Raw genomic sequence first — 66,068 nt, forward strand, 5'->3', positions numbered from 1 at the left:
CATCACATGCCTTCTGTTTCATTACTCACCATGGCATTTAAAAGAGTGGACCTACTACAAATAACTTTAAAAGCTGATTAACTTTCGGAAAGAAACACCCCTCAAAAAATAGACACCAGTTGTCATCATCTGTTTCTCAGACCAAAGGACTCTCTAAACAGCATCAATTCAGGTCCCAGCTATGTCATACAAGACTCTTCATCACCCCTGTATTGCAAGTTACAATGAGGCTTGATTGTTCAGTATTTCCGTTTACTTCCTGCACTGACTTCTTCTACAGGAATCTACCACGAAACAGTCACTAAAATAGTCCAAAAATTTAACCAAAGTCCGCTATTAAATAAAAAGCTAGTTCAGAACATTTTCAGTGATAAAAGCTTCAAAATCAGTGTGGTGTTCTGTAACACCTGAACTTCCATGCATTACAGAGGGGAAAAATGGACTCATGGCAGTGCGTTAAGAAACGGCTACGCATAATTTTATACTGGTTAATTCACTTTGACTAGCAAACATTTTGTGTATCTTTAGGCTTCAAACACACCTTCAGGACTGCATCATCTATGGGGTCAGAGGTTTATTATAATAGGTAATAGAGTAGGTATTATTTTCAGCTAGCAAATTAAAATTTGCTGTCATTTACAGTATCTAGAAGGCAGCTCTTCAGAGGTTCCCAAGAAAGCTGTCAATTTCAATTTTGTTTTCATTGAACATGCACAGATCTCAGAATTGTCATCAGCTTTAAGAGTATGCTTGACATTTTCAGAAGGGAATGAACAAACATAGGAGACAAAGCAGCAACCTCTCACACAAATCCCGTTTGATCATGCCAGAATGCGATGATAGTTCGACAATGCTGGACAAGCTTGTGCATACATATAACCTAATGGCAGGAATGCTGCAAAATCTGATGACAATTCTAAGGTGCGTTCCTTAGAAACTGCAAACTGTGCTATTAGAAGCAACTTACAACCCACGGCAGCTATCCAGCTGCAGCCTTGTTATCTACTTGGCCCACTTCAGAGCCTTCAAAAGCCGTGCAAGTCCCTGCCTTAGTGATAAGGGCACTAGAATGCCAAGAAGCTGCTTGGGAAGAATGGCCTCTTCCGAGACTGCAAGGCTGGTGTTGCCAGGATGCTTCCACAGTAGCATAACTCATCAACACTTCCCTCATCACATGACAGAAGTAACCTCCATCTCTCACTTTCAGTTCTGCTGCTTCTGTTTTCTAAAAGCAGAGTAGGAGCTTGGGGCATTTATAATCATATAAATATGCTTTGCTGCATGCTGTCAGCTCTCATTCTGGTGCACTTAATATAGCTTATATTTAAAATTCAGTCTCCATAAGGGTGCCAAATTTTACCTAAGATACCCAGTTTATCCTTTAAATGACAAGATGGTTAACAGGTGAAACTAAACCTAGGTATTACCTTGGCTCTTTTTTTTTTTTAAACTTGCAGTATGAATGTGTATCTTAGCAATTTTTTTTTTTCTTTTGATCTTTAGCTGTCATTTCCAAAAAGTAAAGCAGGAGTTGCCCCCAAAATCTTTTTCTAAATTGTTACAGTGTGTTTTTTCAGCTATGACAGCTATATGAACTGTCATACTGAGTGAAGATAAGGCCATAATCCTGGTGAAATTTAATGAAAAAATACTTCTGCAATTAACTATTTACTATAATTTAAAAAGTGCAACTATATTATGCCAAAACTACTACTTCAGGGAGTGCAAAGTTAGAAGGAAGACAAGGACTAAACTGTATGAAAACAGCACATGTTTTGGGGCTTTCTTAAATGACTTTCTTTATAGCATGAGAACAGTATTTGTTTAACTTAAGTATGAAAGATACTATCATAGGCAAGTAAAAGTTATGGTGTTCATCTTCTGACCACTCTTCTGATGCATTCTCTCATGACTAAGGGAAAAACAAAAGTCAAGGGGAAAAAAAAAAAGTACTCTAACACAGGAGTCTTCAGAAAACCACAGTAGTTCTTCTGAAGCAGGCTGGTATTTTTGTGAACTTCAAAGAACTAAATTTTCCACTGCAGTCAGGGAAGGAAGAATGGAAGATAGTTTCAAAATATTTTTAAAGAATGTTCCGGATGGTAGCAGAAGAACAATATAATTGCAATTAGCTTTTGAACTTAGAACATATTAAATGCACCTAGAAATTTCAAAAGCATTTTATAAGTATTCTAATACAGGTGATAAAAGGAGCCACAGAAGAGTCAGGATTTTATCCTAAATGTCAGGATATTATCCTAAATCACATGCATTTTTGGTAAGGTTAATGTCTAATGTACTGTAATTTTCTCAGGCACATTACATTAGTGGCATACTAAATACTGTAATAGATTATATAACCTGTATTTGGAAACATACTACAATATAATCAATTACAGCTTTTTAACAGTCAACTAGCCTAACTGTCTGTAAAGTTTGTGAAGCTTCCTATGTAACTAACCCTTTCATTGCAGCAGCCACACAACAGCAATACAAGGGCTGAATTATTTCAACTGCTAGCGGCAGTATCTTGGCATTAAAAAAACCAGCAAAATAGACATATGACCATCTGACCTAATCAGAGGTGCCTCAGGATAATTTTGCTGTTGAAACACTACTGGTAACAAACAACACTGGCATTCAAAGCTTTTGAGGTCAGGATGCATTTAATTTCTTTGTTTATATGTCAAGAACACATCTGCATTGACTGAAGCGGAAAAAAGAGCAGTATTAGAAAATAACTCCTGAAACCATTATAACTTCCTGAATATTCAGGCAATGGTTTATAAATTTACGCTTCAATTAACATTGCTGAAAACCAATATAATGCTGCATTTATTTCTATCTTCTGCTTCCTTCGCCCTTCCTATAGCAGTTTTTGGTTTTCATTTTTTTCAGCAGAGGACGTGAAAACTTCATCATTGCAGTCTAATATTGATAAGAAGTGAGTTTTATTTTGCCAGCTTATTAAGGAAGAAACAAGAGACATAGATACATCACAAGTAGTTAATTAAGGAATAACCTTTCCTGAAATCATCTCCTGTCAAGAATTACTGCACTTAATCTGCTATGAGCTGGGTTACTAAAATTGCTTTTAAAGTTTGCTTGGCATATACAAAAGAAAAAACTTTTAAAATGTGTTCAAAGTTGTTACACACCTCTCAGGCAAATAACCTTCTCCCCCACTCCTTTCTCGAGAAAAATATCTGACTCCTGATGCGAAGGCTTTATTCATACCTAATAAGTGGGCCCTATTTACTGTCCTTAAATTATATGTTGTAATGAGGTGTGAACACATGGGCTAACAGCGTTTTTAATAGAAGTCACAATGATTTAACCTACTCTCTGATCCAATTATTCTTTTGGTTATACAACCCCAGGCAAGAGTTATTCATACTTTCCACTGCCTGCAACAGCAGCTGTTTCACTATCACCCTGGAGCCTCAGGAAAATTCAAGCCCTTAATCACTATTTCCATTAGCCAACTGATCTTTGCTATCAGCTTGATGTGATATGGCCAAAGTGCCAAGTAGTCCAACTACAGGAAATTGTTAAGAAAAAAATCCATCCTGCAAAGCATCCACATACCTCAGAAGCTGGACAAATACCACTCATGAGTTCCCATCGATTCCCTCTTGCTTACACAAGACAAATGCACGTAAGCTTTCTCCACAATACTTCACGAATATGTACGTTCTGCTTGACACAAGAAAATACCTCTTATTTAGTATCATAACCTGCAAGAAATATACATTGTAGTTCCTATCTCATCTTTTCTTCTGCCTATATTTAATTTCACCCTCCTCCCCGAACTGGGCAAACCAGTCTGCAACATACACATCCCCACTTTTAGACAAAAAGCAGAACTAAAAGTAGCCTTAGCTTTCAACAGTAATGGACGTATTAGTACTGCAGCTTCCTAGCAAAGCCACCAGCCCTGAATAATTATCAAAATTCTCTAAAGAAATATTAGAGCTGGGAGCTGTTCTTAACACATTTCATAACATATTTTCTATAGTTGTTGATTTACACCCTTCCTTTCTCATATTTTCACTAGAAGCCCACAGAGGTGTTTTATTTAACTACATGGATTATGAATGGCTTCTTCACCTACAAAAAATGGAAGGAAGAAAAAAAAACAATTTATTACAACAATACAGTTTGCGTCTTCTGGCAGTTCACCGGCTCAGTCACCCTGGCTTCCTATCTCTACAGAGAAAGGAAACAGTACCTCTAGGAAAAAGAGAAACAATTCTCCATGCCTTTCAGCCAGTTTTTATTTGGAAAGCATCCTGATTTTTAAGAGGCCTTTTCATCCAGATAGTCCCTTGTTTTGAAAGCAGTCCCAAACCTTCACAGAAGCTTCCAGAATGGTATTCCGTCAATAAAAAAAAAAAAGTGATTTTGTTTTCCTTGCCTATACAGCATCTAAAAGTCAAAGTCTGACTTTTTTTTAAGGACACCGAGATTTTTTTTTTTTAAAAGAGTGTGATACAGACACACATATATATCAACCCATTTATCAAACAATCCTCATCTCACCATAATCTCCACTCGAAGCCAACATGCAATCTAGCATATTTACAGCTAAAAGACTGGACATACACCTATTACAGCATCAAGCTTTTACGGCAATTGCTATGTATGCCTCAAGGAAGCTCTCTGCAGTTTCTCAATAGGGCAACTACAACGCAGCTTCCAGGAGAGAAGTGCCAAAAGCACCTTATCCTTCTCCTTGCCAATTGCCTGCCAAATGACTCAAGTTTATCCCATCAGAAACATCCCTCAGCCAGGTTGAATATAGGCAGGAAAAACTAATCGCAATACTTTCAACTCACTCCTACTTCACTCTCGTAATAAGGCAGTTTGGTCACATTTACCACTCCTAAAACCACTGCTGCATCAAAGAGATAGACTGTCTCACAGTTTACGGTGTTCGCGGTGTGTCTGTGTTGCATTTTCATAATACCTTTTGTACTTCAGGAGCAACAAGTAACTAAAATCCAACTCATTAGGCTTGCAATGTACTCTCAGCTTAATAGCTAAGAGTGCACTTTCCTTCCAGGAAGCCAGCCAACATCAAATAACTCCAAAAAAGAAAACCTCAAAAAGGAAAAACAATTCAAATCCAACTATTAACTTCTGAACTATCTGAAAATCTGCAAAGTGAAGAGGAAAGTTTATCTTGGACTATGAGGTTACATATTAATAAATGAAATCCACTGCACACACTATGAGTATTGATAGCTCTGCTTTTATGAGTAGGACCAGTAATAAATAATGACTCACACAGTTAATGAAAAGAAGAAAGCCATTCTAGTTCTCGTGCAGTAACAATGCTTGGAGGAAGAGACAAAAGGTATAAACCCAGGTACGCACAGACTACTCTTCTCCCACCTAATCCTGGCAATAGCACTTCACGAACTCTGAGGATTAAGTTATACCCTAATCGCTGTGCTTGACAGATATTACGTATGAATCAGTCCCATCCCTTTTTTAATATTGGGCTCCTGGACTCCCAAACATTCTACGACAATGACTTCCACAGTTCATTGAAGACAGCAAATATTTCAGCTTCATTAATGCATTTCCAGCATATTCTATGAGAAAAATAGAAGTACAAACATTCCACACAGTGGCTCACTCCCGCACCTCCCCTCTTTCATGGAAATGACAATCCTTTACACTTCAAACTTTTTTGGTAGAATTTGATGTAGCCTGAGGTGGGGTGTGTGTGTGTGCGCGCGTTTGTGTTTTTGGGGTTTTTTGTTCGTTTGTTTTTCAATTCAAACAACCCAAGCCTGAAAATCCTTCATAAGTGCCAGGTTACAATAATTCATACTACAAGAATGATCTCTTCAGACTTAAAAAAATACAGTTTCCCTTGGGGGGTAAGGGCATGTTCTGGTTATCTGAATGGAAAAAACTGTAACTAATTACAGAGCCATTCCTAGTTGCTTTAGGCCAGAGATGTCTAGAAACCTCTCATGACAAAGTGAAGCCCTTATGCTACTTACAAGAGTATCAGTTGCATCTATCCATCAGATACTTCTATGATCAGCTGTATCAAGTCTTGAGGGGGGAAAAAATCCCACCTCAAAAAACCACCCACAGTTGTGGGTGTGGGACAGATTGTGGGACTTTTGTTTCACCAACTTGAAGTCTCGGTGAAAAGCAGAGCTTCTGATTTCATCTTACATTTCATATAAATTAGTACATAGAAAACATTAACTAGTTTCACCAACTCTTCTTTTGCACTCAGTTTTACCTGACACACGGGTGTCAAAACTGCTCTTGACTTATGTACCAGAAGATACAGCAACAGTAACAACAAAAACTTAGTTTTTCCTCACTTGAGAAACATCTCCATGAAAAGTTTGAAGTCCATAACCATGCTTTGGACCTGGTCCAAAGCAAGAGGAAAAAAAAAAACCCAAACCAACTCGAATTTAAACTACCTAACATATCAGTTGAGGAAAGTGGCACATTTTTGTTAGAATACCATTAAAAAAAAAGGGACAAAAACAAAATCATGTATCCAGATCTCCAGTATGCTTTCATACATAAGAACAAAACCCAAACTACAATGTAATTTCTATTTAATGTACCATATATGAGCTTTGTGTAAGCATTTTTAAATTATTTTCTTCCTTTTCCATTTTCAGTTCTTCTGACATTCAGTTATGACACTAAAAAGCATATTCTTCATTAATGAACAATATTACCTATAAGTTTATAAACATTGCTTATTAAAACTTGCCCAACTGAATATGCAATTTCTGTAAAAAACTGCTGTAGAATTAAGCTTTCTGTATGATTGCTGCCAAAAAGACTGTCTTTTTATCATTTTAAAACTATTCTGCATAGGACCGTTCAGTCATTGCTGATCTTAATCATTTTATTAACGCTTATGTCATTGAGAGGTGTTTGGGACAAGTTTCAAGTTAGTACCACATCTAACATTCTGTAGTTATTTTCATATTTTTCTTTTACACAGGTATGCATGTACCAGTATTCCTGGAGAACAAAGCCAAATTTGTTCCTAAAAAAAGAGAGATAGCAAAGAATATAAGGAAATGCACTCCATAGCATTCTAATGTATACTAGATTTGTTGGTGTGACCAGAGTACAGTGATTTAAAACAGACAAAGTTCTTCCAAGTTTCCATTTGATTATCCAGGAAGATTAAAGCTCTTAATCTTGTTGTAGCACAGAACTTGCCTATGATCTTTTTTCATGACTTTGAGCTAATGAATAGAGCATTGGATCATATGGAAATATTTTTTGTTAGTATTTCCAACATCTATGCTATTAATGACAATTTGACAACATTTGTTTTTATTTTTAGGTATATTTAAGCCACTCAACAACCATACTGAGCAGCATTACTAAAATTGTTTCTAAACAATGATAAATTTGACTGTTGCTTACTCCTATTTTTACCCCATATATATGGCTTATCTTAGCATATTACATAAATACTATATACTTCCATTTTATTTCTATTTATAAAGGTATTCGCATTGTTTGCTCAAAGAATGGAATGATCAGCACACTTTAAGGACTTAACTAGTAATGGACTTTTGACATAGAAGTAAGTATTTTGCTACTTTCAGCCGACCTAGGAGACCTACAGAGGGTCCAAGTGTGATATAAACCTGAACCTGCTCTCAAATAACTCCCCTTAACAAGGCCAATGTACTCAAAGCTGCTGCATGAGGGTTTCTGTTAGCACCTTACTTTGTCAAGGCTTCAACTGGTTATGATGCACTCTGAAATGCCTTGAGCTCAAAGAGCTGCAGAAATGAAAATAGTTCTCCCCTCCTTGTGAAATCAGCCTTTCTACTACAGTTTCATGGTATTATCTGTACTTTCACAAGAATTATAACTAACATGTGGACAACAGTTAAAGGAAGCCACCTAAATCACTATTCAATGCCTCAAAGTCCAAGCACATGAAAAAAACCAGTCAAACACTGCTTGACCAAAAGATTTTATACTCTACAGTCTCTTCAAATCCTTCTACTCCAGCTGAAAATAGTGTATTTAGCTCAAAATGTATTCAAATCACCTTTGTGATTTGAATTTTATTGAATTACTTATTTGAAATTTATTCAAATCAACTTTCAGCATCCCACATGAGAACTGGGAAGGAGCAACTAGGAAACCTACTCTGGGCTCACAGGCCAAAAAAAGCTACTCAAGTGAGAAGACTGAAGACACCATCCTCCAACTAAACACACTAAGATTGAATAAAATTTTAATACTTGATAATATGTAGAACAGTATTCATATTTTAATTCGATTTTCTTATTAAGGCATAGGATAGAAAGAATAGAAAAAAAAAAAAAAAAAAACAGGACAGCATCACCACCAAGCAAACTATGAGCATTAAAATCTCTACTTACTTTGAGTCTATAATGGGTATAGCTTTTGTCTTCAAAGTGAGGACTATTCTAACATCCCTCTCTCTGGATATTTTACCTCTTCATGACTATAGCTAAGGTTTCCATACAGAAAGTACATACAGTGTAAAGTGTTAGAACTCTTCATATTATTTATAAAGTATGCCATCTTTTCAGACAACACAGATTTTTTCCAAAGACCATCAGAAGCTGAGGAGGTTAGGCATCCCAACAACTTTCAGGAGTTCATGTTTCAGATGCAGAGATACGAACAAGTTCTGCTTGTGCACTTGGCAGGCTGGATGCATCCCAGTAGCCATAAAACTGCTTTTGCTTGCTATTATGCTCTACTGTAATGTCAAAGATTATTACGTCAGCCATATCATTATATTTATATGACTTCCAGACTTCAAGTCACTCAAAAACCTGCCTTAACCTGTTAATAGCTGCAGAGTAAATCTGCATCATCTGAAAGTACAGGAGCTAAATACTTGCAGAAGTTTTATTGCAAAATTGTTCATATTGGAAGATTTTTAATTTTTTTTTTTAGTTATCCTTAATTGTTTTACTGTTCAGTGTAAAAACAGGTTATTAGGATATGACTTTGAACAACAATCTTAACCCTGGGCTTTTTTGAAAGCAATAGCATGGGAAGAACTACAAACATTGTCACAAAAAAAAAAAAATTATTTGAGAAGAACACTGGCAGAGAAACAATTTTTTGAATATATTTTGAAAACCTTCAATATAAGCAGAAAAGTACAGAAGCCATTAAGTAATATTTACATTCCCATTAGGGAACATTTTGCCAAAAACAGAGCTGTGGTCACCAAAATAGAAACATGTAAAAACACTCATCTTTTCAAAATTTACTTTTAAAATATTTTTTTACATGTGATCTAAGAGGATTAACAAACTTTAAGTAGAAGGATTAGTGAGGCATGTGACTGAGACAGGAAGAGATTACCAGAAAACCCAAGTACTATTTTGTAAAGAAAGTTTTGTAAATACTCCTGAGAAATTTAACAAACTTCCTGTGAAGTAGAAGTAATTCTCTAAGTATTTAAAAACCACAAAATATATTCAACATCTCATGACTATTCCAGCAGGCTGTAAGTCAATTGAAAATTTCTAAAAGCATGGCTCATTTAACAATGGCTTTATTTTCAGATCAGTTCACAAACAAGTTTTTCCATACTGAAACTATATAAAGCTAAAAGCAGAGCAGAATTTTAAAGCTATGATAATCATTAACAACATTCAATATACCTGCCATTACTGCTTTTTTCTTGGTTATACTACTGCAGAGATTTCTGACCTTATTTAGGCCTTATCTTCAAACAGATTTTTTTTTTTTTTTTAAATAATCACAGACACTGTTTCACAGCCAGTTCTGCTTGCCGCTGGAGGTTATGCAAGGACACAGACTACTGTAGGAGACTGGCTCACTCCTACTTTTAGTGCACTTAAGAACAGTCAAGCTAATTTTCTTTAAAAATCCAGCTTTCAGTGAAGTTTTCCCTAGCAAGCTACAGAGAAAAACTACTATTGTGATACAACAGCCTGTTTTCAAGAGTTATCTATGAAAGCAAGTTTTTGTTAATTATGGGAAACCTTCTGTTACATTTATTAGTTTGCAGTAACTTGCAAGATTTAGCAGATTAAGGCAATTATAGATATTTCAAAGTAATTTAAGAAACTCAACCCATTCTAAGGAAAATTAGCTGCATGAAAAAATCTTTCATCTCTTAGCCCTAAACCCCAGTTCTTTTCTCAGTAGCCCAAAGTTGAATTCTTTCTAGATACTCTTTATGTTCTTCTTTTACTCTTCAGAAGGTAAATGAGCAATACTTGTCTACAGTTAAGCTGAAATGGAAACCTGACAGTTAGAATAGACCTAGGTAACCTACTTTATCGAGAGACTACCAGGGCATAAATGAAGTTATTTAGCCCCCCTGTGGCTGTACTCAGAACTTTAAAGCCATCAGTGAAGTATGCCACATCCCTTCAGGATTACAAGATACAAGCAAGCGTATTACCTACTGGACTTGCCATTTGCCAGTACAAGTTCTATAAAAAAACCTGAGTGTCCTCTACTGACATAAAAAGGCTCTTAAAAACTGAATACTAGTTGAGGAGGATGGAAATATGCAAAAGCAGAATTGCTGGTTCTGGTAATTTGCTACTGACACTTTTTTCTTTTTTAAATGCATACTCAGGAATACAGTTACAATAGACCAAACTCATCTACAAACTCATCTTTGTATGAAGAAATACTGCTTTTCTCCAAGAAAGAATTACAATTCCTCAAGCACAGAGTCAACATTAAAACTACCAAAAAGCCGCGGGTTAGACGTAGAAGACATTTCAGGAAATCGGAACAGCATTTTTCCAAGGTAATTAGCCAACTTGAAGATCAGATAAAGAGCTTTTATGTAAGATAATTTCTTGTACTTCAGTGAAAACAAAAGAGGATGCAGAATCTACAGGTATTCCTCCAACTGTACTTTAGAAAAACTTGAAAGTATTTAAGCATTTTCTGGAAAATTTTGGAACCACCATTGCTTAAATACCTCATGGCTAGTTTTTCAAGTCAGATTCTTTCTCACGAGAGAGAACCAACTGCCATTTACTAGAACTATTACCTTACGTGATAGGATGGTCCATTTTTAAGAGATTGATCACAAACCCAATAAAACTTCTTCAGATTTCTCAACTGTGACATCAACACCTCAATAAAAAAATTTTAAAAACTTAAAAAAAAGAGGAAGAGCAAGAACATACAACCAGCATTTCAAGTGCAAATCACTTTTTGAGAAGGTGGGGAGCAAAATAGAAACAGCTGCTGTCAGCCATTGCCTAGCTGCCCGATCTCACCTTTGACTGGATCAACCCTCCTCAAATAGGGCAATCCAGGATTATTAAGGGGCCTACTGAAGAGAAAAAAACCCACTAACTATGTAGACAAGGTATTTTAGGATTGTTACATACACTGGAAAAAGTAGGAAGTTCACAAAATAGAAGAAAAAACATTGCACACACCAAAATTCATAGAACATTTATAAAACACTATGTCTGGTGATGTTCTATTTTACAGTACCTTTACTCATTCCCTTATCATCACAGAAACAAAAGTTCCACGCAACTGCTTACTACACCGATAAAAGCAAGTTTGATTTTTCTCTATACACTCCATAGTAAACTAAGCTAATTTTCTTAACATTAACTCCCTAACAAAATGTAGCCTTTTAAAATTATCTCAGAATCATTTTCAGATGGTAATTTGTCACTCTAGACCAAAAGACCTTCATTTTCTTGGATACCAGAATCAGTAAATGCTAAGGTAAAACCAGATGCAAGCATGGAAGACTCTGTAATCTTTTCCCCACTTTTAATATAACCTTATTCTTTTCATACCATCCAACAGCAGTATGCTCAAGCCACCTTTCACACATCCAAACAGTCTGAGATACAGCCTTAGTGCCGCATCCCACCTTTTCTCTCTTTGCAACTGCCTGACGTTTGGCAAACGGAACACATTAAAAATGCATCCAGTCCATGAATCTGCTGTTTTCCTACGCAGCAGTCGGACATTTCCAGCTTTAAAGAGTTAGCTCTTGCCACCTCTGTAACTGTATTCACTGAAGCTAAATTACGTATTTTGATGGCCAAGATTCAGTCAGCAAAAACCTAAGCTGTTTTTTCAATCTATTAAAAGTCTGTGTACACCTACCACATTTATAAGACACCAGGTCCCAAGCACCTCCACATTTTTTTTTTTTAATTTTGCATTATTTACAAAACTTTGAGAAAGACTTTTCTTCCCTCTTGGATACACATATTTACTCAAGTTCAAGATAATTCGTCCATTCTTTGCCTTAGGAATTTAAATTTTAAAAGAAACAGCTAGGCTGCAGTAACTGTACATGCTGTCATCCATGGTTAAGATAATACAGTTTATGCTCAGATAATTAATCTCAAATTAATTTGTTGTTATTTTAAGTAATCTGCATTCCTTCTTGGTGCAGCTCTTGGCAAGGAAAAAAAAAGAAGTTAAAACAATTTTTTATTGTAGCGTTAAGGATACATAAGACTTTGTCCGGACTTAAATTAAGTGTCTGGAGACAGAGATTCTTTGGAATTAAAACAGAAAGACAGAAAAATGGTTTCAATGTTCAGATACCTCCCGGTCTTGCATTGGATTATGCATCTACATTGTCATCCATCTAATCGCTGTTTCAAAACATGCGGTTCAAGGTCACAAGAATCCATATGAGAAAATACTACTACTACATGCAACTGGTGATACTACATAGAACTGATTACGGGTATTTTCCTAAGCATACTTGGAGTGAACTTAAAGTAAATAGGGTAAATCCCAATAAAGGTGCTACTCCCATCACACCTGCAGGTGCCCAAAGCGATACAAAAGTATATTGCCATTAAAAGTTATATAACCTTAGAAAGTAACTGGAATACAGTGCAGCTGCATCTCCTATTTCCAGCTCATTTTTAATGCATCATAACTGCTAGCAGGGTTGGGCTGTCGGACTACTACTACAACTCCTCAAAGCTGTTTTTCCACAAAGAGACAGCCAATTATTTTAACAGGATTTTAAACCAGTACAATTATTGCCTCATTTTTCAAGTCCATTTCATTTAATTTCAATCTGTTTAAAAACTAAACATCTCCTTCAGTATTAAAGTCACTAGAAAGTAAGAGCTTGATAGCAAATCCAACTATAAAAACCAAGAGAAAAGTTTACTTCGCTCATTCTTTAATTCTGGCCAGGGCTAAGACAAGTAAGAGAAGGATAAAAAAAAAAAAAAAAATCAAGATTCATTTGAATTCCTTCTTCATCAAGAAGGCCACAGATAACATGCGAAACAATTCTGAAATATTTATAACCACTGGTGACACCTAGAGCTCCAGTTTACTTCAGACAGTTTATAGTATTCCTCTGACAGCTGCTCTTGCCCTTCTCTGCTCTGGAACAACGGTTGGTAACCGTGATTAGGGTTTTTTTTTTTTTATGCAATAGCGGCCCTCAACTCAGACAAGCGCTACAGACCTGTGTGCGCTACCCAACAGCTCCCTTTGCCTGTAGGCAGGCAATTTCTGCCTCCGCTCCGACCCCTGCCTGCCCCGCTCCCGGCTCTCCAAACTCTGCCTCCCGCCTCGCGTCTCACCAAACGCCTTCGGGTGCATCAGCAAACTGCTGCTCCTCGCTGAACCGTAACCGCAACCCTCGGAACAGAGCGGTCGAGGACGCGGGACGGGGGGGGGGGGGGGGGGGCGGGGGGAGGTTTCTCCCCCTTCTGGTCTATGCACCGCTTCGCCCTGACCTACGGGTTCGGGTCAGCGGATCCGCCGGACCGAGCCTCTGGGTCAGACCCGGGACAGGGACCTGAGAGGCGGCTTTACACACCGCGGAGGGGCCGGCCAGCCGGGGCAGAGCCGCCGCGCCTCCCGACACTCGCTTCGTCTCAGGAAAGCGGGCGGGGACGCAGAGCCGCAGCCCCGGCCCCCCCACCTCCTGAGGGAGGGGGCGGCCACGGAGGCCAAGGCGCCCGCCGAGACCCGGCCGGAGGCGGCCCCCCCCGGCTCCCGCGGCCCGCAGCGCCCGCCCCCGCCGCTCCCCACACGAGCAGCCGGAGGTGGCGGCCCCGGCCGAGCCGAGCCGAGCCGAGCCGAGCCGAGCCGAGCGTCGGCGGCTCCTGGCCGGCAGAGGGAGCCGGCCCGCGGCCCTGCCCGCGGTCCCCCGGCGTGGGGCGGGCCTGCCCGCCGCGCTCACCCGGCACGGGCCGTCCTGGAAGACGCGCGGGTCCAGGTTGCAGGCGATGGTGGCGGTGGGCAGGTCCCGCAGCGCCACCGCCTCCATCTCGCCGTCAACGAAGCTCCAGTCCGTCTCGGCCTCGGGGGGCGGCAGCGGCAGCACCTCCTCCTCCTCCTCCTCCTCCTCCTCCCCTGCTTCCCCGGGCGGCAGCGGCTGCCGGAGCGGCGGCTCCTCCTGCCCCGCCGGGCCCCTCCCGCCGCCGCCGCTGCTGCTGCTGTTCTCCATGGCCCGGGGGCGAGCGGAGCCCCCGCGGGGGCGGGGCCCGGCGGCCGCTGAGGCGACGCCTCGCGCCGGCGGCGGTTTTTGCCCCGCCTTGGCGCGCGCCCACGAAACTTGCAGCCCCCCCCCCCCCCCCCCCCCCACTTCCCGCGCGCGCAGGGCGCACGGCGCCGTGTGAGCCAATAGGAAGCTGCCGCCGCAGCAACAGGTGGCCCGCCCGAGCGAGGCGCTGCTTCCGCCATCTTGAGTGAGGGCAGCGGGCGGCCTGCGGGGTGTGAGGGAGCCCACCGGTAGCCGGGCGGCAGCCCGTGGGGCAGCGGCAGAGGCGCGGGAGGGCGGGAGCAGCGAGCAGCGGCCGGGAGGTCCGGGCGGGGTGGGGGGGCGAGGTGAGCCGGCGGCTGAGGTTGGGCACACGCCTGGTGGGTGCGGCCGAGCGGTTGAGGGTAATGGCAGCGACCCAGGGCGGAGGTGGTTGGGCGAGGCCTGCTGCAGTCGCACGGCTGTGGTTTGCAGCGCGGAACAAGACGCGTCTGGATTTAGAGGACACGGAATATTGTGCAACAGGCAGATGAATAAAAAAAACCCTTTACTCAAACAACTTACAAATCGGCCAAAAGTCGCTGTCAGGTACGTGTTACTTCTCTTGTCTGCCTTAAGGACATGCCGACCAACCCTTGATCTTCTGCAAACAGCTCACTGAACAGACAACAGAAAGGAAGCCTAGGGGAAAAAAAAGCTGTAACAGTGTTTGGCCAGTTGCATCTCCTGTTGCTGGGGAATGATGCAACTAATCTTCACCATTTCTTTGTACTTTTTTTCAAAGGTATCCTATTGCTGGGCCAAGACCAAACATGTTTTGACTTTAAAATTCGTGAAAGAGGATACATAAAGCCATATCTATGTCCTTTCCTCCTTACCTTGGACCTGAAACATGCGTTTTCTTACAACCTTTCTCTTACTCCTGTGTCAAAAGGCCATGAAGGACAATTGCACCTTCCCTGGCTACACTCGAGGAGCTGCTTGTGTCAGACGTGCCTATGTAGAAGGATAAAGTTTACCTAATGTGCTTAGCTGGTTAGTCTGACCTAACTAACCTGGACAAACACTTTTCTTATGTATGTGTAGGATCACCTTCTAGGGGAAGACAAAAGTGAGCTTCAGAGGTCACAGGTTTTTTATGAAGTTATTGTGACAGTCACACATCTACCTTAAACATCCTATACAAGGATAACGCAGAATAGTAAAAGGCAGTAAGGATTAAGAGGATTCTGGGCAGTAGTTGGCAAAATACTAACAAATATTCTACCCCTGCAGGGCTGCTTAATAAAGAATGAGGTCTGACAAGTGGAAAGAACCGACAGTCAAAAACCTGTCTTCTCACCTGAGACCTGCTCAAGACCAAAACACGGCTACTAGTGAAATGTACTTGAGTTCCTGTAAAGAACAAGAACTGGTGGCAAAATGTGGGAGCTCCATCTTATCATGAGAAGGCCTCTGAGGAGCTAATCCTATTCTCATTTCCAGTTACAAGAAACTTCTCAAAGACATGAGTGAGGAGATAGCTGGTGTTTATACTGTAGCTCAGAGACCCAGGGCTTACCTAGAAAGCAACATTTCATCACACATAGTGATCTTGTCATCAGGCGGCATCTATCCAGAGACTGGAAAAGAATTATTTAATTTCATAATGTCTGATATTCTAGATCACAGATTTTTAGCTGGTTTTTTTGTAGATAATATGTGTTAGTGTGACCTGGAAAAAATTGCTATGCCAAACACCGGATTGTATTTTGTAACCAGAATATAAACATACTGATGCAGGCTATGACAGGTCACTCATTCAGCAGCATTAATAAATTATTTAAAATATGGTACAGCAAATATTATGGAAAATGGTGTTCGAAGTAGAATACTCTTACAGATCTTTTCTTCCAAAATGCAGCAGCATTTTGGTGAAGTAAAGAATTTCTGAAAAACTCATATTGACAGTTGGGAATGCTGTATCACCTACTGATCAGCAGCGTGGAAAGTTTAAAGCTGGGGCAACAGCCCCACTCCTTGAGATACCACTGTTACCCTATTTTAAGTTAGCACTGCTGACCTTTTTTTCCAACAGATTCAAGACTTTGAACTGATGAATTTTACTTGTCTCAGCCAATTTTAATGAGATCTTACAGGATACAAGAAGAAGGAGAAAAATGCCATGTGAAGAGAGAATAATTTGCCTTCTCCCTCCTCTTCTGTTAGAAGTTTTTTCAGGTTCTGTAATCTGTTTTGAACCATTGAAACCTTTTTCATAGGGATAAGCTCATATCTTAGATACAGGATATTTTCATCATCAGGTGTGCTAAGTGACGTAAGCCTGTATGTTCTCACACCAGTTTTCACAAAAATTTAGACAAATGGTATCTTAAAAGTCACATACATGAACAAGCTGAAACTTTTTAATGCTAAATTAGCATTAAAACCTCCACACAAGCTAATGCCATTTTTAACCTTACTCTTTGATCTCAGATTTGCTTCCTGACAGGAGTGGTGACACTTGCCTCTCTGAGGAGAAGCTAGCTGTCTGTATCCTCTCATCAAGAGCTCTAGGCCCCCTACAGAAATCTCACCTGAGGGATCTGAATGGAAATCTGCTGTTACATATATTTAAAAACTTGCAGACGAGAAGCAAAACTCGCCAACAACAAACTCTGGTAATTGCAGCCTGCCATCTTACTATTATGAAAGCCATTGAAAAATATTAATCTACCCACTACTGGTCTAATGGCATAAGCCAACCCCTAGCTGGTTATTGTAACTTGGGTGTCAGATTCATGAGTGAAAATAAGTTATTAATGATATTCATATTATAATAGCACCTAAAGCTCAACCAAGATCATTATGACATCTTACCAAGCGCTGCAGTACTCCACAGCCAAAGGACCTATCTGCCCTCAGAGCTTAAAAGTTCAAATAGAGGATTCAGAGAAAGCAAACATTGCTGATGTTCTACAAATATGGCAAAGAAATAAAATATGAATTGAACACACCCCCCAGCATTTATTCAGTCATAGACTTCAGAAGAAAAATTAAACCTGGGGTTTAATGACAGATACATCCTTTCTTTTTGTTACGTATGAAGGGAATGCAATGTATGCTTTTGACTGGAAGAGCTGGTAAACCAAGAAAAAATAGAACTTCACTCCAGTGCTCAGCTTTGGGGATAGAGTACATCTTTCAGTGTAAGTGACAAGTGATTAACAATAATGATTTCTTTACACGCAGGAAAAAAGATTCCTGGACTAAATCGCTAAATGCACACTAGAACAGTGCCGTTCAAATGTTTTAAACAACACACACTACCATCTAGTGGTAGAAAGAAAAGCACGAAGGATCTCAAAAGGTCTACTTTTATTACATGCATCCACAACAAAAATCCTCACTTCTCAAGTGGAAAGTAGCTATCTAACCAGCACGGAAAAAAAAAAGAAAATTAAACTATACGGAACTTGATTATAACTAAATGGAAAATGTTTGGAGAAATGCTGAACATGTGGTCCTATGGGTGACTTTACTTCCTAAACACTCATTTAAACCACTGCCTTATTTAATATTCCCCAGAATAAGTTTTCATTGCATCGGTTTAATGGCTACACATAGGCAGATGTAATTAGCAGTTTAAACACATGGCACTGGTATCAGTGACAACACTTAAGAAGACTGAGGTTTTTTCCTGCATGGAAGCCTATTCACAAGACAGTACTGCAATCATTCATTGGCTGTAGACTTTAAAAAAGGCTATGCATATCTAAAATATGCATATATTAACATTGAAGATTAATTTTGGCTATCAATAACACAGTTTTCTTTTCATTATAATAAATTTTCTTTAATTACCTCCATATCCTGCAAGTACAAAAACACATGTCCTCAGTTACTTCCTTATGTTAACATTGAAATATTTGTACTGTCACTTATTTGCATATATGTGTAACAAATTTTTTATTTCTTAAACCTTAACCAAATAACCACCTAGATTTACAATAACAAATGTCCAACACATTCACAGATGTCAGAGCTCAAAGCAACCCAACCATCCAGTTGAATCTAAAAGACCGTCAAAAAAACTTGATCCATATTCATACTTTCCCCACAGTCAAGCATGATGTACCAGTGTAGATGATACAGCATTTTAGATATTTACTTCATTTATCTTGTTAGGTCATATGAACTTCATGAAAGCCTGACTGGTCCAACACCACTGACTTGTGGGCATCTTCTCTGGGGTCCAAGGTACAAAGAAGAAGTTCTCAAATTCCTATGTGGAAGGGCATACCTTAAGCATGCCAGTCACTTTTCAGTCCATTTGCTCCAAATCCACTTCTTTTGTTGGAGGGGAAATGCCCATCCCTGATTCCTTCCCAGAGCTGGGAGGACCTTTCCATACAGTGGTGGCTCCTTCACAGGCTGCCCGAAGAGCTTTACCTCCTACGTTTTCTACAGCCATCCTGAAAGCCTTGTTCTCTAGGAGGTTTCACTAAAAATCCTACTCAGTAAAGTCTTCAATTAACCTCTTTCAAGTGCTTGTTATCTGCCAAGCAGCCCCTCTGGGTTAATTTCTCACAGATAGACTTGTTTCCCTTGAAACAGCCTCCCATAGACAGAGAGAGGTCTGACCCTTTTTAAGGCAAGCCAGTCATCTTAAAGTGAGTATATAAAGTACTCAAAATCTCACTACTTTTACTTTAAACTCAGTTTGAGCAAAGCATGTGCCCCAAAAAGAGAATAGGTATAAAGAAAATCCCCAGTCTTCTTTAACAGTTTGTTCTGATGTTAAATGCTGTTAAAAGTATGCTTTATTTCTAGCTTAAATTTGCCTGGTTCTTACTGATAGCCATTTGTTCTAGTTACATTTTTCTCCACTGTAATAAAAAGTCTCCCAGTACTTGATGTTTTATGTTGGAGCCCCTCCTCACTATTCTTTTTGTTCAGCTAAGCAGATCCAGTCCTGCAGATCTCTCAAGAGTGTTTTTCCTCTTAGAGCTGCTGAAAGCAGTTTGACGCCTGGTCCATACTTCTCCCCGTCATGTTGCCTTCCCTTTCCTTGACTTAATCCAGACATCCCAAGGGATTCCCTTTTCAGAGTACCATCGCCCTTGCCCTCCGAGGGTCTGGATGCCATCCAGTGCTGCTTGCCCAGCTCGTGCCGTAGCTCTGCAGCATCATTCCCCCTCCCTGCTTTTCCTCCTGGATGCCTGTGGTCTTCACAGCTGCGTGCTTAGCTCGGCCTCTGTCTGCCGGTAGCTGCAGCAACCACAGTAACCAGGTGTCCTGAGCGCACTAACTCCGGTTTGATAGCCTTTCCCAAGCCTTACCAAGGCAAACAGACATCTTAAACACCATTACCACAGGTCTGATTTTTTGTTGGCTTAGAACAATTTGTATAGATTGCTTTTCTATATGTTTTTTGGTCTTTGTAGCCAACAGCATTCAAGGAATTGCTACAGCCTGTATCATTATCAACCATCTACATCAGCTATTTCCAGCTGTATTGGCTGAAAATATCTCATGACTCTGGCTCTCAGAACAAAATGTCTTTAAGAGCACACCTAAAGGGTTATTTCTGATAGCAGTTTGGTGCCAGTACAATATGCCATCCTTGGGGTTTTTTTTGTTTTTCTTCTTCTTTAGCTTGTGCAGACTGATCCTCTTTGTCTCAAAACCACAGTAGTAAGAATGAGAAATCAGAGTGATACCCTCTCCGTCCCATATTGTGTAGATGGGTCTTTTGTAGAAGGACGTGGCACCCACAGGAGAGGTAAGATTAGCTGGAGTGTCTTTCAGAAGAACTGCTAGCATTTGGAAGAGTAGTTGTCATCGCAGGGCAGAGGAGAAACATACAAATAAAATGCTGTTAAATAAAATAAATAACAGTGAAGCTAAGGTTTCTTTACCTTGGTATTGGTAGGAGGCTAAAAAAACAGTCTTGAGGCGCAGAAGCTAAGGCTTGTTAAGGAGTCTTTAAAGTGGTGGGTAATGTACACACCTCAGGTAACTGATTCAGATCAGTTGCTTTGTTAAATGTCTATCAGCACAATCTCTTCTCTTTTATACGTACCTCCCCCTTCTCCCATGGTTCACTATGTTCCTTCCCTGCCGCTGTTCTCAGCTAGATGGTAAGTTGCTCTGGAATGCATCTTCCTCTATTTGTATTGTGCCTGGCAGGGCTGGACTCCCAAGGTCACTGCCACCTTTGGATGCCACCCCAGATCTCACAATGATACGCTTTTCATTGTAGTAATGCAGCAGGTTACCGTGTACCTCTTACTGATTTTTAAACTACGCTCTGGTAAGTCAGCTCCTGAATTAGGTAGAAAAGCGTAATACATAGTAGAGGTAAAAAAAGCCATTTATTTCAGGAGCAATCAGTAATAAGCCTGATTACTGATTTACCATAGAGCTCATTTACAAGTGCTGTAGAACAAATGGGTTTTGTCAGTAAGGACTTCTGAAAAGGAACAATAAATATTACACAATTTCAACAAAAACTGTGTCAAAGCTGTTAAAAGAAAGAGTAAAGTTGGATTCCTGATCCTGGGAAAAGAAAAATAAAAAAAGAAAAATAAATAAAAGAAAAAGAGAAAAATAGGAAAAGGGAAAGGAAAAATAAAAGAAAAAGGGAAAGAAAACAGAAAAAGAAAAATAAGGAAAATGAAAAAGAAAAAGAAAAAAGAAAAAAGAAGAAAAGGAAATGGAAAAGGAGAAGGAGAAGGAAAAGGAAAAGGAAAAGGAAAAGGAAAAGGAAAAGGAAAAGGAAAAGGAAAAGGAAAAGAAAAAGGAAAAGGAAAAGGAAGAGGAAGAGGAAAAGGAAGAGGAAAAGGAAAAGGAGAAGGAGAAGGAGAGGGAAAAGGAAAAGGAAAAGGAAAAGGAAAAGGAAAAGGAAAAGGAAAAGGAAAAGGAAAAGGAAAAGGAAAAGGAAAAGATTGTGGCATAACCTGCATACAAATAAAATAAAATGAACGTTAGTGAAAAATGGACCTGGGCCCATACAGAACAAACTGTGTGCAATTCTATCCCACGGCAGACGGTACTTGCCTTTTCCTACAGCTCCCTACTCTTTATCATCACTTTTAGAGCATTATGCACCAAACCCAGCATCATGCACCAAACCCAGCATCATTAAACACATAATAATAATAATAATAATAATAATAATAATAATAATAATGAGGTCAGCTGCATAGACATCGTGGGAATTCCACATCTGAATAAAGCAAAAGGAAAGTAGGGCTGAAGATCTAGATCTGGATCTAGATCTTCTAGATCTCTAGAGATCATCTCTCACTACGAGGCTGCAAAAACATCACTTTCTTTACTGATGATATGAAAAGTTATTTTCAAGGCTATTGTGTATAAAAATATTTCAGAAAATTCTGCTGAAGTGAACGATACATATTAATATATTGAGATCTACGTATAGACGTGATCTGTTTCTCTAATGAATTGAGTAACAGTAAGTGTAAGAGTCAATCTGCAACTACTGCAACACTGGTAATAAAAGACAAATGATCACTGTGCCTCTTGGTTGCACATGTAACTTACTTCTCTATCACCTAGGTATTAACTCAAATAATTTTATGACTGTTTTGAAATATTCTAAGTTTTATTCCCTGAATTTATAATTATTTTAAAAGCTATAATAATTTTTAAAGTTCTCTGAGTTTTGCAAAGAAGAAATGTATTGAAAGCCAAGTTCAAGTGGAAATGGTACAGAATGTGACTGTTTCACATGGGAAAAAATAAAGCTGTTAAGAGCTATGAAAGTCAAACTGAAATTTAAAATAGAAGCAAGAGTACAAAAAAGATCAAATGAGCTGTGATTAGGGATTATATTTGAAGAAATTATTTCAAGATGCAACAGGCACAGTAAAATAGGAAACTAATTTAAAATAAATGGCAGTTTAATGTAATAGGAATTAAAATAATAGAGGAGTTTAAGAAAATCTAGACACTTTATTAAAAGAGAAGAAAATCTCTTGGACCTTAGAAAAAGCTTTGAGTTATTTCCAGGTTCCGCAGTAAAATGCTCTGATGGATCTAATTAGGTCTTCATATGCAATTTTGTAAACCAGGTCAATGTGAGAAAAGTAGCGTTTATAGCACAGAAAACATGAAACACCGTATGTAGTTTATCCATTTAGTTTTGAGTATAAATATGTCCCGGGCACTTTGCAAAACAGGTAAAGGCTTGTTTTCTTCTCCGAAGAGCTTGTGTTTTAAGGACTAGTTTTCAGATGCCTTGAGCAGATGAAATTCAGCTGAAGCTGTAGCAGTTCATCACTTTTTAAAACTCATGCCCCACATTCAGTGCCACAGTATGTGTCAGAAAATAGAGGGAGGGAAGGAGGGCGGGAGGACCGATGAGGATGACAATAATGAAATCACAGTTACTTAATAAGACCCAGATCCTTGCAAAGACTCTTAGCTTTAAACATATCAGTAATCCTATTGAATCATGTGCAAATCAAGATGGTCCTTTAAATAGTGTTGTGTGCACGCCCTTCCCTAAGCAATGGTGCATGAGGTAGGGGACGGGAATGGCTGAAAGGCATCTGAAAGTGATGGAGAGGAGGGAGTTCAGTGCAGTAAGTTTGTCGGAGATTTCCCAAGCAGAATCAGAAGCCTGGGCAGAGGCCTGGAGTTGTTCAAAATGAGGGCAGGTCCAGAGTTCAATCCAGACATCCTGTTAGCAGCAAAGTGAGTGCTGAGCTGGCCTTATTTAGCTAGCAAACGAGCTGATACAAGGCTCCAGGACAGTCATCAGACTTTCTAGGGCCTTGATGCTTCTGTGGCACTTCCAAAGTTAATTGCAAACCACTACTTTATTGAATTAGATATGATACTTGACAATAAAAAACTGCTTATAAGGTCTGTTTGTTATCTTGCCTGCAGCACATGGAGGACGTTATTGCTTCATTAAAATAGTACTGCTTAACAAAAATAAAAGTAAAAGATAAGAACAGGAAAGTCAAAGACTCTTTTGGAGAATGAACAGATTTTAAGTACGTAAAAAAATAGTAAGCAGTACAGAGTTTATTTTTTGGAAAGCTTTGTTATCGATATTCTTCTGGTTTTTTAACACACTGCAGAATGATTCATTCAGAATTTAAGTACAGGCTGCTGTGGTGCCTGCAGCTTTGTGGGATGCCAGGAATTCGGGGAACTGAGTAACAAACAGAAGGAAGAGAGGGACCGGTGGTATCTGGCAAGAAGGTGCATGTACTCTTCCTCGCTGCTTTTTCAGCCTTGCTTAGAGGCAGATTGGCTTTCTGTGCTTCCTAGCCCAGCAACCAGGCTTTTTCCCCTTTTACATGTCTACATCCTCACCTTCTTCCCAAGCAGACTGCCTCTAAGCAGCTGGGAAGGGAGCCGATTGCCCCTAATCAGCTTAGTGCTGGGAAGCTCAGAACTCTAAATACAGATGGCATCACCCCCCCACACTCAGCATGCCGCTGCGATTTTCAACGAGGCATCTCTCCCTCTTAATTTTGTTTGGCTGGATCGAACACCCTCTCAACCACGAAGCAGCAGAATGCCACACCAACTTCTTGACAGAAGTTTAAGAAACCAGGGACAAACATAGCAAACATACATGTATTTTGGAAGTAGTAAAAATTATAGTCCTCCAATACCATTTTTTCACTTCCAACTTTGTCTTTTCCATAGTTGAAGTAACATATTTTAAATAGGAGAATAGAGAACTGGCTTACATACAAATGTCAATACAGTTTTGGGTTATTTTTTTTCCATCACAAAGGGTAAGCCAGTCATATTCTTATATGGGATAATGTTTTATACCACAAGTAATTTGTGGAAATTCCAGTTAAACCACCAGCTGCAATAAAAATAATGCAGAAAAAGTAACTGGGCTTTGGCCCACATTTGCTGACTGTCCATTTTCAAATGTCAGTCTGTAAGGGAATCACCTGGGACAGGATTCATCTCATATGGGTTTAGATGTGTCCAGCACAGCCATCATCCCCCTGAGCCGGTCACCCTCAGGTCCTTGTACAGGCAGTGTAGTGAAATAGGCACTTTTCTGTCAAGGACCATCTAGACATCTACCTTGGGATAAGAAGAATCATTTCACTGTCACTGCTCACTAGATCTCTGTTGGCTCTAGGGTCTGCAGACATGCAGTTTGTACCTGTCTCTGTTTACTCTGATAAATTGCTCCTGTGGTGGAGATCCCAATTAAATGCCACTTGATTTCTGGAGGCTCTGCTCACCCCTATTTCCCACAGTGCAAAATAGCAGTTACTCAGCACCTGGCAGAAACAAGCAGAATTCAAATCGTGTGCAGGCAGCTTTTGGCCTGGAAATACGTAGCGTCACTTCTGAAATGTGGCGAACCCTGGGACGAGCAGATGCACACGCTTGATGAAAGAGCGCGACTTCAGCCAGAGCAGGCACCAAGGAACAGGCAGAGCAGGCTTCTGTGGGAGGCAGCGGCTTGCACAGGGTGGCAAAAAATCCTTGCCGACTCCGTTACCCCAGTTCGCTTAGGGCAAACCATTAAATATTTGGCATTTGTGTATTTGGCGCTGTGGAGGACTGTGAACTGGAGTCCCTTTGCGGTGGGGCTGACCTGCCCCAGGAGTCAGGCAGGCTGGTGGGGAGGGCTGTCTGCGAGACCCTTGTAATGCAAAAGGCATTTTTTCCTTACCTCAGGCTGCAAAAACTACAACCTTGATCTGCAACTCCCTGTACAGGGAGGAAAAGAAGTTACAATAATCCCAGCAAGTACAGCTTAATTGACCACCCCCAGGGATATAACTTGTTTGCTAACAGAATGTAAAGGATCTTCACGTTGTCCACTAATGTCTAACATCTGTGATATTTAATTACCTGCACTCATCTTTTAAATTAAGAAAGTGTGCAGTAATCCCTCCTGAAGCCGAACTGAGAAAATAATATTTATTAGCTGAGGGCCTATTTTAGAAACAGATGGGGTGTAAAGAGCTTGAAGGTAGTATACAAGAGGAGCGTGAAGCAGGAGAGATTAATTGTTAAGTAATTGAGATAGAGGGGGGAAGAGTGTTGAATGCAGAGAACACAGAACAACAGATATCCAAAGCTCTGGGATTTCACTGGCACAGATCTAATTTTAGTGGTGGATTTCCAAAACTGCCTTTGTGAAACCGCGACGCTGAAGAGTAACAAGGAGCAACGTCGGGCTGACCGGCCAGCTCTCCGTCTGAACTGTACCCACCCCATCGCTCTGTACCCTGTCCCCGGCTCTCTGACTTCCTACTCTGTCGCTCTTGCTTGCACGGGGGCCTGACGGCGTAAGCACCAGCAGGGTGACCTGCTAGAGAGCAACATTAACCTGGTGCCCACACGTGTCATTGCTAGGTCTCAACTCCAGCAGAGTCAGAAAATGGCTGTACCTATACTTGAGGAAAAAAGCAGCAAGATCTGTTACAAACTATTCAATCGTTGCTCCATAAAAATGGTAATGGTTTCACACACTATACCTTAAACTTTTCTCTATCCTACAGAGGTAATCATCAACTTGGCTATGTCAGCTGTTAGTCCTTTTCTGCTCTGCCTTTGTCAGACTTCCATGAGTATTTAAAGAGCTAATCTGTTGTTACACTTACAGTTGCCGAATGTTAATAATCAGGCAGTGTTTATCACGGAAAGGTTTTTTTTTTTTGCCGGCCTTGAAATCCTCACCTTGTTTTGTACTAAGAGCTACAGAGCAGGGAATAGGCAAATAAAGAAAAATAGGATACTGGTGTTAATGAATAAGCTCTGCAATGAATAAGTATAGGCGAGAGACAAGCATCTCTCGTGTAGTTCCATCAGATCAGCAGGATGCAAGTCCCATGTCCAACTCACAACCTGAGCAAAAACTGAAGCTGATACCCAAAGGAGGTATCTAGAGAAGTGCTGCAGATCCAAGGGACAGCTGAAAAGAAAAAGCGCTTAAGAACAGGCAGCTGCAGTGAGCCAGAGGAGGCTGTGCCACATGGGGCTGCAGAGGGAACCCATCTGTCGGGGCCCATCAGCCACCAAAGCTGAGCACAGCTGAGCTCTTGGGGACTGGGAGCGGGAGAGGGCTTCCCAAGGGGTGCGGCCAAACACAGTATTCATATAAACACAGCCAGCTGACTTCAGTGGTTGTGTCTATAACCTGCAACCGTTTCTCCTGCAAAATTCCCACCACTTTTATGCCATGAGTGTTGCTTTGCTATTCATTCCCACCATGAAAACCTGAGGTGAGCCTTCTTCCTTCCAGCCAGTGTCCTGTCCACCACTGGGCAGGTGACAACACGGCAGTGCTCGTGGGTGGTCTGCACAGTTGGAGACAGCTCTGTCTGTAGCTGAAAGCTTTGTAAGATGGGACTTGTATTGCACCTGGGGGAGGTGGCCAGCCTTCAGGCCAAGGGTTAAGAACCCTTCAGCAAGGGTTAGGGTGAGTAAACCAATATTATCCATATAGAAATAGAGATGACTGAGATGTGTCATTCTACTGATATCAGAACCCATAAGAGAGAAGTGAAATAATTGCCTTATGATGGGTCCAGCTGCAAGACCTCCGTTGCCAGATGCTGAGCCTCCATTTCTAAACCTTCAAGAAACATCCCTTCTGACCATGACTGCCCCCGTTCTTTTGTCTCACTGGCAACGCACCTTGGGGCAAGCATAAATTCTATGAAAAATAGCTGTAGGCTTGTTTATTTATTTGTCTGTTTGTTTGTTTTTATCAGTGCAGGTATCTGACCTGATGGAATGATTTATTCTGTAGTATTTTCCATGTCCTGTTGGCTGCATCTTCTCCTTCCCCACCCATTCCAAAACCCTGTGTTCAGTCTGCCCCCGCTCTTTCCACTCTCAAATATAAAAAAGTGGTTTTATATACACATACATAAAACTGTTTAACTGCATGTTTTTTAAATATCATACCTCACTCCTGTCAGCTAACTTTTCCATCCACTGTTCTCTCTGCACCTAGAAAACTAGGACTATTTTCCATGCAAATAGCGTAAGTAATGCTTTCACGTAAATCGCTTCTGAGGGGTGGGACTAGAGCAGGCTGCATCTCCTAGAAAATGACTTCTTGCCTACAAGCAAAACTACTGAAGCTTATCCTCACACCAAAACCTGCTGATTGTCTTTGTGTGTGTGTGTGTGTAGTGCCTCCATAAGCCAGAGAAATTACCAAAAGTGTGGAAAGATGTCTTTTATCTGGAACAGAAGCAGCTTGCGGGATGAATCCGCAGCTGCCTTACCCGAACTAAAAGTTACCGCTTCTTTCACACCAGCTGCCTGCTCTGCACAGAACACAGTTATTTCTCATCACATTTAAATGCAAACTGTTGCAGAGGTGCATAGCACTTGACACGGTCACATGTGAAGGAAAGCTACTTAAAAGTGTGCAAATCTATTTTTTTTACACAGTGTTTCAGTGTTCCCTCTTACAACTTTTGCGACTTGATAAGCATGCATTTTCTTTCTTAACAACGTTTGGTGCAGCCCAAAGACGGCTTGGGAATATGTTTCAGATACTGTGTAGCTGCTGGTTTTGGTTCATCTGTATTTTTAAGAAACCCTGAAAGACTGTCGGGGCTCTGCCAGTTCCAGTGTGTCAGCAGCAGTGGGGATATTAGTGGTTGCCTTTGTAAACCTGGATTTGGAAAATGGTGTCCCTCTCCTTGTTCTGGCAGCCAGCAAAGCATTGGGTGGCCGTCAGCCCCACCTGCCAGCGGGCCCAGGGCTTGTGGGTGCCTGGCTGGTGGTGGGGGAGAGCAGCGGGGCGTCTGGGGGCTGCGAGAGACACCGCGCTTGAGGCTGTGAGCAGCAGCGGAGGGGAAAAACGAGGGCAGAAATGGGGCTCGGGGGGGCTTTGGGGTGGGAGGTGAGGGCCGGCAGCAGGTGCTTGGCAGGCATGCCCAGCCAGCCCCGGTGGGGCTGCTGGAGGCGGGCGGGGGGGGGGGGGGGCAAACTTTTTGGCCGCTCTTTGCAGAGGCTCCAGTCCCGCTGAGCACCTGCAAGCAGCCAGCGGGCGGGGAGGAGGTGGGCGAGGGGAGGGCAGCGCTTGGTGCCGCCACAGTCAGGCTCTCGCCACCTCCTCCCGCGCCGGCTGCAGCCAAAATCAGCAGAGGAGAGATTTACCGGGGCGGAGAGGCTGGGGACCACCGCGGGGGGGGGGACACACACACACGAAGGACCCGCTGGCCTTGCCCCGTGGGGGGGAGGCGCGGGAGGAGGAGGAGGGCGGACACCTGTGGCTGCCCCCCCCCGCACACACACACGCACACACACACACGCACACACACGCACACGCACAGACACACAGACACGCACACGCGCGGCCCCGGGGGCGGCCGTGCGCAGGCGCCGCCGTCCCCCCCGTCGGTGCCCGGCGCTGATCCCCGGCGGCGGCTCCGCTCGTCCCCGCTGCTGCCGGCGGCCGGACGCGCCCGCCCCGCTGCGCTCTTGGGCAGCGGCCCCGGGGGAGGCCGGCATGGCGGAGAGCCCGGGGCGGCCCGGCGCCCCGCCGCCGGAGGGGAGCGACCTCCCGCGGGAAGGAGGCGAGGAGGAAGCGGCGGCGGCGGCGCCGCAGCCCGGGGTGTCTCCCGAGGGGGCGGCGGAGCCCCCGGACGGGGCCCCCCCAGGCGAGGCGGTGGCTGGGCAGGAGCCGGCCGCGGCGGCCGTGCCCCCCGGGGACAGCGGCGGGACCGGGAGCGGCTTCTCCGGGGGGGCGGCGGAGACCTCGGGCGGGCCGGGCGCGGAGGGGCAGCAGGCTCCGGCGGGGGCTGAGCAGCGGGACCCCGCCGGGGGTGCCCCGGCGGGCGAGGGTCTGCCGGGAGGGGAGCCGTCTGCGGCGGCCGCGGGGGTAGAGGGGCCCGAGGGCTCCGCGCCGGCGGCGACGGACCCCGAGGAGGCGGCGGTGGCCCCGGAGGGGACGGACCCCGAGGAGGCAGCGCCGGCGGAGACGGACCCCGAGGAGGCGGCGGTGGCCCCGGAGGGGACGGACCCCGAGGAGGCAGCGCCGGCGGAGACGGACCCCGAGGAGGCGGTGAGGGAGGCAGCCCCGGCGGGGACAGACCTCGAGGAGGCGGCGGCGACAGCCCCGGCAGGGCCAGACCCCGAAGAGGCGGCGGGGCCAGACCCCGAGAAGGCGGAGGCGACAGCCCCGGCGGGGACAGACCCCGAGGAGGTGGTGAGGGAGGAAGCCTCGTCGGGGCCAGACCCCGAGAAGGCGGAGGCGACAGCCCCGGCGGGGACAGACCCCGAGGAGACGGCGGGGACAGACCCTGAAGATGCGGCGGGGCCAGACGCCGAGGAGGCGGTGAGGGAAGAAGCCCCGTCGGGGCCAGACCTCGAAGAGGCGGAGGCGACAGCCCCGTGGGGGCCAGACCCCGAAAAGGCGCTAAGGCAGGCAGCCCCGGCGGGGCCAGACCCCGAGATTGCGATGCGGGAGGCAGCCCCGGCGGGGCCAGACCCCGAGGAGGCGGCGGCGGCCCCGGCGGGGGGCGAGGCGGCTCCCGAGAGCCGTGGGGAAGCGGAGGCGGCGGCGGCGGCAAGGGCCGGCGGGGAGGCCGACGGCGGAGAGCGGTCGCCGGGCGGCCCCGACGGCGAGGACGGAGCGGAGGCGGCGGGGGCGGAGCGGGGAGCCGGTGCCCCGCCGGGGGCAGGAGCGGGGAGCGCGGCCCCGGGGGCAGGGGAAGGCGTCGCGGCGGCGGCGGGGCAGCGCTGCGGGTCCCCGGGCCCCGAGGGCGGCGAGTGGGATGCGGCAGGTCGGAGCCTGAACGGCGTGCGGGGCCGGGCGGAGGACGAGGAGGATGAGACGGGCTCGCCGGCCGGCCTGGAGGAGGAAGAGGAGGATGAGGAGAAGCAGGAACACGACATCTCCCTCTTCGTCAAGGTAGGGTGTGAGGGGCTGCTGGGGAAACCTGGGTTCGTGACCCTCCCCTCATCCAGGAGCCCCGGGCAGCTCCTGTGATGAGCGGCATTTAAATTTGGCAGGCAAAAGTCCAGCCTGGCTAAGGTGATTTGGTTATTAACGCCCAAAATAAACCTGCCTCTGGCTCCTCATTCCTTCTGCAGGCGGAAGGCAGGACGGGACAGGGCTTCCCGTACGGCAGCTGAAGGCCAGCGCTGCCCGTCCCCTCAGCCCTGGGAGCTGGTGGTACCTCTCAGCCCAGAACCCAGAGAAGCACAGACCTGACCTGCAAGGTGGTTCCCCCCCCCCCACCAAGTTATCCCTCATGGGCTCTGTGCTGTATTGCTTGAGGTTTCTCTAGGTTTAAATGGAAAGGGTATGCGGGGATCTCGGTTTCGGTGGACTCCAGGGCTCTCCTGTGCCCTCCTCACCATGGGGCTGGGACCCAGCAGCTACTGTTTGGAATCGCTAGCTGCAACTTGTGACATAAGGAGTTCTCAAGGGATTTTGAGATCTTCAGAATACAGTAAGGGCACACAGCACATCATGGGGGCTGAGGTGGAAGAAACTGGAAAATATGATCTGAAATGTGATACTGGGATTTTCCAACATGAGCTGTGTTCAACATTTAGATAAGTGCCCCGAAGTTTGGCAAGGCTGGATTCAGAGAGTCAGTAAACTTAGCATCCCTTGTAATTGTCCAGTTTGTGCATGTTTGGGCAGGGAAGATTTAGGTTAGAGGGAAATTGACAAAACAGAGAAAAAATGTAATGGTCTTAAAACTAATTTCTGGTATTTTATAGTATAGAGCTTTAGAGTTTCTTTGTAGCCGGAGCAGCATGGGATATTTTTCTCAGAGTAGACCTAAACCTAAGGAATTAAAACTAGGAAAGAAGGTGGCATTTGGGACCTTCTCCACTACAAGCCATTCCTCCCATGCAAATAGTGCACCTCCTGAGTCGGCTGAGGCTGCTTCTGTAGCAGCCGGAATTAACTGTGGATGAAAAACTCATTGCCAGCCTTCTGGGTGAGGGGGGTTAGGGCTGAAGCAATGCTTATGCCTTGATTTATCACACCTCAGTGCACACTCCCTTTTTTTAAGGCTGAGCCTCCTTTGAAGTATTGTTACTTGAAAAAGGCTCTGAGGCTTACACATAGCAGTGTCAGACGTGCTGGATAATGCCATACTGGAAAGATGAATGAAATAACAGCTGATGTTGGTGAATGCTCCCCAACAGTCCCCAGTTTAAGCAATTCCTTAGCATGCAGGCTGGCATGGATTCTGTGGTCTAAAGGCAACTGTGTACATCAGGTTGGTGTACAGTAGCTAGATGATAATGCTGGAGCTGGAATCTCTGATTTTTGTGTCAAACAGCAGGAGCTGCTACTGTTGAGCCTGGCAGAGACTATTTATGGACTTTCTGGCTCACAGATCAACAGCCCCCTTTGCATGGACACTTTTGTAATTTATTTATTCTTGTTTTATGCTCTTATATCCATCAGGGAATACCAGGGGGTGGCAGAGGGCTAAAGTCATAAAGGCTACCTGTGCATTATTGCACCTGGTGCACGCTTTATGGAAGAACAATGTGGCCAACATTAGAGAGCAGTCTATAACAACAGCATCTGTTGTAACTCTGTAGTCCCCAAATACTAGGATTAAGCATGGTTTTTGAAAATATTTATAAATTAATAAAGACAGAAGGAGGAACATTTAATGATTGACTTAGCATTAGTAACTTAAGAACACCTTGAAAATACTGCACCTGCTCTTCTAATGGTTTCAGTGGTAGAGTATTACAAAGCTTGAATATTTTACCTCTCCTGGAGCTAGATTTTTTTTTTTAGTTTGAGACTGGCACAAATTCCTCCAGTTCAATGCAAAGAAAAAAGCAGCTACTGGAGAGCTCAGCATCTCCCCACTCACCAAAATGTGCTGGGGCCACAATGCTGGGGCATGAGAAGCACTTCTCTTTCCTGCTGTTGGGAGAATTTATGTTCATGCTGCTCTTGCTGTCGCCTGGAGACATGCTAGCTGTCTTTCCATCCTTCTCTTGGCTGCAGGAAAGGGGATATAAAAACGGGGAGACTGGAAGTTCTCTGTCATGGCTTAAAGTAGTTTTTAAGACCACATGCATAATGCTGTGCTTAAATAGGTGCTGATGTATTTTGATGGGGAAAAAGGGGGAGAGTGGATTCCAGCGTGGGACAGCGTGAACTCTGGCATTTGGGGATTATTGAGTGTCTATATGTGACCACAGCACATGGTCCGCAGACATGATGTTCCTTCCTGAGCAAGTGCTAAAACTCAAGGGTTAAGGACATGAGAAGACAATCTGAACTGAATGCAAACATTCGTTTCCAGCCTGAAACACTTCCCTTCAGATGCATGTTTCTAATGCAGGTGACCACCCCTCTTATGCCCTATTACATCACTATTCTGTGCCTGCCTATTAGCTCTTATGTGCTTTTGAGATGTTGACACCCACCTCTACTTTGCAAGTGTCACTGACCTCTTTCACCCTTCTGCTGTGTTTCTCAACAAGCACCTTGTCTACTTTCTCCCGTGCCCCTGGGGGCTTCTTTGTGAATATACTATCTATCAGCTCCCTGACCTTCTTCAAACCTCTATATAGAATTCTACCAGTCTGTAATGCCGCTGGAAACTGGGCAGTGACTGGGCTGTTTAAAATACTGATATTATTGTTTGTCCTGTTCAGTATGACCCTAATTTCCTTGTCATCCCTATTTATTTTGTTTCACCTGCCTGTTGATTTTTGGCTTACTTGTAAATGGTCAAGGTGGGGATTATCTGCCTGTTATCTGTGCCTGCATGCACAGTGGTAGAGGTAGGAGGTCCATGCCATGACTTCATAGCACTATACAAATACAGAGAAATGTTAAAAGTAAGTCCCATAACAGGACAAAACTCACAAGAAAATAATACAGTAGTAGTGATTGAAGAAGCCTCGCAGTTTCGCTGCTCGGGAGCATTACACTAGACTTGGCAGATATTAAAGTACCTGGTAGCCTTTCAGTAATAATGTTTGGAGAATAACAAACTGAAGCATCACCATCAGAAAGAAACTTTTCAGATATAACTGTATGATGAGCAGTGTTTCTTGTTTTTACTTTTGTTGATCAAGCTTGTTCTTTTTAGCATTTTTTTTCTTCTGCTTCCTGCTGCATTGCATTGCTTCCTTTAATTTTGCATATATCTATTTGAATATTGTGAATATCGTGTCAGCTCGTGCTTGCCATGGTGAGGTGGGTGGCAAAATACCCTAGCTCCACAAGCATGGGTATGAGCGGTTGTGCTTTTAAGCTGATTTGGGTTGCTATGCAGTGCTATTTAGTTTGAAATCAGACACCCAGGGTTCAACATTGAGATCTCATGCTACCTGAGATACCCTAGCACTTAGCAGGGTTAGCAGCATCTATGAGTGACAATGTCCTTCTGGACCAGTAGCTCGATGCCAGACAGGCTACAGTAAGGCATCTCCAAAGACAGCAGACATCTGTGTTTGGGCAACTGAAGTGTGCCCTTGATGAAGCTGAACTACAGAAGACTCCTTGGCTATAAGAGCAAGACCATATCAAAGTTGCTTTGAGGGTTTCACTAGATGCCTATTTGATTTCCATTTTCCCATGAAACAACATGTACCATATGTTTCCTTTAGATAGTAATATTTGATGTTTCTCGTATTGCAAACTCAAATGTTTGCAGAGGTCAGCCAGATACACTTTCGGATCGGTCTTTGGTAATTCAGCTAAGCACAGCTGGCACCTTGGGTAGGACACCTTGTGGATGTTGAAGCTTGCTGGCTGGTCTTCTAAGGTCAATGGTATATGTAGGCTTTTTTTTTTTTCCTTCTGTGGCAAAAGCCCTTTATTTGTCAGAAGATGTCTGTAAATGACATAAATTTATTTAACTATTTGAATATAGCAGAACTCTCACCAAAATGATTCAGTTAATTTTAAGAAATTTAAACATTTATGTAAGACTTAAGAGTTTATTTCTAAATTAAAAAAAAAAACCCTCCAAGGTTGCCTACCAATCAATTTTAAATTTTCTTACAAATAGAAAACTTAAACACCAGAATCACAAATGCAGATTTCATAATTCCAAAGATGTCTAGGGATAGTGATTTATCTGTAAGTGCTGAACACAAACAGTTGGCCAAACAACCCAACTTCAGCACAAGGCTGCCTCTGAGATTGCTCATCTTCCAAAACAATTCTTGATTAGTTTCTTGGTTAAATCGTATATAGTAAAAGCTGACCCTGAGCCTAAGGTAATAGATTTTATCCAATGAAAAGTAATAGGCTTTATTAAATTTTGTGATATTCTCTAAATCAAAGTAATTTATTTTCATTCAGAAAGTTATTTCATTCCTACCAGGGACCAAGGTTACTTAACTGATACGGAATTTCCTTGCACCGTTCCCGAGATGTGCTTGACTGACTTGACATACTCAGAGCTGCGCTTAATTATCAAAAGTGCTGATAAAGAAGGAAGTAAAAGCCTTGCTGTGAGTAGAGACATAGGAATAACAAGTGCTCGCATCTGTGCCTCCAAACACCACAGTTAACGTATCCAACTTAAATGGTAATGGGTGTTTCATACTAGAGCACAAAAAAGAACCTCATTTTCTATGATGTGATGGATCTGTGGTTTGCATATAACTTATATTTAAAGTATAAACTAAACTTCTGGGGCTTCAGTGCTGTAGGTAAGAAGTCCATGGGCAGCAGGAGCTCAGATACCTCAAAAAACCTCCTAGCCTGTATTCCCATTCAGTGGACCCTGTGCTGTATCTGGTGCTGGACATAAACATTTACAGTGTCATCACTGAGTAGGTATTTGTGCTTAAGATCTTGATTTTTGCTCATCGGTGCAATTGGTTTGTAAATCAGTTAGGCGAGTACGGTTTATAAGGAGAATAGCTGACATCCTGTATCAAAATGAAAGCAGACAAGTGTTTACTGTCCTTTCTTAGTGTAGATTCACTGTAGGAGCCCAGTATTTAGATGACCTTAGGAAGGTGAAAGTAAAGATTTGTGTGTATGGAGTTACACTAGCTTTGTACTTATGGATTAAAAGCAGTTTGGGGGGAAATTCAGGTACTGGATATTTATCCAGGCAAAGGGAACTACCCAAAGTTTGCCAAAGGTGAGCGCATTGGATTTGTGTGATGCTACAGAAGGACAAATTGTTGTGGAATGCGCAGGGAAGCATTTGGTGTGGTTTGGGCAATGGTAGGAAACAGACGGCTTCTCCTTTCCTTCTTTCCCCCCATCCCTACCAGCGCTGCTGCGTTTCACTTTCCATCAAAACCACACTGTATTTTCCCTGAGGAACACATTTAATGCTTTCTCCTCACTCTCTGGTTTTCTCCTTCTTGAGCTACATTTCATGTGCCTTCTCCAAAGGTAGGAGCTTTTCTCAGGTGCCACGTTGCTGCCACTAAAATCCTGTCATTTTTTTTATACGTTGTTTCCCTCCACCATTCTTTTGGATATTCTATTTTCCAGTTGGCTACCAGGACGATCCGCTTTTATAACTGAGCAGTTATGAAAGTTATCCCAGAATAAGGAAAAAATCATTCAGGAGAGAGCCCCTCCCCTGGAGCAGAGCACGAGGACCGCATAGGCTAGATCTGCGGAAACAAGAATCAAACCAAAGCTGGTTGGGACTGAGCCTTGTGGGGCTGCCCAGCGAACCCAGCATAGCCCCACTTTTCTGGCTGCTGGTTAATTAGCTGTTAGTATGGTGATTTTGATTCTTTGACTATATACAGCTGCACGCAAAGTACCGAATCAGCAGAGGTGTGTTTGTTCAAAGACATTTTGCGGTTCTGTTCCCTGTTTTGTCGTACAAAGCAGGAAGCTGGCTCCTTTCCCATGGGTATTTGCCCTTTCTCAGCTACTTTTTTTCAGCTGGAATATGGCAATTTCGGGTTCCCTAATGCAGCTTAAGAGGAACTGGCATTACAAATTCCTTTCATAACTCTTCAGGTTATTGTGCGTGTCGGGTGCACCTGCAGCAGTTTTTCTGGGAGCTGAGTGTGCTTCCAGCAGCCTTCAATGAAACTGTGCTTGGGAGATGTTGGTTTGAAAGGCAATGGTATCAATCTTTTTTTTCTGAAAGAGCTGTGCGAATATTTTGAATGTGCAATCTTCTTCATTTTTACTTCTCATGCTTTCCTTTCTGGCCATTCAGGTTGGCAGCTTTTTAGAGCTTAGACTGCTAAAAAGAAACAAGGTTCCTTGGAGCCACTGACTAAGGAATAGCTTTGAAAACTACACCAAAATTAGTTTCGCTGCTTAGTTAGTTTGCTGGAGGGATGCTTAATGGAGCAGTAGCGTGCTCTGTCTGTTTATGCCAGTGTCGGTTCTGACAACTGACAGGCCAAGTCCTGTTCCAGAAAGACACAAACCAACAGATAGACATAAGTGATCAGAAACATGACGTTGCATCTAAATTTTTGGTTTTGGTATGATCTAGTCATACTTCTTGGAGTTGTCTTTTTGTCCGTGCTTTGGAAGTCCTAAAACTGCATGTGCACATAAGATTGTACAAGCCTTAACCACCTATTTATTCTCAGTGTGACTGCAGACCTCTGCGGTTTGCAGGCTTGTTTTAGGCAAAAAAAGTTTTGAAATAAAGTAAATGTCTTTGAAGTTATGTTCCTAGACCTTTTCCTATTTTTATTTACTCTCAGCTCACTGCTTCAGTAAAGCACCTCACCATGTGTTTTACTTTAAGCACAAGCTTAAAGTCATGTGCTATTTAAGCCCTTTGCTAAACAGGGGACACTCTCCTGATTCAGTCCGAGGGCACAGCCTGTATTTCTTGCTGGCTGAAACCAGCAGAAGCTTCTGATGAGATCAGCCTGCTGCCCAAAATTCAACCACGCTGCCTCTGCTCCTGGAGTTTTGTCTTCATTAAAAGGCTGATCTTACCTATGGTCATCACAGACTGGGGGCAAGGTTGGAAGTTTTCCTTGTGTGCTTTCTGCCTTCGGTCCCTGGTTGTCTGGGGCAAACCTTCATTTCATAAATCCTGTTGGAGAGCTGCAGCCTTCTTCAGAAACGTTGATGCTTGCTGCAGGAGGTGATTGCCATGCAGCTGTGCCTGGGAATTTTCATGCTGTCTGTCTGTTTAATTTGAGGCTTGATTCATATTTGTATATAGACGAATAACAAACCGGTCTACAGCACTCATGGCATTCACAAATATAAAACATCAGTGTGCAGTGAATAGTTTTCTGGCCAAGGGGAGCAAAGGGATTTGGCCAGTTAATTGAAAAACATAACTATACTCAAATTATTAAAAAATTCAGGTGAAATTTTGGAAATGGTCTTCATTAAATAAAAATTAAGAGCTTTTTTTGAGGAAAGATTACCTGACAGTGTTAGGTCTAGATTAATTCACAAGGGGTTTAGGCACAGTGGCCAAAATGGAGGAGGCAGCAGTAGCTGCATCATTAGCCCTGTACTTAGGACGCTGATGTGGGATGCGGGCGATTGAGGTTGTGATGTTACCTGGAGCGTAAGTGGAAGATTAGTGTGCATCCCTGTCCCAAGCCAGTGCCATAGACACAGAGTTACGGAGTTACTCCTGCTCTGTCTTTGACACCATCAAGGTATAATAATTACCTGCAAAGCGAGACAGCATCTGAAAGGTGAAATGCAAGGAGCCAAGCATATCCAGCAACCTTATGGTTAGGCAATGTATGGTTTATTTGCTGTTATTTCCTACAGTAGCAGTATGTAGATTTTACATGGTATTCAGTGCCTCTGGTTCCCACAGATTTTGGGATTGCTTGTGAAATAAGAGATGTTATCCACGTGCTTTGAGAAAGCAGAACGTGGTAGGCATTAAAAAGATGAAAAGGTGTTGTGTCTCCTTCCCAGCATGGGTATAATAAATCATGCCCAGTCCACTTGAGAATCTGGATTTTGGTTTTATTAGCATCCCTAACAGTAAAAATAAACTAATTTTTGTTGATTAAAAAAAGTCTAATTCTATTTCTTAGATATCTTCAATACTAAACCAACTTGTTCTTCCATGTCGTCTTCTATTTGAAATCTGTTCTCTCCAGCACTTTGCTCCCCTGTTCGCAGGAAGAGGATTAGGCAGCTTTGTGATCGCTCCGCTCCCACAAACAATTTTGCCTTTTTGGACTCTTCACCTTGATGGGTACCAGCCAGGGCTAGCCATCCCAGGGACTCTCTGTTTTGGCCTTTCTTACAGGGTCATATAGATCCATGCAGAATTGTATCTATCGCTCTTTTTTAGAAGTTAGTTTAAATATGGTGAAGCAGAAGTGATAATGGAAATTATTAATATGACCACACTTTTTTAGGATGCTTATCTCAGGTGAAGTCCCTTTGAATTGGCGGCTGTATACTTTTTGACAAGAGACAGGAGACAGGCCCCTCCTTTTCAGAGACAGTAAAGGGAGTAAGGTCATGAAAGGAAATATTATACATATTTTATGGAAGGGGAAGTGAAGCATGGAGACTTACTCCTGTGCCATTGCTGACTATATTCTCTGTGTCTCCCCTAAGGGGGTCCTACTGCTTCTTTTAAAAAGTAAGAAATCACGTGTTCATCTGACTCTGCCCAAGGAGTGTAAATGCCATGTGAAGGTTACATGATTATTTTCTTGCTCAGATAATACAATGTCACGCTGTGATAAGGACTTGTATGCATTTCCATTTGCAATGTCTGATTATTTACTGATAAAATCCTGAACAAGTTGAGTGACTCCATTCCTGTTGCTTTCAGTAACACCCGCCTTGTCAGCAGTAAAGTGTTTTAATTCCTTCATAAAAATATTTAGCTTCTCAAAGCAAACAGCAGCAGCTTGTACAGCCTGCCACCGACACAGCCCTTGGAGGCTTTCCCCGGGCGGAGGGTGCCCGTCGCAGCCTCCTCCCTGCGAGGAGCCGGGGGCTGGCACGCCGGCCGGCTGCGGGACGTGCCTTGCACAGGGATGTGGTTATTGTGAAGCCTCACGGACGGGCAGAGGTGCAAAAGGGGATTTTTCCCATCTCGGTTTCTTCCTCTTCATATGCTGAAATTTTAGCTTATATTTGAATATTCAAAATAGACTAGAAACATAATTGTTACAGAAAGAAGTAAACAAGAGCAGGTCGAGTCACAAATGCACGCCCTTTCCCAAGTTATTCAAATGGCATAGTTACAAAGAAGTTAAACATTTACTCAGATTTCAGAAGAATTCTCATTCGTGTCTTGGAGAATCATTGATGTTTACCTGGTAGTAATTTTTGAAATTATTTTTAAAAGCTCTTACAGAACCTGAGTGTTTTGTAAAAAATCAGGTTTCTTTCCATGATGGTGGCAGATGAAGCTTGAAACAGAATCCAAATATACCCTAAAAACTTAAAAATTTCAGTTCGTATGCTGCTTACAGAAACGAATGTGCGTGGCAAAACCATCAGCCTCTTTTTTGCCAGGAGCACCGCAGGGGCCGGGGGCTCCCCGGGGGCCGGAACCTCAGGGACTGTCCTTGTTTTGAGGAATATCAGTGTTATAGCTGTAGATGCTGGGGCTGATTGGTTTGCAGTATGATTCAGGCAGTATATCTTTATTTAAAAACTGTATTTTAATTAGCAATACTGTGTTTCCTGTAGTTTCCCCAAGCCTATGAATGGAAGCGAAGTGGTGGGGAGAGCAGGATGAAGAATAGCCTTGAATTTAAATTTACACTGGGAAGGGATGGGATAGAGTCCAGCCCCCTCTCTATAAAGCTAGTGGGTTTTTGCTGGTATTTATGCCCAGTTTTTAACTGCTCTTTCAGGGCATGTCTTTGCCAGTTTCCACTGGAGCTGACAGGTTTTTTTATGTAATATTTTACTTGGTCATTTGAATTATTTTCTACTTGGACCAAAATATCACATACTGTTAGTGGGGAGAAAAACCACAAAATTAAATCCCTCTTTTCATCTTTTACCTTCACCTCTTGATTTAAGCATCAGAGTTGGGAACACCATGGGCAAATTATTTTCTAAAGCCTTCAATGACCTACTCCCTGAAGCTGCATAAAATAGCTGATTTATTTGGTTACTTCTTATTTATTTACTTATTTGTTTACAACACAAATCCCAGATACTTTTTATATGTGCGTACAGTTTTTGCATTTAGACCGAAACAGCACGGCTGTGTGTCGCAGGTTAAGTATCATATGGTGAAGTGTAAAACAGGATGTGTCACTGAAATACCAGTTAATCTGTTTTCCCCAGACCTATAACGTGTTCGAGAATATAATGCTCTTTTGTTGAAGTAATTCCCTGTAAGAATTTAAAAAGGATGTAAGATTTTTGTCTCCATGTAGAATGTTCAGCTGGCACCTTGCCATATTATTAAATACGGATTAGAAATAGCATTGAGGTATTTAAACATAATTCTTGTAACAGGATAAATAGCTAATAGCATTTTGTTTGCTGCTTGTGCGCTTGTGACCTGGTAGTGTTCTCCCATTAACACAAACACAGACGGCATGAACTCTGTAGGCGGAATTCACAGCAGAGGGAAATGCGTTTTTTGAACTAGTTGGTGTAAGATTAAAGCCAGTGGTCTGTAACTGGGTGGCATTTCCCAGCTCCAGTTTTCGCTTGTGTTCAGTTAAAAGGCTCTCAGTTTTCTTAGACTACTGGCAGGTTTTTGAAAATAATCTTGAATCTTAAAATTAAAGAATGGATAAGGATTAGGGGGAGTGATCTTTTTGAGGGCTGTGTATTTTTATTCATTAGCCGGCATATTTCTGTTGTGGTTAAAGTGAAGATGGCATTCCCTCTCCTCACTGCAGGGGGAGTGGAGTGGGGGCACCTCTGCAGCCATTCCCCTTTGCCTCTGCTTAAAACCTTCTCTTCTGAATAAACCACTTGTTTGTTTGTTTGTTTTAAAAAGCAATGGAGATCTCGTCACATCTCCCATTAAAATAAAATGGCTTCTGTTTTGGAGGAGTGGCAATGATTACTTACATTGCTTTGAAAAATCTCAGTCACTGTGTGTGTAATTCATTATCATTGTGTACTAAAAAGTAAACAAACAGCAATGTTTGTAATGCTGTTTTGAGTGAGACGTAAAACAAGTATAATTCATGCAATATGACAATTCCTTGTGTAGGAGAACAGTATTCCTAAATTGGGCAAGATTAATTTGAACCCTACTAAATTGTAGCTGAAGTTTTTCAGTCTTTGCTGGCCACGAGTTAATTTTCCTATTTATTTTTACATTTAATTTTTGTTGCCTTGCCTCTGTTCTCCTTGCCGTGCACAGTTCCTGGAAGCTTGCTTGTCACCATCATCTAAGTAAGCCTTGTAAAATAAGAGATAAATAAGTAATAATGCATTGATAATTATGATGGGATAAAGCACTATTTGTTGAAATAATTTTCCAAGCTGTTTTAGGGAAAAGTAAACTGTCACAAAGGATTACTGTATTCATGTGGTGTTGCTGGGGGCCAGGCATCTAAAAAACAGTAGAAAGGATGTTTATTTTGCCTTAAAGCGTTTAGAATCTGGCCAAGAAAAGACTGTGCGTGACTGCTGCACTACGACCTGGAGATGGAAACCTGGGAAAATGCTGAATTTTGCCCAGCGCTCTACAAGGGCTTGCTGGCCCCCCTCCCTCGGTGCCCGGCTGCAGGAGGTGCAGCACGGGAAGCCCCGCAGGCAACTTCCCAGGTGGGCACCCCTGAGCGGCAGGAGCGTGAGACGAAGATCTCCTCTCAAAACTGAAGCAGCCCCAGGGAAACCTCTTTCTGATGCCTCCCAAATGCTGGGGTTGCCACAGGAGCATCTGATTTCCCTTTCCTCCTCCCCGCAGTGCAGCGTGAGAGGATCCGCTCATGCAAGGAGCCTCCTTCAGCCAGCTCTGCTTGGGATGGCCAGGCCTTATTACTCAAACTATTTATTAATTATTTAAGCAAATTATTGTCGAGCTTGCGAAGCAGTGGATTCCTGGTTGCTGATTGCTTTTGCTTTATTACCACATACTACTTGTGCTGTGGATGGCAGGTAGCTCGATGCAAGCATCCTCTGTGTTTAATTAGTTGCCTTCCCATCATGAGAGGCACCAAAGGTTTCGCTCTGAAACCAGGCCCAGCACTGTCCCAGGTTATGCTAAATACTGTAGCTACCAGAGTGGCTTTATTTGCAGACCTGGTATAGGTAGCTGTAAAATATCTTGAGAAAGTAAACCTGTGATTTGCATTTTTCCTTTGTAATTTCATTTGGGCTTAGGAATTTTCTTTAAGAACACCTGTTGACTGCCTTTAACTGCCCTGTAGAGAGCCTACACAGGCTGTAGTTGAAAATACCTGCGACAATGTGGAGGGCCTGGCCCAAGGCTAGCAACAGCAGTGTGTGTAAAATCGCAGAATTGGTTTACTTTTCTCTTTTGTATGAGTGCATACACACATATGTTTCATTTTTAATCTCTTTAATGTCAATAAGAGTGAATATTAGTAAAACTACAGCCTCTATAAATGTATTACAAGACATTGCACATTTTAATTTTCACCCGCACACTCTTGTGTTTTGCTTGCTTTACAGAATTATCATTTAATGGTTCATTTATTTATAATCTTTGTCGGAACTGGAAGGGCAGGGTGCAGGCAGACACACTGCTCAGTAGAAGTACTGGGCAGACTGTGATATCAAAATCAGAAGTAAATGGATATTTCATCTAAGTAACAGGAGTGAGTTTGGGTATTTTGTTTCTCATTATTTATAAAGTAACTGGACAAAGGTAAAAAGTTTATTGCCACAAAGTTGCTTCTTAATGAAGGAAAATTTCTTCCTATGCATCAAAAGCATTTAATTACTTACTAAGTAATTAAGTTAATTTCAGCAATAATTACTTTCAGTAATAATTACTTACCCAGCAGACCGTGAGTAAGTAAATAATGCAGCGAAAGCTAGAATAAAGGAGGCCTTCTCTGCTCTGAAATGGCTGCTGACATGTAGGGGAGAGAGAGAACTGAAACCAGAGGAAATTACAGCTTCAGACTTCTTTTCCCTTCTGTCATCTAGAGAGGATTAGAATTTCCAGATGTATATAACCCCTTTAAGCTGGAACCACTGCTCACTACATAAAAACAGGGTTGAGGGAAATATCCCATAAAGAAACTCGAACACACTGTTAATGCCTGAACATGAACTGAGGACCAAGAGCATTCAAAGAACCATTTCTAGCAAAGATCCTTACTGAACATATGAATTATGAAATCTAGTAAAACAAAATAATCATTAATGCAAACACTGCATGATAGAAAGTATAGTATAATTTCAGAAACCTAACAGAATGAGAAAAGCCTTAATAATGAAATTGTTAGAAGATGTTATGAAATGCTAATAGGTGGCCAGTCCGGGAGACATAAATCTTGCCCAAGCTTCAGATGTTAAAATGTGAGGTAGCAAGGGTTTCATTATTTCTGGAGGTGGGTGCTCAGCCTAAACTCACATTCAGTGCCAGAAGAGCCCTGCTCCAGGACAGAGCCCAGCTTTTATTATCAGTAATAATAGCTAGATAACTAATAATGAGATGGCCACTAATGTACAGCTGCATCATTAAAAACACAGTACATGGGTATACCTACATTGTCATCCTGTTTGTAGGTAGACTCAACCTTTAGCCTACTACTTATAATCCGTGGACACGCAAAAAACCAGTTTAATGGTGTTCTGTGGTCAGTTGAAGCTGTGCAGGTGAAAAGTTAATACCTTTTACTGCCTTGCACGTACGATCGTTTCCTTTCATTCTCCTTCCCTTGGCATCTCTTTTTGGCCTAGCTTTGGCTAAAAGCCTTAATTTATAAAAGGACTTCCAAAAATCCTTTGGCATTCCCACATCCCCACTAATGGTCTACATTGAAATAGAAGTATAAGTTTTCTGTTTGTTTTTTAAGTTAGGAGCAGTCTTTTCATTCTGTATTTGTACAGTACTTAATACTTAATTTATAGTGCCTAGATGCTACTATAAAGGTCTACATTTCCCTGTCTCCATGAGGAAGAAAGGAAAGCTGGGCTAAGAAATCCTCCTGTCTGAGGATCCCCTCCTGATGTCTGGTCCAGGCACTCGGTGTCTTAGACCTGTCTGAAAGTTACCGCTCCTTATCACCACCCTTTTGGTGGCTCGAATCAACATCCTGCCCTTGGACGGTATTACTTTTACAGGTAGGAGACTTTCTCCCTATCCACTGCTGCTGCTGTTCTGCTGGATGGCATTCTGCTACCGTGTACGCCTATGCCTTGTTTTGATGATTATCCACAATCTCAGCTGGTGGCTGACATACCTCCTGAGCCCTCCTGTACTCCGTTAGACCTGAGCTACTTGGATGTCCTCGCTGTCTGAGAGGATGCTGCTGCTGCAGCCATCCTGAGTTGCATTTGGATCCTGTAGCTGCCTCAAGACTTGTGCCCCATTGCAGCTCAGACTCTGTTGCCTTTTGCCAATGCTGTGTGAGGCTACTGGGCTGAGGAGAGTGTGTTTTCAGTTGCCGTCCCTGCGATCCTTGCATTGCTCCTTCTGTTCTGTAAGTTGGGCAGTTGTGGGTGAACACTGGCCCATACTAGCATGTGTCCATCCCTAGTTGTAAGCATGCATCAAACATACAGTGCCAGCGGTTAGATTTGCAGTGATTTGCTCAAGCCACTTCAGATAAAATGCCATTTTGTGCTAACTGCTCTCCTGTTCTTCCTCAGAAGAGGATAACCTCTGGCACCGTTTACTTTTTGCTGTCTGGCTAATCTTAACCCATGGACTCTTTTCATTGCTAACAGCATCCTAGCATCCTGCCCTGTCTGGTGTCTGGCTGGAGCTTGCTGTCAGAGATACCATATCCATCATCTATTTCCTTTTCCAAGGAATCATTCAATTATTTTAGAGTGTAAACTCTGTTTGGGATAGCTGCTGCTGTTTACTGAGCGGTACCTTTCCCTTCCATCATTGCCCTGGAGTTTGCTACATGCATTATTTTCACTGGGACACATTCAGTGGCATGGAATACAAAAGCATGGCACTTCCTATCATCTTGTTCTTGGAGTGATGCCCATGTCATGTGCAAAGAAACAACGGGCAGCAAGGAACCTTCCAGTGGAGAGTAAGTCCAAGTCCCTGCTGAAAGAGATCAAATCTCATCTTGAGACAAAATGTTTTTTTTTCCTCTGGTGCTGTCACATATGCACGTACATATTGATACACCTGCTAATCCTGCTGGAAACCTGGTTCAAAACCTCGTGATGTGGTGGTTAGGAACCCCTCTAATTGTCAGCTAGAAACATTCATGGCCAGTTTGTACCCATTTGGTTTTGTTTCAGTGTCACCCCCAACTATCAGGGAAAAAATTATACTTGCACTGAGTAATCATATCTTCCTTCAGTCTTTACTTTCCCAATCTAAACAAGAACAAATTTTCCTGCCCTCTGTTGTAAAATAGGTTCCTCATTTTCATCGTCATCCTAGTGGTGCTTGACTGAGTGTGATTTAGTGTTTCATGAAGGCAGAGGACCAGATTTTTGCAGAGACCTCTTCAGGACCATGTACAGTGTCTTGAGCAGTGGCTTGCTTGAATGCTGCCCTGCCTCCATGGGAGTGCCAGCTTTGATGTAACGTAAGGCAACATCCCCTTTTCCCTACAGCTCCATTGGGCAGTTGGGTTAGACACGCTGAGAATAATGCACTCTGGTCTTTTTTTCTCCAGCAGTTCTCTCTAGCTGATAAGTAGTCTCCAAGGGTGGGATTCAGCTCACTTAAATTAGATGCCTTATCTCCATAGGGCTATTTAGTGCTGTACTCAGAGAAAGCAGCGCTACCAGAGAGCACGTCATCCCAAGTGGGTAGGTGGTGAGACAGGCAAGATGATGAATCCTCAAGGAGTGGCTCTCTCCCTGTGTATATATCTATCTATGTATCTGTCTCTGCTAACCAGAGACCTGTTTTTTCTGACTGACTCTATGCGAGGTGGCTTCCAGCTTCAGTGTGTAATGTAACAGTTTGTAACCATTTTTATCGCTCTTCCATTATCCCGGCTCTCAGGGTTATCAGTTTATGGGGTATTCAGTCTGTTCCAAAAAGCCCTGGTGGTGCTGCTGTTGTTCCTGCCTCCTGGGTGGCAGGCTCCATCTGCAGGTCTGGTTGTTATCATCAGATAATTCTCTAGCATCTCTCCGACTGAAACTTGCCCTTATGTTTTTCTGAAATGCCAAACAGGACCTCCAAGGCTCCCTCCTAGACCAGTGCACGTTTTAATTTTTGTGAAGGGGAGGAAGAGAACAGGAAAGCCAGCATACCCAGTGATCTGAACTGCTTCCAGGTACCCTGGTGCTCCAGAAGTCATGTGCTTTTTGGTTAATCACATGCTGTTCTGTGCAGTGGGACTCCGCACTGCTGCCTCTCCCTGTATTGACCTGGATGGAGAAGGCTTCGTGTTTCTGTAACAAAACCAGGATCTTCCCTCCTGGGTAGTAGCAAGTGCACACAAATTGAGTTGTTGGTTCCTCCTCCAGGTTTTCTTCCTGCAGTTCTGCCTGCACCTCTTTTCAGGTTTTGTGCATCTTGCTAATCTGGGCACCTTCCCTTTTTAACACACCCTTTTCCCAAAGCGCCTCAGTTTGCAGACTGGGTCACTGAGACATAAAGTCAACTGATACTCTACTTTGTCGTTTCTCCTCCCCTACTGAGTCCACAGGACTTATAATGAAAGTCTACTTTATTCTGACAACAAAATAAAATCCACTTGAGCTAACGTAACTAGCTGCATTTCAGGTTGTCATTCAAGAGGATATTTAGCAGATACAAAACTTAAAGGACCCATCCTTCTATTTGCAGTTGAGCCAACTTGCTTCTTTAAAAGTTACAGGCACGCCTAAATGCATTGACTGATTGTGACCTGAGAGGTAGGAGAAAAGGGAGAAAGTGGAAGACATCCAGAGGCCCCAGGGTCCATTTTTCAGCCGACTGTCCAGATTACTAGTTTTGCATGTCCTCTAAGATCTATTGCAACACGTTGGCATGCTTTAGTTTGGATGAGTGGTCATGGGGTTCCTTTCAGTCTTGCTTTGAATGATGACACTACTGAGACCGTATCTTGAACCACCCAAATGCATGCTCAAGGTAGGGTGTATAGAGTAAGAACCTGCCTATGATGTCGCTGAAGGCTGCAGCTGTGATAGTCTTTGCAGCCCTAGCTTGGTCCTTCTTATGTAGCGGGTGGTGGGTAGAGAAGGGGATCATTCCTGCTCAGGTGGAAAAGGGCCATGCTTCCTACAGGGTGGGGTTCAACATGGACACTCTGTGGATTGAAGACTCAGCTACTCAACTACTAGCAGCTGTTTGCATTGGAACGAGAGTGCTCAGCGTTTGTCCCCAGTTGCATTTGAGTTAGCGGGGGCAGACTTCCAGCTTCAGCAGGAAAAAGGGGCCTCACAAGTGACATTGTAGGAGAGGGTGGTGAAGGTCAAACCACTCCTTCATTCTTTAGAGAAAACATTTTAGTATACTTGCTCCCTCCTTCCCCTGCATGCTTTTTTTTGTCTTAGCACCTTAAAAAGAGAAAGAAGCTATTTTTAGCAGAATGCCTGCAGTTATATTTACTGTTTCTTCCTTAACCTGAAAGCTTAATTAGGGTTTAGGACAAAAAGTGTGTCATTGAACTTGTGTGTTCAAAGTTGTAATCCTGTAAGTATGTTTGGTGTTCTCTGAACCCTGTAATACTGTTCAAGATAGAAGATAGATGTTATTAATATTTCTAAATATAAAATAAGGTACATTTCTTCTTAAAACAAAAATCCTTGTGGCACACTTTCAATATCAAGGTGCTTATTTTGCTCTTAAAGAGAGGAAGGGAAAGGGAAATTATTTTTTTTACCTGAAGGAGTGTCGAATTGCTGTTTGACACTGCTTTCTCATTGAATGGATGTCACACACAGCAAGCCTACCCTGACAAGTACCACAAATATGATTTATGTGCAGGAATTTCAACTACCAGCCACATTTTAAATATGAATATTTCTGCTATTTGGCTGAGAAATTAAACAACAGCTGGAAACATCTGTTTTAAGTGTTGGATATTAGCGGATAGGCAGAGCTATATGACTTTAAAAGTATTGGAATAATAAGTGGCAAAATTTTTACTTTGTCCATTAGAATGTATTTTAAATTACAGATGCTTTATCTTAAAACTTAGCCTGGAAGTACAATTTCAGCATGCCAAGTACTCTGAAGGGTGCCATTAGCAAACAGCAACACATCTTGCTGTGGAGGTGGCTCCGAGGCAGAATCTGTCACGATGAGAGATGAGATGTGCTAACGTCTGAGGCTGCCACTGCTCATCGCTCCAAGAGCAGAAGTCAAGATTTCCATTTCAAGCCCAGTAGGTGGCATCAAAAGTTCTCTAAAATTCAGCGTTTGGGTGTTCATGCCCTAGCCCTAGGCCACAAAATGAACACAGTGCTTAGATAGAGAAAATTCCAGGTAATCTGTCTCTTCCTCGCAAAAAGATTTGCTTTGAACATGATCTGACCCAAATGACATGCCTGTGGTGCTTCTGTGCCTAGCACAGAATATCATATGTTATTAAGTGCATTATAGTTGCCTTCAGTGAACCAAAATGACTTGTAACTATATTTATTGCATTCGTAACAGACGTAATAGTGCCAATTTTGGGTTTTTTCAGTGTTGCGATACTATAGGAACCTGCATGAATACTGTAGCAGGCATCAAGAATATAAAACACACTTTATACCCTCAAGGAGTAGATGCTTTTTTTTTTTTTCAATTAAAACAATATATCTGTCGCAGCACACTAACAGAACATGGTTACATCTAGAAAACAGACATTTTCTAGTGTAGCTGCACTCAAACCCATGTGCTTCTCAGAACCTATTGCCAAGGCTGAAGGAGGTCTTTGCGCTAGTGGGAGTATGGGAGTGCAGTCATACTACTTCCCTCTGCCTTTCTGCCTGTGATCTTAAAAAAAATGCTCTTATAAAAAAATGGCTTGGGCATTTCATGGTAAACCAGAGGGCAGTAGGATTTCCTCTCAGGGGTGAGGACGAGAGGGGAGGTACTGGGACCTCCCCTCCCCTTTCTCCTTGGCCATCGTGCAGCCAAATTCAATGGCTGGTCCCAGCGGAAGCAGAGCTGTCTGCCACAAGGATCTTTCTTGCATTGGTGCTACGTGTGCAGAGGCAGTGGTAGCTACTTACAGCAGCTACTGCCATCAGGCTGGCATTGCAGGGCTTAGTTCAGGGCAAGAGTCGGTGCTAGGAATGCAGTGGGCTCAGTTAATCCATGCCAGTGCAGAACAAATGAGTCTGTAGAAGGAATTAAAGCAAAATAGCTGTTGGTCTTGAAAGTCGCACCCACCCTTAAAGTTGCTTCCCACAGGCAGCCCAAGCTTGCAAACTCCTTGTAGTTTTTCAGGCAGTAGTTTTGAGCCGGGTGCTGTGGTTCCTGTTCTTTGACCAGAGATCAAATGCGTTGTGAAAAAGGAGAGGGGAGCTGTTGGTGTGAGAGCCATGAGAGGGAAGAACACACAAAAACTGCCTGATAGCTGAGGATCGAGTAAGGAAACTTGGAGGAAAGTCCCAGTTCAGCCTGAGACAGCTAGCTCAGCAGAACAGGCAGGGGCAGATCCATGATGCTGGTCCCAGCTGGAAGGTTCGTTGTCTCCCAGTAGGCAGCAGTTCTGCTCCACTTGCTGGATAAACCTGCCTCTTAGCCAGCATAAATATGGGAAAGGAGGTAGCTTAGCTCCCTCGTGTTGAAGAAAGAAAATGGAATTGGACTTCAGCTTTTTTGGGGGACAAAAAAAGGTTATGTTCCTTGTTCTCCTTTTTATTGCAGCTTCAAAGGGTTATATAGTTATATGAAAACAAATAAAAAAGTCTTCTCTGATCCTTCTGAACTGTTTCTTCCATGCTTAACCTTCAAAAGGATACAAAAAGTCCAGGAAAAACAAATTCCACTCATCATGATTTTGAAGGCACAGAACGCTTGAGGTCAGTAGAAGAACCTTCAAAAACCTGGTTCCCAAGATGTTTGGACAGAAACAGTTGCAAAACAAATTCTTACAACAGCTCCAGGAGCAGAGCAACTCCAGCTCAGGGAGGGCCCAAACTACTAGTTTAAGAGTGACATACAGTGTGTGACTCCTGGGTAAAGTCACTATAATTATCCTCTTGCTATGGATGAGGATGCGGAGACCTCTTCAAGGCCACTGAGAAAAGCAGATCTGCTGAATCAAGGTGGCAGCAGCAGCTCCAGAAACTGAACATAGTTCTTTTGGGACCCTCTTTAATAGCTTGTCCTACCCGTAAGCTTAAGCAGTAGTGGAAAGAAGGGTGTGGAGAGCTTTTCCCTTTCCCAGCATCTTTGAGTAAGACCCAGAACAACAAAAAAGACCAAAGAGAGTGTGGAACGGTGAAAAATGAATGAAAACAGGGAGTGTGGGCTAATAATCCCATAAGTAATGGCACAATTATGGAGAGCTGTCATAAGTTGATACTGTCACAATATACGATCTCTGCCTAGGGCTCTGAAGGCTCTGAATGAAAGCTTCTATGCATGGCCTGACATTTTTCTCCTCTGCAGCAACGGCTGTCTTAATTGTTTGATTAATGAACTCATTAAATCCCAGTATTACTAGAAAAAGCGTATTGACCTCCTGACCAATCACAATTAAAATGTAAATGCCACTCATTCAAGACACTGGTTAGCCACCTATTTAAGCAGCAGAAGAGCATAAAAACCAGCTTTGTGTTTTGGGGATTTGGCCCACTTCACCCACAAGATCTGGATATTAAGAGAATGTCACAACAATTGCAGGTGGAGGCCAACTTGCAGCATTACCTACAATTACAGCAGCATTTGCCTGGTTATTAAGATTATAACCAGTCTGGAAACACAATCCTCCATTGAATCAACTGCAAGGGATTCCAGCTGACTTCAACAGAGTTAAGATTTCTCCCTGCATCATCACTAAACACAACAGTGAGGAAGTGTAATTAAATTCTGTGCATGTACCAAGCACAGCTCAAATTTACACATCCCTGAGTGGTGGTGTGGAGAAAAATGCAGGGAGTTTTGCTCTTAGGCTGCAATGCCCCTAGCTGTGTTATCTTCCTAGGGGTATTAATACGGACAGGCAGGTCTTTTCTGGTTCTCTTACTGCTGCATCACGTCCCTGCAAGGTAAGATGTTGACACACAGTCTCACTTCTGTAAAAAGGCCACCCTTGCTTTGTTGGAAGGTACATTATCGTATGATGATGACACAGCTCAGCTATTGTTGTGTGGCTCGATACACAGCTCTAAAGCTATTTCAGTGTCCCAGCTCGTGATTTTTGAGTTGCTGGTGTCATCATGGCAGACCCTCTGTTTGGAAACTTGAACAAACACCTTTGGCATGTGTAACTGATGCTTTTATGTCCAGTAGGAATTGTAGTTCCCTGGATTAGGCGAGCTGACTTAGGAGAACAGAGTTGTCTCCTGTAAGCCAAAATGCAAGTTGATGTATCTGAAGGCATTTTAGCTAGCTGTATTCACCCTGTTTTCCACAGCAGGCCAAAATGTTCACATTCTGGGCTTTCAGCGAAGGTTATAGGAAACTGTAGTGTCTTTGAGCTGCCAGGTCAAACCATGTCAAGTTCTGAATCAGATTTGGTGTTCAAGGTCTTGCAGTCACTTCAGACTGTTGGTCACTGTTATGGTAGGGGAAAGTTTAATAACTGCTTGTGCTATTGTGTGGGCTACTGTAATTTGCCTCCAGCTCTGCAGAACTGAAGGAAACCTACAGGTATCCACCACCAAGCCCTGGCGTGGCTAGTCTAGAGATTTGTCCTCCCTTCTCCTCCCACCCAGAGCTGAGGCCCCTGGGGACTAACTGGCTTTCAGCTTCCTAGAGCTCCATGTGGCTCACCAGCTCACCAGTTGTCCCTACCTGCATGTCTGCTGGCTGCTTTACTGTAGGACCTCAGCAGCCAAGGCTTTTGTCTGAGTAACTCCCGAAGATCTGCCTGTTTTTCTCAGTCCAGGCGCAGCAACTCTAGAGGACATGGCCCTGTCTTAGATATCGGGATGGCATGAGCTTTTAGAGTAGATTTATATTAATAAAGTGCAGCAACGATTTCACAAGGAAACTGCTCAGATTTCCTCCTTAGCCTGTGAGAAGGACCATGGCCACATCAGAAATGGGGAAACATCCTAGTTCCTGTGAATTTATTTTCTGCTGTAAAAGCAAAGTGCTTTCCATAACCACTGGAGACAGTAAAGCTGGGCAAACACTGCAGCACTTCACTAGAAGCCATGGTACCCACGTTGCACATAATACAGCTAAGATAGCAGTACATTATTAACGTCCTTTGTAAGCAGCATGGGAGGGGAAACAATGCTGTACATGAAGGTCAGATGCTTTTTGGACTTCATCAGTATGTTTATCAGGACTAGCCCATAGAAATAGTCAAAAAGTACCAAATGAAAAATAATAGGATCATAGAATCGTTTGGGTTAGAAAAGACCTTTAAGATCATCCAGTCCAACCATTAACCTAACACTACCAAGTCCACCACTAAACCAATTAAGGGTAGAGTAATACTTTCATGTTTCCAGCCATGATGGCTGGATTATTTTTTAATGAAAGTAAAAACTAAGAATCATTAAGGTTGGAAAGGACCTCTAAGATCATCAATCCAATCATCAACCCAACACCACCATGCCCACTAAACCATGTCCCAAAGTGCCATGTCTACCCGTTTTTTGAACACAAACCAGTCATCTCAGTGGTTAGAGTTGGCAGAGCATTGCTGTAATCAGTGATGCTTAATCCCCTGTTTTACTCAATTCCTCAGTGTTGAAATGTTTTGGGTTTTTTTTTGTGATAGGTTGCTAGCAGGCTGAGAGGCATGAAGGCAAAAGCCTGAGAGATTGGCTGTTTGCTATTTTATCCATTGCAAAATAGAAAATCAGTAGTGCTGTAGTAAATTTTCCTCCCGAGGAGCTATAGACATTAAAAAGTTTGCACTTAGAAACAAGACAGGAGGTTGCTTCTGTAACGTCTCCAAGGCTGCCGGTCCCTCACCTACCTGGTTGCCTATTTGTTGTTCCAGTTAAGGACAAACTGGGACTCAGTGCCTGCTTTGCACCTGTGTTTGTCATGGTAACACATCTGTCCTCACCTGGGTCTCTGACTCTACCTATGGATGTTTCCCCAGAAGAGCAGGCTGGGACTGCTGTGTCTGGCTCCCTGAAATGTACCGTCACCAGGGCCACGCGGGACAAAACGAAGCAACAACCGCATTTCCTTAGCTCCAGCAGTAAAAGTTAGAAGGAGTCAAGATGTTAGAATTTAATGGCCATCAGAAGATAGTAATTGATCAGGAAAAGTTCACCCTGCTGTCACTCTTGATCACATAGCTGTTCTTGACTGCAGGGCTATCTGCAAAGTTCTCTGAACGGTACATGAACCCTGCTGAGATAACTTCTTTTTTCCTATGAAAGGCTGAATAAAAATATCAAATCAGTTTTAAGAACTGTTTTTTCTGGATGCTTGTTCTTTCTTTCCCCAGACCATAGCAATCTGTTACTATAAGATTATTTCTTCACTGACTTAGGTTGATGGTTTAAATTCCTCTGCAATAAACTGTTTAAGACACCAAAGCACAGGTTGGTACCAGATTGGGCTGCTGTCCCCTCAGTGTCCTGCTCAGGGGGTTTCCCTGAGAGCCCATCTCGAGCAGACAGCTGGCTGTTGGCACCACAGCTTGTGTGAGGGCAGCGGGCTGGGACAGGGTTGTGGTAGAGAGTGAGGGGCAGCTGGAAGGAGCCGGCGGGAGCCAGCCCATCGCCAGATGTATCTGTCTGCCTCCTCCAGACACGGCACCTCCAAAACGACATCCCCTGAGTGCTGCTTCTGCCCTCAGTGCAGCCTAGCTACCCATTGCTAGCACCGAGGGGTCACAGTAACACCCTTCACCTCCTTTTTTCCTTGTGGGGTGGGTAAAACGACATAAGAGGCAGGATGAGGCAAAATGGTGGTGTCATGTATTTAGCTCTATTTTAAGCACATGCTAGCAGCATTTGTTGCCTTGTTCTTATGAAACACACAGTAGTTTTCTATCTTCCTGTTGCTGCAAACTGTGCAGTGCTGGAAAGCAGTGCTCTCAGTAGGAGGAAAAATACAATAGTAGCTTTTGACCAGCTTTCATTTTTGCCACCTACGAAACAAGACTTTTCTAACACAGTAGTCCAGCTGTTTTAGCATTTCTAAAAGTTTTCCTACCCTGGCAGTGTTTAAGGCAATAGGCTATTCTGGTTTTCACTACCAAGAAAGCCAGTGGTTGTTGCAGTACCTGAGGCAGAAAGCAGCAGAGAGTTATCAGAGGCGAATCTGAGTTGGTGCAGAGAATAAGACGGTTTATCAAGCCTCAGGAGTGTCCCTCCTCCTGCGTCCCTCGAGCTCCATGGCAGAAACCTGCCTGCTCCAGACCAGGTGCTTGTTTCCAGACATAGAGCTCTTTGTGAAGGTGAGCACTGTAAAGCTATCCAACAGCAATGTTTGTTTATGGAGAACTTTTTATTACATTTGAGATTCATTTGATAGTGTTGAGGAAGGTGAAAGAGCAAGCAGAACTGGTTTCATTAATGTGTGTTGTTTGGTTATAAGGTCTGCAAACCTTAATGAACTAACCTATTAACCAAGTAAATGATACACCTGGTTTTTTACTTCTGCGCCATTACATTTAATCTTAAGTTTTAAAACTCTGCTTTAGGAGAATCACATGAAGGGCTTAAAAATTAGACCTCTGCTCTCTTCCAACAATGTCGCATGAAGCCTAACTTACCCAATAGCAACTACGCAAGACTTCGCCTCATTTTAATGAAGCCTCTTAAAAAAATGCAATACAAAGTACATGAGAGCAACACTTCTGCGGTGCCATGTACGGGGAGTTGCACCTCTTGTGCTTTACAGTAACACCTGGTGATTCGTCTAGCCAAAACCAAAAGACCGTCATTATAGGGGCACAGAGGAAGAGAGGTTACGTGACTTGGATACAGCCACACTTAAGTCTTAAAAGGGGGAGCCCTGGATCTATAACAAGGAGGGATTAGCCATTAGTCCTCAGTACAGCAAAGTGCAGAGACAGGTATGTTCAGCTGGGGCAAGGCTACTGCCTCATTTCCCTCCTTCTCTGGGACCACCCCAGTTGTCTAGTTTGAAACTCTTAATTATTTGATTTATTCTATTTATTCCCTTAAGTGCGTTAGACATTACTTCTCAATTTTATGCTGGTAATCTTTCTCTGCTTGTTTCCTGATCATAAACTGATTTAAACTTGTTTTAATCTTGCAGTGACTTAGGTAGATCTATGTTCATGTAGACAAATGAGGTGGAGCCTATTTCCTTTGGAAGGTCTGCTGTGATTTCAAGTTTGTTTTCTAACTTATATGCATTTTAATGAAAAACCACATCTCCAAGATGACAGGATTCTTCATCATATCTATGTGCATGTTTGGAGAAGGATATAAAGAAACTTTGCATGAAAATATGGATTAGTAGAGATGAGTAACATGCTATACATACTCATAGCAGATCTGGGTTTTCTGCTTTTCTGTTGCATCTGCTATCAAAATTTGCTGTCATCACAGAAGTATGTATGCCTTTTTTTTTTTAATTGTAGGCTGGCAGTGATGGGGAAAGTATTGGAAATTGCCCATTCTCTCAGCGTCTCTTTATGATTCTGTGGCTAAAAGGTGTCATATTTAATGTCACAACCGTGGATTTGAAAAGGTGAGATTGTAACCAGAGTTCTCATTTTCAGAATAACTTTTCCAAAATGGTGATTTTAAAGGGTGACTCTCTTCTGACAGATTTAAAATGCACACCACGGCTTGGCCTTACGCTAACCGTCTGGATGCCTGATTCCCCTTTAGGGTTCACTAGTATAAAGTGGACTAACTCCTTTGAAGCAGTTGTGATTTCAATCTGTTTTGCAGTAGGTCTCTGTAACATAAGACAGAAGTTTTGGGGTTTTTTTTAAGCATTTCAGAGCACATTCAGGTACAGGCTAGCGAATTCTCACACCACCGGTGTGAGGCAGCTGGCTAAGTTTTATTTTGTAAGAAAGACGTAGAGTAGCCTGCTATTTTAAAGGTGAAACAGTTTGTTGCAATTCACTGCAGAAATTGCAAATGTGGTTCCTGTTGTGATTAACCCCATGTCCTTCCTCTCACCAGAAAGCCTGCTGACCTGCAGAACCTTGCCCCGGGAACAAATCCCCCCTTCATGACATTTGACGGCGAAGTGAAAACTGATGTCAATAAGATCGAGGAGTTCCTGGAAGAAAAGCTAGCGCCGCCCCGGTACTGTATTCCCGGCCACTTTTAGCCCCTCACAGTCCTCGACAGCAGTCAGTGACCAAACCCCCTTGGCTTTGGTGGGTCAGGCCCTCGATGAGCTGCACGTGTTATAATTGTGAGGCTCAAGGCGGGGCTGGTCCAGCTGCCGTGGTGGAGCTTTCTGGGAGGGGTAACTGGCTGGAGTGAAACAGTGCTGAAGCCTGGCACCGTGCAGGGGGTGTCCCCGGGGTGTCCCCGAGATGCCGGCTGCGCTCCTCCCGCTGTCCTCGCCTTTGCCCCGAGATGACTGCTGCGCCACTGCCGTCATTCCCAAGGCATGAAATCCACCTGGCTGCAGCAAGCATGTGCAGAAACCTGTGTGCCACTGCAGAACCTGACCTCTTTTCCTCCACTTGTGTTTGTTTGAGGTTTCCCTCTTCGCACTATACAAATAATTACGCCTACTGTGAGCAGGTAGTTGGAAGAAAAGGGCAGTGAAAGCCTCCCACACGGCAGATGTGCGGGAGCTCCTTTTGAGTGGCTGGGTGGGCCCATCAGCACACAGCGGGGTCTGGGTTTCAGACTTGTCCTTCCCCACCCCAGCAGCTCTTCCCACCTCTTCCCAAACCCCACTGTCCCACCATCAGCAGCATCGCATCCCCCATCCGTGCACCTTCTCTCCTGCGGGACAGCAGCCCCCTCCGCAGCGCTCGCTTCTCAAGCAGCCAAACCTGACTTAAACTAGGCAAGCAGCTGCTCCCCTCCACTTTTCCCTTCCTATCTGCCCCTGGCAACAACAACTGGTGGACTCGCTGCTCTGAGCTTGCTCACGCACAAGCTGGCCAGGTGAGGAGGCTGGGAGGAGCAGCAGCTACTGTGAGTAGGGACTTTCCCTCCTCTCCTCCTCATGGAAGCCACGCTCCACGCAGCCTCACCTCCAGTGGAGAAGGCCTGGGAGAGGCACTGGGCTGTCTGGGCAGCGTTTGCAGCGATAACAGTCATTTCCCATCTCCCTCAGGAAAACGTCATCCACGTGGTTTAACTATGGTTTAAATTTGTACTTGCTAACTTCTTTTTGTTTCTTTTAACTCCTCAGATATCCCAAACTTGCACCGAACCACCCCGAGTCTAACTCTGCAGGAAATGATGTGTTTGCAAAATTCTCTGCGTTCATAAAGAACCCAAGAAAAGATGCTAATGAAAGTATGTGCTGCAGTCCTTTCGTCAGCCCTGGTAGTTACTGAGAGAAATTAGAACTGTACAATTCTCAGCACACTGTGCTGGAGATATCCCATTTACAGCTTAGGTTAAACAGTCATTTTCCAGAGCACAAAGGCTGTGGAAATCTATGCCTATTCACTCTCTTACTTGAGGATACCCAAAGTTAGTTTACGCAGATACCACTGTCAGCATGAGAACACCAACTCCAGCTCCTTGTTTCTTCAGCTCTCAAGCCTGTAACACTGCACCTTCCCCACAGCTCTGCTAAAAGCACAGCCCGCTTGAACTGAGACCTTACCTTTCTACTCCTTTTCTGTAAACAGTGAGGACTCCAGCCCCACGGCACATCTCTAGAGCAGGGCCCTCACTACCACCATGCGTTAGCTCATCTCTGTCCTCCAGCTCTCAGCCCTGTTCCCTTTGCTCTTTTGCTCTTCCCTTTTCCCCTCTCCACAGTGGCACACGGGTACTGCCAGCCCACGAAAACCCCAGCCAACCCTTGCCAGTCCCTGCTGCCCTGATCCCACTCCTGTGCGCTCAACCGAAAGCAGAGGACTCATGGGCTGGTTTCCCGTACACCCCAAAGTGATATTCTGGTGGCTTGCTGTTGTCGCTCATGGTCTTGCTGTCTTGCCTGTGGGCAAGCACTTGCCCCGTGGCTCCCAAGGCAAGAGCCAATGTGAAGGCAGAGCCCGTCTGCCAGGCCACTCTGCAAAATCACACTCCACAGAGGTGTCTGAGGAGCCATTTCTGGTAACAGAGCCCCAGTCTGGTTTTTCTCAGAACCCCCTTTAGCTACTTAGAGCTCTTATCCCAGCATTAAGTTTTAAGCTTAGGATAAAGGAATTGCAGGAGTTGGCATGGCCGGGTATCTGCGAGCTGGGTTGGTGCCAGGAGACAGGATGCAGGAGTCGCCTTTCTGCTTGGTGTCAGAGAGACCTTGGTACAGGCTTGAATGACCTTTTTATTGTCTTAACCTAGATTTGGAAAAATCTTTGCTTAAAGCCCTGAGGAAGCTGGACAACTATTTAAATAGCCCCTTGCCTGATGAAATTGATGCTTACAGCACTGAGGAGATCACTGTTTCTAGCCGGAAATTCCTGGATGGAGATGAGCTCACCTTAGCGGATTGCAACCTCCTACCAAAGCTCCATATAATCAAGGTTTGCATTTGGTTTTTAGCTTCCTGAAGATAAGGGTGACAGAGAAGCTCAAGTCCGTTTCTAAAAGGCAGAGGAATCCTTCATCTCTTCTGAGGCCACACAGTAGCTGTGTAGGGACACTGAATGCTAATGCACAAGGCCATTTCATTACAGCACAGCTAGGCAGATCCTCAAATTGATGACTCTGGAGCTAGAATATCTGGTTTCATATCACTTGCTAAGCCTCTCACATGAAATGAGTGCTATATTCAGTGTTGTAGAGAAGTGTTGTCATTTGCATTTCATGTGCAAACTGCCATGGACCAGTAAGGTTACATTATTTTGTGCATGCCAGTTCAAAGAGCCAGCAAAAGCTGAAATTCGAATCTGTCTCTCCCACCTTTAATCCCAAACTCTTGCTTTGCTGAGTGTCACCACTAGTACCAATAACACTGGCAGGGTAGCCACCACCCACTGCCTTCCAGACAAGGCTCCCAGGCTCTTCTTGGAGGACTGTGGAGCTTCCACACACACCTAACAGTCCTGGTGACCAAGATGTCTGGGTGTTGTCACAGCCTGTCCCTGGGCTACTCTGGAGCCAAGCAGGCTCTGGAAGAGAAATGACCTCCACAAGTGAAAACTTTCCCCGGAGATGTCCTCCATGAACCTATTCCAGAGAGAGCAGCAAGGGAATGAGCGCTTTCCCACGCCCACGCAAAGCTCAGGCACAGCAAAGCGCGAGAGGTAGCAGGGTCAGCAGAGCCAATACAGAGAGAATCACCTTATGTCAGGTGAATGTCTGAAGGCCATGAACGGAGGATGAACATCACACCATCCTTGCTGGCCAACAGGGAGGGATTAGGTATTGGCCAATAGTTGTTTTCCCTAGCCATTTGAAATTTAGTATTTTAATTCAAGTTTTCCCTTTCTGTTTCAGTGAAAGTATCCCAGTATGGGCCAGTTTATTACTGTAAGATTATTCTGTTAATTTTGTTTTATGCTAGCTCCTTTGCTGTTTTAAGCTGCATCTCTTCCAGGTGTGGTCTACTGGTCCACATAGCTCTGCATAGCTCTAGCAGAATATTTATACCAAATAAATCCTTTTAAGTAAGTTAGCTTGATAGCTAGCTTTCTTCATCCCATGTCTTCTGGGTTTTTTTGCCCTTCCTTTTCCCTTCCCCCTACGTTGCATATAACGACAGACATACACATTGAAAATTAGAAATGTGCATAAAGAGTAGATTTGGGGTTGGGTTTTTTTTTTTTCAGATCATGTGTGTAATGATATTTTTCTTTTTTCTTTTAATAAAAGGTTGTTGCAAAAAAATATAGAAATTTTGATTTTCCACCTGAAATGACAGGGATTTCAAGATACTTGAACAATGCATATGCAAGAGATGAATTTACAAACACTTGTCCTGCTGATCAAGAAATTGAGTATGCGTATTTGGATGTTGCAAAGAGAATGAAGTAAACAGAAGAAGCCTCCATTCTTTATTACTTCTGAGATTTAGATGGGCACCAGCCAAGATGGAAAAAACAAAAGCCAGCATACGTTCTGCAGTGTAATTTTGAGCTCTGCTATTGGCCAATCCTTCTTTTATAATGATTGTATAGCATTATTTGCTCATTCTTAAATTATATACGCATATGTTTGTGTGTCTGTACAGATGTCTGCACACATGAATGTCTGCTGTGCATTGCAAGTTAAAGGCATCAGTCAATATTAAAGCATTTGTTGAAGTTAGGGAAACAGTGTAGGTCACAATTATAGCAATATTACAGACTAGTGACTTATGCTGAATTGCTGAATTTTGAGAAGAAATAGCCCTGTTTCTAACACACTTTTAACCTGTCATTATTGCTGCCTCTGATCTCTGTTTCACAGTTGTTGCCAAACTTCACAGTTACCAGGAGGGTTTCTGTTTGCTTCTCTGCAAGCCTCGGAGGGCTGCAAGCCAGCAGCCGGTGCCCATGCAGCACCCTGGTCAACCCAGGAGAGAGGCCAGCCTGTAGGTGGGACCACACCTGACTTCCCAGAAGCCCTCTCCTCTGTGCTAGAGACCTGCAGGGCAGGTCAACGAAGAACAATTCCTTTTCACATTGCATGAGTCTTCTTTGAAATTAAAAACAAATAAATAGATAAAGATTCCTACCTCCTCCTCTCTCAGGGCTGCATAACCCATCAAACTTCCCTCCTGGTGCTCCCAAAGAGAGGAACATGAGTTGCCATTGGCCTATGGAATATCTGATAATATATATCCGACAAGGGAGGAGGGAGAGACTTGGTTATCACTGTAGACAGAAGAAATGGGTGATGCAGATGGGTGATCCTATTGATTTAGGATCTCTTTTTGTCATCCTTCCATGACTCTCACTTGGTTTTCGAAAGCAAAGAGGAGGAAAGGGTCTAAAAAAGAAATAGTCCTTCTATACTTCCTTTTCCTGGTTGAGATCCAGCGTATTGGCTTTTCCAGGGCAGCTGTTAGGACTTCACTGCTGAGAGCTTTACAGCTGATCAGACAGGTATCTATCAGGAACAATGTAGACCTACCTCCTACCTTAGGCGGGGGATGGATTAGATGAACCCCTCCAGCCTTGCATGAGTCTGTGTTCAAGGCAGCTGGTACTGGTGAGAAACACCCTCTAGCCTGGCATCAGGGAGCACACTATTAGAGATGTATGGACTATAAAAAGTGATGTCCACAGCTGCTTTCTGCTGAGCAGGACCTCAGCAAGCACATAAGAGTAGAGGGTGCAATGCTTTAGTCATAGGGTCACCTGGAAGTTTCCTTCTGATGGATTTTGCCTGTATGTACAAAATAGATGAGAAAATGGCTAAAAATAGCCTTTATAGCACCTATATCCACAAAAAGACTGTTATAGACTCATCATTCATCCTTGTCCATGTCAAACATGCGCTTGCTTTCTAACAAAGCATTACTTAACGGTAATAGTCAGTGTCAGATATATTGTGTCTGTGGTGTCTTCATCTTACGCACTACACGGTTCTGATGCAAATGTGCTATCTTCAAAATTATTTGTAAACATTGTTCACTATGCAGTTTTAGTTTGCCTTTAGATTAAACAGACACAATACCTTTCCCCTCCCACCCTCAATTGTGAACTCTCATATTGGGGTTGATAGCTGAGCAATCACTCATCACATATTACTGTTATTTTGTGTTTTCAAATACATACATATATATAAAATATATAAAAAATGAAATCTGTATACTCTTTTCATATGCCTTACAAATTTAAATAGAAAGTATACAAATTCATAAGTAATTTGAACAGTGTTCTGTCTTTATTTCCTTGGTAATTTCCCGGTATGATGCATTGCAACATTTGGATTTTAAGAAATAAGAGGCAAAATTTAACCCAGCTTTGATTTTGGAGGAATCATGTATGTCACAGACCTGCAGTGAGATCTTGGGAGCAATACATACTGGCTATGCCCATTACTGCTGAATAAAAACCCAAAAGGCCAGGGTGTAATCCTTGACTGCCGAGCCACCTAGCACAAACTGTCCCACATCCACGCTGGTTTGGGGCTGGGCACATTCGTAACTGTTTGTTCTTGGGGAGATCCACTTGGGATGACCCAAAGCAGCCGGGACTGTCGACACTGCTTGGCAGCTCTTGCAGCAATCCAAATGCATGAGCCTGCTCCTGGCCCTCTTTTACTTCTCACCATATGTACAGTTATGGCTGTTTATGATCAGAGAGCGAGCCTGGCCTATTCTGAGAGCATGTAGCAATGTGTAGTTCACATCCATACGGTTCTTTTCTACATCCTGGAAACAGAGTGGCCATGCTGGTTGTGGAGAACAGTACCTATCTCCAGGTCATGCCTGGACATTGGTGAGAGCAATGCTCTTTGGCACAGGTCAGAATATTTGTAACACAAGTCTTGAAGTTGGTGAAGATGAATGGAAATGTGAATGGGAAAGCACTAGAAGAAATGGAAAAACAAAGGTTTAAAAAAGGAATAGGTTAATCTCTACAGGGGCCTGTAGAAGTAATTTCATTCAAAGGACCTGATAGCAAGAAGGCAAAGAACAAACTAAAGCCTCAAGCTAAGGTAAAGAGATGAGGACGAACAGGAGGGGAGCCATAAAACATGATAAAGATACATACAACTGATAAAGAAAACATCAGAACAATGGGAAGCAGGAATTTTGCCTTTGACTTAAAGATCCTGACAGATCCCTAGAGGGTATAAAAGGCACATCCAGAAAACAGCTTGTTGTGACCAACAAAGAACCAAAGAGCTGTGTCAGGACTCCACAGCTGGTGGCACTGGCCTGCCACCTCACACACAGACTGCCTGGGTGGGTGTCTGGGTGCAGATGACCCATGAGACACTGAAAGTCAGTAAAATACGTGCCATTTAGAATAAATATCACCCTTCTCTTCCATAAGGTCCCACACTGGCTTCCTTCCCCTGGACCCATGGTAAGAGCTGCCCCATGGCCTGGCTCTGCCTGCTTTTCCAACCCAAACACAGCACCCATGTCCGCATCCGGAGCTGGAGCTGACTGCAGCTCAGGAGCTGGCGTGCCAGGGCTCAGTGGCAGCCCATCACTGTTCATCCTTACTGACTGAAAAGGGCAAGAGCCATATCTGCCTGAAATACCATGCTGCTTTGTGTTATGCCCATGTTTATGGTTTAGAGACACCACGAAACTTCTTTTTGCCTCCAGATCATTCATTTAACCTCCCTCGCCCTGTCCTCTTTTTCTAAGGCTTCATCAGAATCACATGCCTGCACTTCCAGTACTGGCAGGTGAAGGGAAAAAAGCCTCAGACACTCAGCCAACAGGTGGGGTTTTTTCCTTAAAATCTGACACTGCTTGGAAGGATATTTGATTAAATGCTTGTGGCCACTGATTGTTTTGAAACATAATGTTTTGTGGTTTCCTTACTCCTCTTACTCACGCAAAAGAAGTTCATGGCTCCAGCCCTCCATGATGGATTGTTGGGCACACATGATGCTACCTAAACCAGCACGTTATGGTTGGTGTTTGCATATTTCAGGCCACACAGGGAGAAAATGTGGGTAGAGGTATGATAGAAATGACCATCATATCATAAAACTGAAGGCACTTCATTTGTCCTGGGATGGGGTGAACCAGAGTGTCTGCAGAAACCCAAAGTAAATGAATCTGTATCTAGTACACATTTTGAGTGTCTGAGTCTGGCCCCTCCTAAAACATATTACTTCAAGAAAATACCTTTTTCCATATTGGAGTTACTCTATTTTTAAAAGACCATTGAAATATTTTTTTAAACAATTTACTAGAGAACAAATTAGATGAGATAAAGGCAGAGAGAAAGCAAGTTGTGGTGTTAATGGTATCACCAGCTGTCTGAGTGGCCTTGACATGCAATAAGATGTAATATCTAGATACAGATTTGTGGTGCTTGATCCCATGCCAGGGCAGAGATCATGTTCCATTATTTAAAGGCATGTTTGCAGAGATAAAGCTACTGATTTCCAAATGCTTATTAGTACAAGTAGTCTTCTGTGTGGTGTTGCTTGTACAAAAAAATGTTTTTATTATATTAGCATTTTAAATACAATTTTTAGATGTTCCTTTTCAACACCTATTATACACAAGGCAAATATGGTCAGAAAGTTACTTTATTAATTACTTTTCAATCACTTGTGTAGAAAAATCTTCAAAATTTGAAGATTTCTTTCTCAGCTTCAGTATCTCAGTCTTCAGCACGACCCATCAACGTGAAGGTTAAACGCTACTTGCGCTCAATGCAGTATTTCCAAAAGCAAGCTGAAATTAAATCAAATGCAGGGTAACTAACTGTAACATATTTCCCCCAATGCATTCTGTTTTTTTACAATAGCTTCAAAGCAATGAAAAAATAAACCTCACGAAAGCAAGTTAGTATCCCTCATCTGTATCAACATGCTATTTGAGTATAAGAAAATACCTACATTTCACAAGCTCCTTACAGCTGGTTGAAGTTTAGTTTAAACACCAGGGTTTTTTTTCTAGGTTATTAGAAAGGTTATTTCTAAGCTGTCAAGGACCAGTTATCAATTGCTAAGGTGAGGCATGATTCCGAAAGTTCAAGTCAACAGAAACTATCCACAGCACAGTAAAGCCTTGACTAGGTTAGCAAACTTCCCTCTAAACCAGCCACCCCAAGTGCTGAAGTCACCCAGTCGCTGCCAGCCACCCAGATGCCCCCTATGGACCCTTAAAAGCCACTTAAGGGGATCTCATAGTGGTTCTGTGGACATTCACCGTGACTTTGCTGACCACGCACAGGAGCTGCTGCCCTACAAGCCTCAGCTTCCTGGTTAGAGATCCTGCACTCCTGGCAGGGCTGGGAGAGCAAAGGTTTGCTGCACGGCTCACTGCTACGTTCTCCTGTCAGCAATCTTAACTGGCATCGCATCCCTGAACTACTCTTAGCGGTCTCATGTGACAAAGACCCAAACGCAGGCTCTGCTCATGAGCGATGGGGTAAAGCAAGCTGGTTGCTAATGCATGGCTCAGACCAGCATTCAGTTTTCCCTCACTAGCAAAGAAGTGAAGGAGCAAGGTTTTTCCAGGTCCTGGCTGAAATTGCACACCTGCTGATTAAGATATTTTTATTAATGAGCAGAAAGCAAACAGAAAAATCTCTTCTGGAAATGAACTAAGGGAAGCAAAAGTCTTATTTCAAGATTTGAAAATTGTTCAACTTCTTGGTTAAATCAAACTAATGAGCTGAAATCAAAACAAATATTCCTTTTCAAAAACTGAGGGCATTTGTTTTTCTTGGGTTTCTTCCTTCTATCATTCCCTTCCCATTTATTTTATTCTTTTCAGCGATGAAAGGGCGAAAACAGAAGCTAGAAGTGTTGGAGAAGAAAAGAAAAAAGACCACAGAATATCAAACCTTGGTTTTCAACTCA

At 43.3% G+C, this 66,068-nt stretch overlaps 1 protein-coding gene across 2 annotated transcripts; it reads left to right on the top strand.

Annotated features, from left to right (window-relative positions):
* Positions 1–28,979: 28,979 nt before the first annotated feature.
* Positions 28,980–60,611, top strand: CLIC6 (chloride intracellular channel 6). Of its 2 annotated transcripts, none has more exons than XM_075717986.1 (6): positions 28,980–30,383; positions 56,117–56,226; positions 56,673–56,798; positions 57,871–57,977; positions 58,977–59,158; positions 60,450–60,611. In XM_075717986.1, exons 1-6 carry the CDS (start codon positions 28,980–28,982, stop codon positions 60,609–60,611), a joined length of 2,091 nt encoding a protein of 696 aa, XP_075574101.1. The 2 variants fall into 2 exon arrangements, with proteins under 2 accessions (XP_075574101.1, XP_009476138.2); XM_009477863.2 differs by lacking the exon at positions 28,980–30,383 and adding an exon at positions 54,923–54,961.
* The last annotated feature ends 5,457 nt before the right edge of the window (positions 60,612–66,068 follow it).

The sequence above is a fragment of the Pelecanus crispus genome, chromosome 1 (assembly GCF_030463565.1).
Source record: "Pelecanus crispus isolate bPelCri1 chromosome 1, bPelCri1.pri, whole genome shotgun sequence".
NCBI classification, from domain to species: Eukaryota; Metazoa; Chordata; class Aves; order Pelecaniformes; family Pelecanidae; genus Pelecanus; species Pelecanus crispus.

Coding starts and splice junctions, on each gene's coding strand:
- CLIC6 (XM_075717986.1), top strand. CDS start 28,980: ATGGCGGAGAGCCCGGGGCGGCCCGGCGCCCCGCCGCCGGAGGGGAGC. Junction 56,799..57,870: donor GAAAAGCTAGCGCCGCCCCG/GTACTGTATTCC, acceptor TTAACTCCTCAG/ATATCCCAAACTTGCACCGA. Junction 59,159..60,449: donor CAAAGCTCCATATAATCAAG/GTTTGCATTTGG, acceptor TTTTAATAAAAG/GTTGTTGCAAAAAAATATAG.